Consider the following 72,089-nt stretch of genomic DNA (forward strand, 5'->3'; position numbering starts at 1 on the left):
ATACCCTTTCACCAGCCCTCTTCACAGGTTATGTAAACTACTACTATAAAAATATAACTGTATTCTCAATAGATATGTACAGAATATACAATCACAGCCTCACATTTTCAAAACAAAATCTACACACTCCATCCCTGTACTCCACATGGTGTGTTCCAACACTTTTCCTTCTCTCTCCTTGACATAACTCTGGGCTAACCAGTGTTTTGACACACTTTAGTCACCCTGGGTATGGTGGCCACAACTTAAATTATAAAAACTCACCCCTGGAGCACACATAATGCCCCAAAAGATAGAAGAAGGACCCAGAGATCCTGCCAGGTTGAAGGTCAGCCACAGAGAGAGGGAGTCAGTGAGAGGGAGAGAGAGAGAGAGCCTGGCTAAGCTCCTCCCACCAAAACAAAAGACTGTTGCCAAGCACAATTCTCCAGTTACCACAATTCTACCACCTCTTAATTTTACTTTTACAAAAAGAAATACAACTTTATAAACTACTTATTTAAATTGTGTGTTTGTGTGTCTATAGTATAACCTATTATATTGAGAAAAATAGGTTTGACCCAGCTGCCTCTCAGTCATAAGGTTGATCAGTCCTTCTGACATTTAGAGCAAAGTCCCCATCAATTCAATATAATTAGGTATTCCAGAGTAACTGTTACTTATAAATACATGTTGGGTCCTATAGCCCCATAACATTAACCCTTTGAGGGTCGACAGGCCCTCTCCGAAACTCGTTCTCAGGGTCGGCCAAATTTCAAAAAAAAAAAAATTATTTTTTCTTATGAAAAAATAGTTTTTTTTTCTAAACATTATAGGCTAAACAAAAAATTTTAACGTCAATACTTACCGAGATATGGAGGCGTGAAATTTGCCAAAATTGAACAACATATGGTAACATCGCCGACTGCCGTCACCCGGTATTTTTCTATTTACTTTTTTATGTATTATTTTCAATTATTTTTCAATTTTTCTTTTTCTGAGTAACTTTTATGGCCTCTGAGGCCAACATGATCAGTATTTTGTAAGTTATTTCTTTTTCAATACTACACAATAAGGGCGTAAACACTGTTGTCATTATTTTGTTTACAGAAAATATTTACACAAACAAACGATATGAAATGTTGTTTATTACTATTTTTCTATATTTTATATACACATATACAGTCACAGGGAATGTTTCTAGAAGTTCTGAAGCCTGTGGACCTCTTTGAAACATGGTGTCCTGCACAGTGGAGTTTTACACTCCTCACACATAAAACGAGTGTCTCTGCGTTGTTGTGTGCGTTTTTTTGTATGTGCACAGACGTAACACCTCTTCTGAGCCTTTTTCTTCAAAGCAGTAGCAGGCAGTTTTACCAGGAAGTGATCACCATGCTTCAGACGAGCAGGTAGTTGTTGAAAATTTGGTGGGCGGTCAGTTGCAGGTGCTGTTCCTTGGTACTTGAATACTATTTGTCTGATGACAGACAAACAGAATTCGCCATACTGTGGTTTGTTTCTGGTGCTCATCTTATACATATTATAAGCATTGAGCATGGAAATGTCCAGAAGATGGAAAAGCAGTTTGAGGTACCACTTATAACTCTTGCGAACACAATCAGCAAACCCAATCTGCATGTCACATTTGTCCACTGAACGCATGTTGAAGGTGTAATCAATCACTGCTGCAGGTTTTAGAATGGGTTCATTTCTCTCTCTATGCTGCCTGCCACTGTCTGCCATTTCATTAGGGTGAATTGATGACAACAGTGTGACATCTCGTTTGTCATGCCACCGAAATGCCATGATGTCATTGGCAGCAAACGCCTGCACCTCACCTCTACGAGTGCCAGCGTCAAACCTGGGCATATGTTTCCGATTTGCATGCACTGTGCCACACACATCTGTCATGTTCACTCGCAAAAAATCACTGAGTGAGGGGCTTGTGTACCAGTTATCTGTATATAATATATGCCCCTTACCAAGGTATGGTTCTATCATTGTTCGAACCACATCACTTGAGATGCCCAATAACTTCCTGGTATTTTGCAATGTATAACTTCCAGTGTACACAATAATATCCAATACCAGACCACTGTAACAATCACAAAGCACAAACAACTTTATACCAAAGCATTTCCTCTTGCTTGGTATGTACTGCTTGAAAGAGAGTCTTCCTTTGAGCAGAATCAAAGACTCATCAATTACAAGCTTCCTGAAGGGATAAAAATGCGTACTGAATTTCTGTTTCAGATACACAAACACATTCCTAATCTTATATAACCTGTCAGTTCTGTCAGGCCTGGTTTTATCTGAGAAGTGAAGCATACGTAACATTAGCACAAATCGATTCACTGGCATTATATCACTGAAACCTGGTGTTGCAATCAGGGGGTCTGTTGACCAGTATGATTTCACTTTGTGCTTATACACATGTGGCATAAGCATTATTGTGGCAAAGAAAAGATACATCTCAGCCACAGTTGCCTCCTTCCACTGGTGTAGACGTGATTTTGGTGAAAGTAATGTGTTTGCCATGGTGTACTCGTAGTATGTGTTGCTTTCCATGACAATACTTTTCATCAGTGGTTCGTCAAAGAATAACTCGAAACATTCCAGTTCAGTGGCATTGTTCCCAAGTGCACAAGATGGCCGTATTCCACTTTTGCTGTCATCAAACTGGTGGGGATTTGGAACAAAATTGACAGCTTCCTGCCAATCCCAGGTGCGGTCTGCTGGTGGGTACTGGACAATGACAGGTGGTTGTGGTTGTGGAGGTTGTGGTTGTGGAGGTTGTGGTTGTGGAGGTTGTGGTTGTGGAGGTTGTGGTTGTGGAGGTTGTGGTTGTGGAGGCTGGTGTGGTGGGTGAGTGGGGGATGGTGGCCTTTGTTCTAGATCAGCTGAGGCAGCGGCGTGGGTGGCAGCGTGGGTGGCAGCATGGCCCACTGCTGGTGCCTCACCGCCGGCACCACTACCACCACGCACATTTTCCATCCCAATTGCAACAGTATCTTCGTCATTTTCACTGTCTGTTCCTGTTGTACAGCCACGGGATGTACTCCGAGATACACTCCTTCCCCTTGGTATAACATATGGCACACTACCAGAGTGCATATATCGTCGTATATACTGACGCTTCACTGGGGAATATTGCACTTCACTATCACTACTGGAACTAGTTTGAAGAGCTTGTAGTTCATATTCACTATCACTATCATCACCCATGCTCTCATCTGAGTCTGGGATTTGGGAAAATAGAAGTTTCCTCTTGGGTTCTGGAACAACTGAACGTGAACAAGAGGGCCCAGCACCAGAGGTGGAAGGCTGAGGGTCGTCTGGGTTTTCCTCACTATTACCGATATTATGGTCATTAGTTTCGGTCAAAACCTCACTAAAACCACGAAACTCATCTTCACTGGCACTTCCATCACTATTAGAACTGTCACTGGGGAACAAAAGTGTCCCAATTCGCCGAGGAGTGAGGACCTTCTTACCGTGAGGCATGGTGGACATTGTTTACTAAGAGGGCATTCCCACAATGCACCACTGGGTCCCAGATTTTTTTTCTACCGCGCACACCGACCACGCAGACCCATTCTCTCACACCTAGGCCTACCAGCCTTTTCGCTCGAGATTTGAGGCCGCTAGAATTTATGCGTACTAGTACGTCAAAAACCCCTACGCGTAAGACGTACTAGTTCGACCAAAACCCTCAAAGGGTTAAGGGCCTTGAACAATAATATAATTGAAATATACACTAATTGCACACACAATATAGTCACTAAGATATGAAAACAATCTTAGAATAGGACTTATAATATAAACTTATAATATAAAAATACAAATTGAAATTGTACTTGCAATTGCACTAGGGTCTGGTATAGGTTGTTGACAAGATCAAGAGTATAACTAGATTTAAATTGACAAAATAAAATTCACAAATTAAAGTACCAAAAGAATAATAAGTAAAAAATAACAATGGCAATGTCTTGGTTATAATATGATAGTAAGATGGTAGACAGGTACACAGGTACACAGATATACAGGTACACAGGTACACAGGTACAAAGGATAATATAAAGGTTGGAGTTGAATATACAAACTTGGAAATTTGGCAACAAAATGTTATGGGAAGTATAAAATAATGATTAATGTACAAAAGTAAAATTGACTGGTAGTAAATATGGTGTTTAATAAAATTTTAGTAAGTAATAATGATTACAAAATAAGTGAAAATGTAATGTTTATTTCTTTCAAAATTGCACTGGTAGTTATACTTGAGGTTATTTGGCAGTACAAGGTAATTAAGAGTACTCTAAAATAGTAAATGTGGTATTAAAACTGGTTAAGGTAATTAGACAAGTAATGGTTATTAAATGATGTCAAAAATGTTAAGAGTAAATTGTATTGATAGTAAAAATGGTAATTATTAATTTTAGTAAGTAATATCAATTGATAGTACAGTATTTAAAAAAATAGGTAGTAATATGGACAGAGAAAGTATCGATTCAGCTAATATTTAAGCAAACAAGAGTAAATAAGAAAATTAGATAAGGTGACTTATGCTTACTAGTAAAATCACAAAATGAGGTAGTTGATTATTTAATTACTAAGAGATTGTACTACGAGATTTGAACAATAATGGAGCAAAACATACACTACATTACGTAGGCTTTTAGGTTGGACATTTAGTTATTCTCTGTAAGATCAGTATCCCTGAGAAATCATGATAGGTCATTCTCGTTTGTGATTGTGTACAGTTGACCTACATTTGTTTTCCTAACTAGAATTTTCCCATCCCGTGTGAAGCATTGGTGTATTGTGTCATTATTCTCCCGCTTAAGTTTTCTGACTCTATACAGGAGGTTCTGACGTTTTTTGGTAAGACACTCGTTTATGTATACCTCTTTCTTTACTTTAATAGATGCAATTATTAAGTCTTTTTTCCTGTCATGTGAGTGGAATCTAAGCATAACACTTTTTCTACCATGGGATCCTAGTAACCTGGCTTCTTTTATTTCTGACTCTGGTACAATAACACTTGTTTGGTCCTTTATGATCTGCAGAGTAATTTCTTTACTGTTTGGTTCATATCACTGGGAAAAAGTGGACTGTTAACTATTACTGCGTCCGATAGTTTATCTTGTTCAGTTTTATCTTCTTGGAGAGCAAAGTAGTCACTGAACTGGTTATCTAAGTTGTTCTTCCATTCTTTTACTGCTTCTTCAACCTTTGTATTAAGAGATATTATTTGTTGGGTATGGCTATCTATGACTGTTTGGATGGTCTTGTCACAGTTAGTCATTCCTGGTGTTGATAACTTTTGTTCAAGACTGAGGATTTTGTTTTCGAGTTGTGTCATCCTGGTGTCTTGTTTTGTTAGTGTCTCTCGAAGATTCATATTTTCAATAACTAAGGTGGAGATGCATGTCTTTAGGGTATCTGGATCGTTGGTCATACCTGAGAGACTACTTGGTAGGTTGAATCCGGGGAAGAGAGGGGAGGATGGGCTGGTGGTAGCCATATTTGTTGTTATTGTTGTGGTGTTGCCTTGAGCGGTGGTGAGTGGGGTGGTTGCTGGGCCAGCGTCCTCCTGGCTACACTTGTTGAATAGTTGATTTGTCGGTGTTTTCTTGCTGGCCTTGGTGCTGTTTCCTCTTAGATTGCACCTCATAATACTACAGGAAATGTTGTAGTTAAGAAGAAGTAGTTATACAAAGCTTGGGGTTACGTTGTTCGGCTGGCAGCGGGTGTTGCTTTTGGTTTGTGGGCAGTCTTCCTTTGATCTCTAATATTTTCGATTTGTAGGTTTCACTGTTGGTAATCTTTGGTCATTCTGGGTGCTACGTTGGGTAGTGCAGTTTTGCTTGTAACTAGGTCATCATAGGAGCATTGGTGGCTCAGATAGTTGGAGAAAAGTACGGAGCTTGGAGGTTGCTGCTGCCGCTGCTGCCGGTGTGGGAGGTGTGATGTGTGCTAATGCTAGTGGTGATTGCAAAGTGAAGTCTTTATTGGTGTATCACTCTGATACTCCCAGAGTGTTCAGGAAAAACAATGTCCTCAAGGCTAATTTGTGTGTGCTGTGGAGGGCAAACAGTAAGGCATGGGTCACTTGGGACTTTTTCTATGACTGGTTACACCATGCATTTGCCCCCACTGTGAAAAATTACCTCCTGGAAAATAAATTGGACCTTAAGTGCCTTCTGGTATTAGACAATGCTCCTGGTCATCCTTTAGACTTGGCAGAGCGACTTTCTGGGGACATGAGCTTCATCAAGGTCAAGTTTTTGCCTCCTAATACCACTCCTCTCCTGCAGCCCATGGACCAGCAGGTCATTGCAAACTTCAAAAAAAACTACACAAAAGCTATGCTTGAAAGGTGCTTTGTAGTGACCTCAGAAACTCAATTGACTCTAAGAGAGTTTTGGAGAGATCACTTTAGCATCCTCAACTGTATAAACATTATAGGTAAGGCTTGGGAGGGAGTGACTAAGAGGACCTTGAACTCTTCTTGGAAGAAACTGTGGCCAGAATGTGTAGACAAAAGAGATTTTGAAGGATTTGAGGCTAACCCTGAGAAGCCTATGCCAGTTGTGGAATCAATTGTGGCATTGGGGAAGTCCTTGGGGTTGGAGGTTAGTGGGGAGGATGTGGAGGAGTTGGTGGAGGAGGACAATGAAGAACTAAACACTGATGAGCTGCAAGATCATCTTCAACAGCAGGAGGCCAGACCTGAGGAAACTGCTCCGGAGGAGGGGATAGAGAAATTGAAGAAGTTGTCTACTTCAAAGATTAAGGAAATGTGTGCAATGTGGCTTAAAGTGCAAACCTTTTTTGATGAAAATCACCCTGACACAGCTACTGCAAGCCGTGTTGGCAACCTGTACACTGACTATGTTGTGAAACACTTTAGGAATGTCATAAAGGAACGGGAGGTACAGGCCTCTATGGACAGATATGTTGTGCGACAGAGGTCCAGTGACTCTCAAGCTGGTCCTAGTGGCATTAAAAGAAGAAGGGAAGTAATCCCAGAAAAGGACTTGACACCTCAAGTCCTAATGGAAGGGGATTCCCCTTCTAAACACTAACACCATCCACACTCTCCCCTCCTCCCATCCCATCAATCATCATCAGATCTTCAATAAAGGTAAGTGTTATGTAATTGTACATGTCTTCTTCAGTTTGTGTGTATTAAAATTAATATTTCATGTGGTAAAATTTTTTTTTCAATACATTGGGGTGTCAGGAATGGATTAATTTGATTTCCATTATTTCTTATGGGGAAAATTAACTCGACTAACGATAATTTTGATTAACGATGAGCTCTCAGGAATGGATTAATATCGTTGGTTGATGGTCCACTGTATAGGAACATTATAAAAATTCCATGTCAAAAATTTGATTTTGGGGGGTGAAACTATTCCTGATTTGATTAAAAATTTAATAATTTGATTAATCTCAAAGCACAAGTTTGTTATTTAGCAGTGTTACATTTTTGAAGGTGTGTCTCGCTCTGGTCGTGTGAGAAAGAAATCTTCAATGCTTTGCCAACTTTGAATCACTGGATGAGATTGACACGCGCTTCAAACGCAAGACCGACAAGCCTATAAAATCCCAGAAGAGTATGAAAATTGGATAGGCTATGGTGAGTAGCGATGAATTTTGTATATTTGTGAACTGTCAGTATATACAGCCTCTCCTCACTTAATGACATACTCGCTTACCGATGCCTCGGACTTATAATGGGCACTCTGACCAGTATTTATACCTAAATAATGTATATTAGAGCTGATTTCCTCTATTCTGTTTATTTCAGTACAGTGTTACCTCAGGATACGAACTTATTTCATTCCAGAAGGCTGTTCGAGTGCTGATACTGAATGAATTTGTTCCCATAAGGAATAATGTAAATTAGATTAATCTGTTTCAGACCCCCCAAAAATACACTTACAAAAGCACTTACATATATATATATTTTTTTAACAAGTTGGCCGGCTCCCACCAAGGCAGGGTGACCCAAAAAAGAAAGAAAATCCCCATAAAGAAAATACTTTCATCATCATTCAACACTTTCACCTCACTCACACATAATCACTGTTTTTGCAGAGGTGCTCAGAACACAACAGTTTAGAAGCATATACGTATAAAGATACACAACATATCCCTCCAAACTGCTATTATCCCAAACCCCTCCTTTAGAGTGCGGGCATTGTACTTCCCATTTCCAGGACTCAAGTCCGGCTATATGAAAATGACTGGTTTCCCTGAATCCCTTCACTAAATATTACCCTGCTCACACTCCAACAGATCGTCAGGTTACATATATACACTTATATACATATATACACTTACATAATTGTTCTCATTTTGAGCTGTTCGTATCCCGAGGTACCACTGTATAAACACTTCATACTGTATAAACACTTCATAATATACCAGAAATGTTATAAATGGTGACATTAAAACAATATCAAAGATGGTTGACAAACCCACTACCATTATAGTATGCTCCTCACTTAGCGACGAATTTGTTTAACCCTTTGAGGGTCGACAGGCCCTCTCCGAAACTCGTTCTCAGGGTCGGCCAAATTTAATAAAAAAAAAAATTATTTTCTCTTATGAAAAGATAGAGAATCTTTTCCCGATCATAAAGACACCAAAAGTTTGAAATTTGATAGAAAACTTACGGAATTATGCTCTCGCAAAGTTAGCGGTCTCGGCGATGTTTACGCATCGGCGATTTTGCCCAATTTGAGCCCCATTTTCGGCCAATTTCGCTGTACTAGTCGACAAAAAACATGAATATTTCGCTAGAACTCCATTTTTTCTATCGAATGGGTGCAAGAAACCACCCATTTATGAAATTCAACTATCCAGTACAGTGGTCAGAATTTAGCAATTTTGCCAATTTCACACAAATTTCAAAAGATGCCAATTTCCGAATAGGGTCCAGAATAAACAAGAAAGACATTCCTGGCACTAAAATGACATTTCCTCTAGTCATTAGTCACGTCTCAAGGTCCCTCTTATATTCTTTTGCTTTCCATTTTGAATTTTTATTCTCAAAAAATATAAGATTTACTGTTATGCAGACTACTGCATTAGTGTAAAAAATGGTATAAATATTATTGGTGCACTTGTGAAAGAATATTAGACTCACCAGTTGACGTGTATTGCACGCTTGGCACGATTTGTTTACTTTTGAAGTTTGGTAAAAATCGAACATTTCTGCTACTTTGAGCTCAATTTCAAGGCACCTTTCATTGTAAAACCAGCCAAAATCATCTCAATTTCTGTAATACGTCTTCCATTCTATAAAATGAGACCAAGAAAACTAGAATACAACAATAAATACCATACGAAAATACACTGCAAAGTCGCTGATTTATTCCAAAAAAATGGTCAAAGTTTTTTTTTTCTCATTATGCACTGTGTGCTGCAGGATTTTTTTTAGACTGTGCACACTGACCACATAGACCCATTCTTTCATATGAAGGCCTAACAGCTTTCTCCCACTAGATTTGAGGCCGCTAGAATTTATGCGTACTAGTACGTCAAAAACCCCTACGCGTAAGACGTACTAGTACGACGAAAACCCTCAAAGGGTTAATGACACTGTCTTGGGAAAGGAACTCGATCGTTACGTGAGGAGAGGCTGTATTTATTTATGCTGTGTCAGACCCATAATACCATGGCTGGAACAATTATCACCAACCCCACAATACCATGGTTGGAACAACACTCAACCCACAATACTATAGTTGGAGCAATACACAACCCACAATACCATGGCTGCAACAACACCCAACCCACAGTACCATGGCTAGAGCAAAACAGCCCACAATACCATGGCTGCAACAACACCCAACCCACAGTACCATGGCTAGAGCAAAACACAGCCCACAATACCATGGCTGCAGCAACACCCAACCCACAGTACCATGGCTAGAGCAAAACACAGCCCACAATACCATGGCTGCAACAACACCCAACCCACAGTACCATGGCTAGAGCAAAACACAGCCCACAATACCATGGCTGCAACAACACCCAACCCACAATACCATCAACTCCAGGTTGAGGGACTGATTACCTCAAACTTCTCATCTTCCACCCTTTCTGCATTGGACTGAAGAAGCCACTGGCTTGCAAAATGTTTCCAGAATAAAGATACTCTAATGTTGCACAATTGTCTCATTTATAAGCATTTGGTAAAATTACTGAAAGAATTTTAAAGAATATTCTTTCACTGGATTTAATTTTTTCCTGATATCACACCAAAAGTGTTTGACTCTGAATATTCCCATAATCACCTCTTACAAATATTCGTGGGTCATCAAAAGTGCAGGTTATTTGTGTTCAGGTGCTCCTCGATTACAGTGGTTCGACTTCAAATCAAAATACAGTGGATCCCCGGTTTATGATCAGCTCCCAATGCGACCAATTATGTAAGTGTATTTATGTAAATGCGTTTGTATGTGTATGTTTGGGGGTCTGAAATGGACTAATCTAATTCACAATATTCCTTATGGGAACAAATTCGGTCAGTACTGGCACCTGAACATAAATAACAAAAAGGCACAATACCGTGACTGGAACGATACACAAATAACCCGCACATAAAAGAGAGAAGCTTACAACGACGTTTCGGTCCGACTTGGACCATTGACAAAGTCACACTAACAGCGGTGGAGCAGGACGGCTATATATAGGCTATACAGTGGACCCCCGGTTAACGATATTTTTTCACTCCAGAAGTATGTTCAGGTGCCAGTACTGACCGAATTTGTTCCCATAAGGAATATTGTGAAGTAGATTAGTCCATTTCAGACCCCCAAACATACACGTACAAATGCACTTACATAAATACACTTACATAATTGGTCGCATTCGGAGGTGATCGTTATGCGGGGGTCCACTGTATATATACTACTACTACCTCCACCTCTTCCTGCCTATATATAGCCGTCCTGCTCCACCGCTGTTAGTGTGACTTTGTCAATGGTCCAAGTCGGACCGAAACGTCGTCGTAAGCTTCTCTCTTTTATGTGCGGGTTATTTGTGTACCTGAACATACTTCTGGAATGAAATAATATCGTAAACCGGGGGTCCACTGTATATCAAAATTATATTTCTTTGTGTAGTATACAAACTGTGTTTTGACTTTATGATGGTGTGGCAGCAATTACTTCGGAGATAAAATTTGAGATAATTACTCAGCATGAAGGCAGCAAGTCCCTAACTTGTTTTTATTTACTTTTCAGTAATGGTAGTATTTAGTTACAATAATTGTTTATTTACTTATTCAGTGAGAGTAGTTAGTTATTTACTTATTTATCATATCATATTCAACTTAGGATACAGTGGATCTCTGGTTATCGTAATTAATCCGTTCCAGAGAGAGTGACTAAATCAGAATCTGATGATATCCGAATTCATTTTCCCCGTAAGAAATAATGTAAATCCAATTAATCCATTCCAGACACCCAAAAGTATTAAAAAAAATATTTTTTTTTATATTTACCTACATAAAAAACAATGAGACATAAAAAATAAAACAGTAATAAAATGGCACTTACCTTTATTAAAGACTTGCTGATGTATGGAGCACAGGAGGATGGAGGAGTTACTATTATTTGGAAGGGGAATCCCCTTCCATAAAGACTTCAGGTACCAAGTCTTTTTCCGGGGTTACTTCCCTTCTTTGTTTTTTAATGTCACTAGGACCAGCTTGAGAATCACTGGGCCTGTGTTGCTCAAAAAATTGTTCCAGAGACATCTGTATCTGGCATTTCTTTAAAATTTCCCTAAAATGGGACACAATATTGTCATTGTACATGTTGCCAACACAGCCTGTAACAGCTTTGTCAGGGTGATGTTCATCCATAAATGTTTGGAGCTCACTCCACTTTGCATAATGACTAACACTGTACACTAGGTTCTTTATAATGTTTAACAATATGTACACTAGGTTTTATGATACTAGAGGCTTTTCAGTACTTAGAGTGTAGGAATATGGTTAATTGTGGATCATATAAGTTAAGAAAGCCTAGAGAACAAATGGATTTGTCAGTTAAAAATAGGAGAGGAGAGTTATTAAATGGAGAGTTAGAGGTATTGGGAAGATGGAGGGAATATTTTGAGGAATTGTTAAATGTTGATGAAGATAGGGAAGCTGTGATTTCGTGTATAGGGCAAGGAGGAATAACATCTTGTAGGAGTGAGGAAGAGTTATGAGTGTGGGGGAAGTTCGTGAGGCAGTAGGTAAAATGAAAGGGGGTAAGGCAGCCGGGATTGATGGGATAAAGATAGAAATGTTAAACGCAGGTGGGGATATAGTTTTGGAGTGGTTGGTGCAATTATTTAATAAATGTATGGAAGAGGGTAAGGTACCTAGGGATTGGCAGAGAGCATGCATAGTTCCTTTGTATAAAGGCAAAGGGGATAAAAGAGAGTGCAAAAATTATAGGGGGATAAGTCTGTTGAGTATACCTGGTAAAGTGTATGGTAGAGTTATAATTGAAAGAATTAAGAGTAAGACGGAGAATAGGATAGCAGATGAACAAGGAGGCTTTAGGAAAGGTAGGGGGTGTGTGGACCAGGTGTTTACAGTGAAACATATAAGTGAACAGTATTTAGATAAGGCTAAAGAGGTCTTTGTGGCATTTATGGATTTGGAAAAGGCGTATGACAGGGTGGATAGGGGGGCAATGTGGCAGATGTTGCAAGTGTATGGTGTAGGAGGTAGGTTACTGAAAGCAGTGAAGAGTTTTTATGAGGATAGTGAGGCTCAAGTTAGAGTATGTAGGAAAGAGGGAAATTTTTTCCCAGTAAAAGTAGCCCTTAGACAAAGATGTGTGATGTCACCATGGTTGTTTAATATATTTATAGATGGGGTTGTAAGAGAAGTAAATGCGAGGGTCTTGGCAAGAGGCGTGGAGTTAAAAGATAAAGAATCACATACAAAGTGGGAGTTGTCACAGCTGCTCTTTGCTGATGACACTGTGCTCTTGGGAGATTCTGAAGAGAAGTTGCAGAGATTGGTGGATGAATTTGGTAGGGTGCGCAAAAGAAGAAAATTAAAGGTGAATACAGGAAAGAGTAAGGTTATGAGGATAACAAAAAGATTAGGTGATGAAAGATTGGATATCAGATTGGAGGGAGAGAGTATGGAGGAGGTGAACGTATTCAGATATTTGGGAGTGGACGTGTCAGCGGATGGGTCTATGAAAGATGAGGTGAATCATAGAATTGATGAGGGAAAAAGAGTGAGTGGTGCACTTAGGAGTCTGTGGAGACAAAGAACTTTGTCCTTGGAGGCAAAGAGGGGAATGTATGAGAGTATAGTTTTACCAATGCTCTTATATGGGTGTGAAGCGTGGGTGATGAATGTTGCAGCGAGGAGAAGGCTGGAGGCAGAGGAGATGTCATGTCTGAGGGCAATGTGTGGTGTGAATATAATGCAGAGAATTCGTAGTTTGGAAGTTAGGAGGAGGTGCGGGATTACCAAAACAGTTGTCCAGAGGGCTGAGGAAGGGTTGTTGAGGTGGTTTGGATATGTAGAGAGAATGGAGTGAAACAGAATGACTTCAAGAGTGTATCAGTCTGTAGTGGAAGGAAGGCGGGGTAGGGGTCGGCCTAGGAAAGGTTGGAGGGAGGGGGTAAAGGAGGTTTTGTGTGCGAGGGGCTTGGACTTCCAGCAGGCATGCGTGAGCATGTTTGATAGGAGTGAATGGAGACAAATGGTTTTTAATACTTGACGTGCTGTTGGAGTGTGAGCAAAGTAACATTTATGAAGGGATTCAGGGAAACCGGCAGGCCGGACTTGAGTCCTGGAGATGGGAAGTACAGTGCCTGCACTCTGAAGGAGGGGTGTTAATGTTGCAGTTTAAAAACTGTAGTGTAAAGCACCCTTCTGGCAAGACAGTGATGGAGTGAATGATGGTGAAAGTTTTTCTTTTTCGGGCCACCCTGCCTTGGTGGGAATCGGCCAGTGTGATAATAATAATAAATAATAATATACAGTAGAACCCCCCAATATCCCCAGTGTCAGTTATCCGTCGTTTACCGTATCCTGGAAATAACCCTTAATTTTACTTAATGATAACATCAGAGTGGAAAAGTAGTGATGGTTCAGTTCTTCAAAGCCTAAGAGAATCTATGAAGAGCTTACCATTAGTGAAAAACTGCTAATTTTTGACTCGTGTGTACTTTATCAATTAAACTTTACTGTAGGTATGTACATATGCAAACAAAAAGTGACTTGTATATAGGGTTCACTACTATCTATGGTTTTGGGTTCACTACTATCCATGGTTTCAGGCATCCACAGTAATAATAACCATATTATTTTATATGCAGAGCATTTTGGACAAACTTAATTTAAAATTAACTTATGATTAATAAGGCAGTAACAGTACATATGGTCATTAGATGAGTTACAACGAATACTAGAGAATTGAGTATTCTTTTAGGTCATGCTATATGGCTTTAATAAGTCTTGTAGAGAAGATGTACAATTTTGATTATTAACCTTAGGCAACCACGCAAACACAATGGAGTGTTTAACATTTGAGATGAATACAGATATTGAGAGTAAGCATATATATTGATTATTTTGATGAGAAAGTTTTTCCTGTGTTTGTGATATTGAGCAAATGCATATACAGTGGTCCCTCGATAATCGTAAGGCTCGATAGTTGTAATTTTCGAAAATTGTAACGTTATTTTCATCAAAACATTGGCTCGTGAATCGTCATTTGACTCACAAATAGTCATTTGTCTGGGACGTGTACACACAGCCCTGAGCCGCCTTACACTCCATTCCCAGCCAGTGTGCCATTGTTTATCAGCGAGTGAGGATGATCCCACGAGTTCATATGATACATTTCATAATCCATTTATTTTAGTGCTTGCACCTGCTAAATAGGTCACCATGGCTCCGAAGAAACCTTCTAGTGCCAGCCCTTTGGTAAAGAATGTGAGAAACACACAATTTAAGAAAAAGTTTGTAGAAAAAAACGAAGGTGGTGGTGGTAGAGTGGAAGCAGTTGTGGTAGTGGTTGATGGGGGTGGGGGGTGGTAGTGATGGTGGTAGAAGGTGGTAGTGATGGTGGTAGCAGTTGTAACAGTGGTAGAAGGTGGTAGTGATGGTGGTAGCAGTTGTAATAGTAGTAGAAGGTGGTAGTGATGGTGGTAGCAGTTGCAATAGTGGTAGAAAGTGGTAGTGATGGTGGTAGACGGTGGTAGTGGTTGTGATGGTGGTAGAGGGTGCCTTCTTCAGTGATACAGCGATACTACTAACTCTTCCAATGTTGGAGTTATATAGGGCTACAGAAAACACTGCCGCCTCAGCTGCTGCTTCACCACCATTATGCACGGCTTACTCTCAGTGGCCCTTATAAACCCAACAATAACACAACACAACACCTTGTGACATACATAATGACTTATTTTATTCATTCTAGAGTATATTCCATGTTTCTATGTTATTAGTATTGTTTATTATGTCATATTAGTTGAATTGTGATAGATAAATAAGCCGCAGAGTTGATATTAGTGCCATATTCTCAAACAATAAACTCGCCATCCCTCCCTCACACAACCAAGTCTTCAATAACGGTAAGTGTGATGTTAAATTAGAACATAAGAACTTAAGAAAGGAGGAACACTGCAACAGGCCTGGTGGCCCATACTAGGCAGGTCCTTCACAAATCCAACCCACTAACAGGACAAATGCTACCCAAGTAAAAAGCTCAGGTGCAAGTCTGACTCAAATCCAACTCCTCTCACTCATGTATTTATCTAACCTAAATTTGAAACTACCCAAGCCATAGCTTTTTGAACATAAGAACATAAGAAAGGAGGAACACTGCAATAGGCCTGTTGGCCCATACTAGGCAAGTCCTTCACAAATCCAACCGACTAACAGAACAAATGCTACCCAAACAATAAGCTCAGGTGCAGGTCCGACTCAGATCCAACCCCTCTCACTCATGTATTTATCCAACCCAAATTTGAAACTACCCAATGTTTTAGCTTCGATCACCCTACTAGGCAGACCTTTCCACTCATGAACTACCTCTATTACCAATGTTCATTTACATTTTATTAGTGTTTTACATTTATTTGGTATTCTTTTCTGCATGTAAATCTATATTTAAGCTAGGGAAGTGACACCTGAAGTGACCTAGAGTCCTTATGGAGGGGGATTTCCCTTCCAAACAATAATCTCTCTTCCCACTCTCCTCCTCCCTGTCTTCCATTCGTCAACAACAGCCTTCAATAAAGGTAACTGTCATGTTGAATGTTCATTCTTTTGTGCATGTAAATCTATCTTTAAGGTAAGAAAAAAATTGTTGTTGATACTTCTGGGTGTCTGGAACGAATTAATTGGATTTACATTATTTCTTATGGGGAAAATTGATTCGAAAATCGTCAATTTCGATTAGTCACACAGGAACGGATTACTTATGAAAAATGAGGGACCACTGTATAGTTATTACATATGTATTTATGATGGGCTGGAATAGGTTAAGGAGATAATTTTTTTTTAACTGTAGTTTTAACCCTTTCAGGGTCGGCAGGCCCTCTCAGAGACTTGTTCTCATGGTCGCCCAAATTTAAAAAAAAAAAAAAATATTTTTTCTTATGAAAAGAGAGTTTTTTTTTTCTAAACATTATAGGATAAAAAATTTTTTACCATCAATACTTACCGAGATATGGAGGCATGAAGTTTACACAAAATGCTCGATATATGGTATCATCGCCGACTGCCGTCACCCAGTATTGTTTTATTTAGTTTTTTATGTACTATTTTCTATTATTTTTTAATTTTTTTTCCAAGTAACTTTTATGGCCTGTGAGACCAATATGAGCACTATTTTGTAAGTTATTTCTTTTTCTATACTACAAAATGGATTCGAAAATCGTCAATTTTGATAATGGTCACACTTACAGGAACTAATTAATTACGAAAAACGAGGGACCACTGTATAGTTATTACATATGTATTTATGATGGGCTGGAATAGGTTAAGGAGATAATGTTTTTTTTAACTGTAGTTTTAACCCTTTCAGGGTCGGCAGGCCCTCTCAGAGTGAGCTACTCAAGTCCCAATATGACTCGGTTTTTAGCAAGCCGCTAACGACAGAGTCGAAGATCAAAATGAATTTTTTATGAGAGAGCCACAGAATTTGGTTAACACAAGCCTATCTGATGTTATCCTGATGCCAAATGAATTCGAACAGGTGATAAATAACATGCCCATGCACTCTGCCCCAGGGCCAGACTCATGGAACTCCGTGTTCATTAAGAACTGCAAGAAGCCCCTATCATGAGCTTTTACCATCCTATGGAGAGGGAGCATGGACATGGGGGTCGTCCCACAGCTACTAAAAACAACAGACTTAGCCCCACTCCACAAAGGGGGCAGTAAAGCAATAGCAAAGAACTACAAACCGATATCACTAACATCCCATATCATAAAAATCTTTGAAAGGGTCCTAAGAAGCAAGATCGCCACCCATCTAGAAACCCATCAATTACACAACCCAGGGCAACATGGGTTTAGAGCAGGTTGCTCCTGTCTGTCTCAACTATTGGATCACTACAACAAGGTCCTAGATGCACTAGAAGACAAAGAGAATGCAGATATAATATATACAGACTTTGCAAAAGCCTTCGACAAGTGTGACCATGGCGTAATAGCGCACAAAATGCGTGCTAAAGGAATAACAGGAAAAGTTGGTAGATGGATCTATAATTTCCTCACAAACAGAACACAAAGAGTAGTAGTCAACAGAGTAAAGTCCGAGGCGGCTATGGTGAAAAGCTCTGTTCCACAAGGCACAGTACTCGCTCTCATCTTGTTTCTCATCCTCATATCTGACATAGACAAGAATGTCAGCCATGTCTTCCTTTGCAGATGACACCCGAATCTGCATGACAGTGACTTCCATTACAGACACTGCAAGGCTCCAGGTGGACATCAACCAAATCTTTCGATGGGCTGCGGGAAACAATATGAAGTTCAATGATGAGAAATTTCAATTACTCCGATGTGGTAAACACAAGGAAATTAAAACTTCATCAGAGTACAAAACAAATTCCGGCCACAAAATAAAGCGAAAAACCAACATCAAAGACCTGGGTGTGATCATGTCAGAGGATCTCACCTTCAAAGACCATAACATTATATCAATCGCAGCTGCTAGAAAAATGACAGGATGGATAATGAGAATCTTCAAAACTAGGGATGCCAAGCCCATAATGACACTCTTCAGGTCGCTTGTTCTATCTAGGCTGGAATATTGCTGCACACTAACAGCACCTTTCAAGGCAGGTGAAATTGCTGACCTAGAAAATGTACAGAGAACCTTCACGGCACACATAACGGAGATAAAACACCTCAATTTCTGGGAGTGCTTGAAGTTCCTGAACCTGTATTCCCTGGAACGCAGGCGGGAAAGATACATGATTATATACACCTGGAAAATCCTAGAGGGACTAGTACCGAACTTGCACATGAAAATCACTCGCAACGAAAGCAAAAGACTTGGCAGACGATGCAACATCCCCCCAATGAAAAGCAGGGGTGTCACTAGCACATTAAGAGACAATACAATAAGTGTCAGGGGCCCAAGACTGTTCAACTGCCTCCTAGCATACACAAGGGGGATCACCAATAGACCCCTGGCAGTCTTCAAGCTGGCACTGGACAAGCACCTAAAGCCGGTACCTGACCAGCCGGGCTGTGGCTTGTACGTTGGATTGCGTGCAGCCAGCAGTAACAGCCTGGTTGATCAGGCTCTGATCCACCAGGAGGCCTGGTCACAGACCGGGCTGTGGGGGCGTTGACCCCCGGAACTCTCTCCAGGTAAACTCCAGGTAAACACAATAACTGCATGAACACTATTGTCACTGTTTTGTTTACAGAAAATATTTACACAAACAAACGATATGAAATGTTATTTACAGTGGACCCTCACCTTACGATATTAATCCATTCCTGAGAGCTCATCGTATGCTAAAATTATCGAAAGGTGAATTAATTTTCCCCATAAAAATTAATGGAAATCAAATTAATTCGTGCAAGACACCACAAAGTATGAAAATTTTTTTTTTTACCATATGAAATATTAATTTTAATACACACAAACTGACACTTACCTTTATTGAAGATCTGGTGATTATTGATGGGATGGGAGGAGGGGAGAGTGTGGAAGTTGTTAATGTTTAGCAGGGGAATCCCCTTCCATTAGGACTTCAGGTAGCACGTCCTTTTCTGGGGTTACTTCCCTTCTTCTTCTAATGCCACTAGGACCAGCTGACCATGGTACAGCAACAGCTGACTGTGGTGCAGCACCAGCTGACTTTGGTGCAGCAGCAGCTGACCGTGGTGCAGCAGCAGCTGACCGTGGTGCAGCAACAGATGACGGTGGTGTAGCAGCAGCTGACTGTGGTGCAGTAGCAGCTCACTGTGGTGCAGCAACAGCTGACCGTGGTGCAACAGCAGCTCACCGTGGTTCAGCAACAGCTGACTGGTGCAACAGCAGCTGACTGTGGTGCAGCAACAGCTGACGATAGTGCAGCAACAGCTGACTGTGGTGTAGCAACAGCTGACTGTGGTGCAACAACAGCTGACTGTGGTGCAGCAACAGCTGACTGGTGCAGCAACAGCTGACTGTAGTGTAGCAACAGCCGACTGTGGTGCAACAACAGCTAATGGTGGTGCAGCAGCAGCTGACCGTGGTACGATAGTACATATTTCTCACCCTTTTTACCACAGGGTTGGCACTAGAAGCTTTCTTTGGGCCCATGGTGGCTTATTTAGCAGTTGCAAGCACTATAAACAATGGAATAATACAAAATGTATCGAATGTATGCATGCAAACGGCCACCCTGGCTTGTAAGCAATGATGGCAGGGCTTTATGGACAGGTTTGGGACGAGTCATGTTGGTCAGAAACAGCTGATGGTGGTGCAGCAGCAGCTGACTGTGGTGCAGCAGCAGCTGACTGTGGTGCAGCAGCAGCTGACCATGGTTCAGCAACAGCTGACTGGTGCAGCAGCAGCTCACTGTGGTGCAGCAACAGCTGACTGTGGTGCAGCAACAGTTGACTGTGGTGCAGCAACAGTTGACTGTGGTGCAGCAACAGCTGACTGATGCAGCAACAGCTGACCATGGTGCATCAACAGCTGACCGTAGTGCAGCAACAGCCAACTGTGGTGCAGCAACAGCTAACGGTGGTGCAGCAGTAGCTGACCGTGGTACGCTAGTACATATTTCTCACCTTTTTTACCACAGGGTTGGCACTAGAAGCTTTCTTTGGGCCCATGGTGGCTTATTTAGCAGTTACAAGCACTACAAACAATGGAATAATACAAAATGTATCGAATGTATGCATGCAAACGGCCACCCTGGCTTGTAAACAATGATGGCAGGGCTGGATGGACAGGTTCGGGACGAGTCATGTTGGTCAGAAACAGCTGATGGTGGTGCAGCAGTAGCTGACCGTGGTGCAGCAGCAGCTCACCGTGGTTCAGCAACAGATGACTGGTGCAGCAACAGCTGACTGTGGTGCAGCAACAGCTGACTTTGGTGCAGCAGCAGCTCACCGTGGTGCAACAGCAGCTGACCATGGTTCAGCAACAGCTGACTGGTGCAGCAACAGCTGACTCTGGTGTAAGTTTATTCAGGTATACACAAATACAGCTACATAGAATTATCATACATAGCAGCATATGTGTAAAGAACCTAGGATAACCCAAAAAAGTCAGACAGAGTGACTTACTTCCATTGGGTGCAGCAACAGCTGACAGTGGTGCAGCAGCAACTGACTGTGGTGCAGCAGCAGCTGGCCGTGGTGCAGCAGCAGCTGACCGTGGTTCAACAACAGCTGACTGTGGTGCAGTAGCAGTTGGCCATGGTGCAGCAGCAGCTAACTGTGGTGCAGCAACAGCTGATGGTGGTGCAGCAACAACTGACCGTGGTGCAGCAGCAGCTGACCGTGGTACGATAGTACGTATTTCCCACCCTTTTTACATATGATCGCTTGAGAGATGGTATCTCCTGCTCTCTGTTTTTCATTTATCCACACCAATAACAGTCTCTCAACATCTTCGAGTACTTGCGATCTCTCTTTCGAAAACAAACTTGCACCTTTTGCAAGAACAGCTTCCTTGATTGCCGTTTTGTTGGCCACAATAGTAGCGATGGTTGATTGGGGGTTTGGTATACAACCTGGCCAGCTCCGAGACACTCACTCCACTTTCGTACTTAGCAATTATCTCTTTCTTCATTTCCATAGTAATTTTCACCTTTTTTACCGCACGGTTGGCGCTAGAAGCTTTCTTGGGGCCCATGGTGACTTATTATGCAGGTACAATCACTAAAAACGCTGTGATAATATGAAATGTTCCGATTGTATGCATTGATGCAACCACACTGGTTGGCTTGTAAACACTGACACCCACAGGGCAGCTGAGACACGCTCAGACAAATCGCGTGAGGTGACTTTTTTAGCATGAGGTGAGGCAAAATTTTTTCGTTAAAATGGTGGATTTAACATAAGGTGTTGCCATCGTATAGTGGGGGTCAACTGTATTTCTACTTTTCTATATTTTATATACACATATACAGTCACAGGACATGTTTCTAGAAGTTCTGCAGCCTGTGGAAGTCTTTGAAACATGGTGTCATGCACAATGGTGTTTTACATTCCTCACACATAAAACAAGTGTCTCTGTGTTGTTGTGGGTGTTTTTTTGTATGTGCACAGACGTAACACCTCTTCTGAGCCTTTTTCTTGAAAGCAGTAGCAGGCAGTTTTACTAGGAAGTGATCACCATGCTTCAGACGAGAAGGTAGTTGTTGATAATTTAGTGGGCGGTCTATTGCAGGTGTTCCTTGGTACTTGAATACTATTTGTCTGATGACAGACAGAATTCGCCATATGTTGGTTTGTTTCTGGTCCTCATCTTATATATATTATAAGCATTGAGCATGGAAATGTCCAGAAGACGGCTGAAGAGTTTTATGTACCACTTATAACTCTTGCGAACACAATCAGCAAACCCAATCTGCATGTCTCATTTGTCCACTGAGCGCATATTGAGGGTGTAATCAATCACAGCTGCAGGTTTTAGAATGGGTTCATTGCTTTCTCTATGCTGCCTGCCAGTGTCTGCCATTTCATTAGGGTGAACTGATGACAGAGTGTGACATCTCGTTTGTCATTCCACTGAAATGCCATGATGTCATTGGCAGCAAACGCCTGCACCTCACCTCTACGAGTGCCAGCGTCAAACCTGGGCATATGCTTACGATTTGCATGCACTGTGCCACACACATCTGTCATGTTCACTCGCAAAAAATCACTGAGTGAGGGGCTTGTGTACCAGTTATCAGTACAGTGGAACCTCTACTTGCGAGCGTGTCCACGTGCGAGTTTTTCCAAATACGAGCAGTCGATGGGTTGATTTTTTGCTTCCATATGCGAGCAAAATTTCCACAAGCGAGCAGACCTCAAGGCAGGTTCCTTGACACTGGTGAGGGGCTCTTGCTCTTGATCTCAGGAATTGTACCTCATTTGTTTGTTGGACTATCTTATTGAAACTTGGGCAATGTATGATGGAAAGATGCTTATTAATGTACACCAAAAATGAAAGAAATCTAAGCATAAATAATGGAGTTCACTTCTCAGCAATTAGCCACCCCTTAGTGGTAATTTCGAATGTTTTTTATGGTTGTATTCTCGTTTTTTTGGTCTCATTTGATAGAATGGAAGATAAATTACAGAAATAGATATGATTTTTATTGCTTTCACGATGAAAAGTGCCTTGAAATAGAGCTCAACCTAGGAGAAATGGTCCATTGCTTGGCTGTTTCAGTGTAAGCAAGTAAATCTTATATTTTTTTGTGAATAAAAATTACAAATTATTTATATAATAATAATAATAATAATAATAATAATAATAATAATAATGAAAGAAATAACATAAATAATGGAGCTCACTTCTCAGCAATTAGCCACCCCTTAGTGGTATTTTCGTATGGTTTTTATGGTTGTATTCTCATTTTTTTGGTCTCATTTGATAGAATGGAAGATATATTACAGAAATGGATATGATTTTGATTGGTTTCCTGAAGAAAAGTGCCTTGAAATTGTGCTCAACCTAGGAGAAATGGTCCATTGTTTGGCTGTTTCAGTGTAAACAAATGACGTGTCACTGTCCATTCCATTATGCAGTCGTGAATGGGTTGACATATAATATGTACAATAATAATACATATATAATAATAATGTACTACATATAAAAATTATAATAGTAGACAGCTTCAAAAGGCTGTCACTAGATGGCAGTGTTTAGCACAACAAAGAGGGAGCGGTTGTGGCCGCTTCCACCTGTTACATAATGACGTATTTTATTCATTCTAGAGTATATATCGTGTTTCTATGTTATTTATATTGTCTGTTATGTCATATTAGATGAACTGTGATATATAAATAAGCCGTATAGATGATATTAGTGAAATTATTCGTGAAGAATTTTGCCCCGTGTCCAGACAAACTCTCGTCCACCGCCGCCACTGCCCATACCACTACATGAATGACATATTTTATTCATTCTAGAGTATATATCATGTTTCTATGTTATTCATATTGTTTGTTATGCCATACTAGATGAACTGTGATAGATAAATAAGCCATATAGACGATATTAGCGAAATTATTCATGAAGTATTTTGCCCTGTGTCCAGACAAACTCTCGTCCATCACTGACACCGCCCATACCACTACATGAATGACATATTTTATTCATTTTAGAGTATATATCAGGTTTCTATGTTATTTATATTGCTTATTATGTCATATTAGATGAAGTGAGATACATAAATAAGCCGTAGAGTTGAAATTATTGAAGTACAGAATTCCACTGGAACGGATTAATTGCATTTCAATTAATTTAAATGAGGAAAATTGACTCTGCAAATGAGCAAATCCAGTTGCAAGCAAGGTCATGGAATGGATTAAACTCGCAAGTAGAGGTTCCACTATATATAATATATGCCCCTTACCAAGGTATGGTTCTATCATTGTTCTAACCACATCACCAGAGGTACCCATTAACTTCCTGGTATTTTGCAATGTATAACTTCCAGTGTACACAATAATATCCAATACCAGACCACTGTAACAATCACAAAGCACAAACAACTTTATACCAAAGCATTTCCTCTTGCTTGGTGTGTACTGCTTGAAAGAGAGTCTTCCTTTGAACAGAATCAAAGACTCATCAATTACAAGCTTCCTGAAAGGATAAAAATACATAGTGAATTTCTCTTTCAGATACACAAACACATTCATAATCTTATATAACCTGTTGTTTCTGTCAGGCCTGGTTTTGTCTGAGAAGTGAAACATACGTAACAGCACAAAGCGATTCACAGGCATTATATCACTGAAACCTGGGGTTGCAATCAGGCGGTCTGTTGACCAGTATGATTTCACACTGTGCTTATACACATGTGGCATAAGCATTATTGTGGCAAAGAAAAGATACATTTCAGCCACAGTTGTCTCCTTCCACTGGTGTAGACATGATTTTGGTGAAAGTAATGTGTTTGCCATGGTGTACTCGTAGTATCTGTTGCTTTCCCTGACAATAATTTCCATCAGGGGTTCGTCAAAGAATAACTCAAAACATTCCAGTTCAGTGGCATTGTTCCCCAGTGTACAACATGGCCATATTCCATTTTGGCTTTCATCAAACTGGTGGGGATTTGGAACAAAATTGACAGCTTCCTGCCAATCCCAGGTGCGGTCTGCTGGTGGGTACTGGACATTGACAGGTGGTTGTGGTTGTGGACGTTGTGGTTGTAGAGGTTGTGGTTATGGAGGCTGATGTGGTGGGTGGGTGGGAGATGGTGGCCTTTGTTGTAGACCAGCTGAGGCAGCGGCGTGGGTGGCAGCTTGGGTGGCAGCATGGCCCACTGCTGGTGCCTCACGGCTGGCACCACCACTACCGCCACCATGCACTTTTTCCATCCCAATTGCAACACTATCTTCGTCATTTTCACTGTCTGTTCCTGTTGTACAGCCACGGGATGTACTCCGAGATGTACTCCTTCCATTTGGAATAGCGTATGGTACACTACCAGAGCGCATATATCGTCGTATATACTGACGCTTCACTGGAGAATATTCCACTTCACTATCACTATTGGAACTGGTTTCAAGAGCTTGTAGTTCATATTCACTATCAATATCATCTCCAATGCTCACATCTGAGTTCGGGATTTGGGAAAATAGGAGTTTCCTCTTTGATTCTAGTACAACTGAATGTGAACATGACGGCCCAGCAGCAGAGGTGGAAGGCTGAGGGTCGTCTGGGTTTTCCTCACTATTACCGATATTCTGGTCATTAGTTTCGGTCACAACCTCACCTAAACCTTGAAACTCATCTTCACTGGCACTTCGATCTGTATTAGAACTGTCACTGGGGAACAAAAGTGTCCCAATTCACCGAGGAGTGAGGAACGGAACTTCTTACCGCGAGGTATGGTGAACAAAGTCTACTAAAATGGCATTCCCACAATGTGCCACTGGGTCCCAGATTTTTTCTACTGCACACACTGACCACACACCCAATCTCTCACATCTAGGCCTACCAGCCTTTTCCCGCGAGATTTGAAGGTGCTAGAATTTATGCGTACTAGTACGTCAAAAACCCTAGTGTGTAAGCCGTACTAGTATGGCCGAAACCCTGAAAGGGTTAAATCTCTGCTCCAAATTCACCTTAAACCAACAAATAATAGAACCTACAAGATTAGACAATACACTGGACCTCATCTTCACTAACAGTGATGACCTGATACAAAATATCACCATATAAAAAACAATATACTCAGATCACAACACAGTAGAGGTTCAGACATGTATGCGCAGAGCCCCAGACTGACAAAATATGATCAGTCACAAGGGAGCCTTCACCAAATTCTACTTCAGTAACAGAAACATAAAGTGGGACCAAGTAAACCAAGTTCTAAATTATATAAACTGGGAAGATAGCCTAAGCACCATGTCTTCTTATGCAGATGATACCTGAATTTGCATGACGGTGTCCTCCATTGAAGACAGTGCAAGACTCCAGATGCACATCAACCAAATCTTTAAATTAGCTGTAGAAAATAATATGAAATTCAATGATGAGAAATTTCAATTACTCCGATATGGAAAACATGAGGAAATTAAAACTACATCGGAGTACAAAACAAATTCCAACCACACAATAGAGCGGAAAACTAATGTAAAAGACCTAGGAGTGATCATGTCGGAAGATCTCACCTTCAAAGACCATATCACTCACATCTGCTAGAAAAATGACGGGATGGATAATGAGAACTGTCAAAACTAGGGATGCCAAGCCCATGATGACACCCTTTACATTGCTTGTTCTCTCTAGGTTGGAATATTGCTGCACACTAATGGCACCTTTCAAGGCAGGTGAAATTGCTGACTTAGAAAATGTACAGAGAACCTTCACGGCACACATAACTGCGATAAAACACCTCAAATACTGGGAATGCTTGAAGTTCCTAAACCTGTACTCCCTAGAACATAGGCAGGAGAGATACATGATCATATTCACTTGGAAAATTATAGAGAGATTAGTACTAAACTTTTTTTTATTATCACACTGGCCTATTCCCACCAAGGCAGGGTGGCCCGAAAAAGAAAAACTTTCACCATCATTCACTCCATCACTGTCTTGCCAGAAGGGTGCTTTACACTACAGTTTTTAAACTGCAACATTAACACCCCTCCTTCAGAGTGCAGGCACTGTACTTCCCATCTCCAGGACTCAAGTCCGGCCTGCCGGTTTCCCTGAATCCCTTCATAAATGTTACTTTGCTCACACTCCAACAGCACATCAAGTATTAAAAACCATTTGTCTCCATTCACTCCTATCAAACACGCTCACGCATGCCTGCTGGAAGTCCAAGCCCCTCGCACACAAAACCTCCTTTTCTCCCTCTCTCCAACCTTTCCTAGGCCGACCCCTACCCCGCCTTCCTTCCACTACAGACTGATACACTCTTGAAGTCACTCTGTTTCGCTCCATTCTCTCTACATGTCCGAACCACCTCAACAACCCTTCTTCAGCCCTCTGGACAACAGTTTTGGTAATCCCGCACCTCCTCCTAACTTCCAAACTACGAATTCTCTGCATTATATTCACACCACACATTGCCCTCAGACATGACATCTCCACTGCCTCCAGCCTTCTCCTCGCTGCAACATTCATCACCCATGCTTCACACCCATATAAGAGCGTTGGTAAAACTATACTCTCATACATTCCCCTCTTTGCCTCCAAGGACAAAGTTCTTTGTCTCCACAGACTCCTAAGTGCACCACTCACCCTTTTCCCCTCATCAATTCTATGATTCACCTCATCTTTCATAGACCCATCCGCTGACACGTCCACTCCCAAATATCTGAATACATTCACCTCCTCCATACTCTCTCCCTCCAATCTGATGTCCAATCTTTCATCACCTAATCTTTTTGTTATCCTCATAACCTTACTCTTTCCTGTATTCACTTTTAATTTTCTTCTTTTGCACACCCTTCCAAATTCATCCACCAATCTCTGCAATTTCTCTTCAGAATCTCCCAAGAGCACAGTGTCATCAGCAAAGAGCAACTGTGACAACTCCCATGAAAATTTCTCCCTATGAAAGCAATAGACTCGGCAGACGATGCAACATCCCCCAATGAAAAGAATGAATGAATGAATGAGGACTCACAGGTAAGGACCCACTAGGGGTGAGGGGTAAGTGGGGACAGGGTGAAGAATAGTCGGTGAGAGGAATGTCTTGAGTTGAAGATAAAGATTTGGGACTAGACCCAACAGCTAAGCCTTGGAAGCAGACGGGAACAGCAACACAAAAGCAGGAGAACACTTAGTTGTCTGGCTGGCAAGCTATCTGCATCTTGCATTCTTGATGTTGATTGGTGGCTGGCAGAGGCTAGAGGCTTGGTCAAGGGAGGCTATCTTCTTGATTGGTCAAGTGTCGTTGAAGTGCGAGTCAGGAGTTACTTCATTTCTTCAGTGGTGGAGGCATTCTTTATGTTCAGTTGTTGGGAGGAAATGATGAGTAGTCTTGTAATCTTGGGTAGAAAGGCTGGGTCAGCTTGTAACTGGTCAAAGGTCAGCCTGAGTGCTGTGAGGGAGCAATGGGTTCCTTTACGATTTGTAAACTTGAGTGTTCTGTCGACTAAATTCTCGTACAAAGTGTCGACATTCATGGTGGGTTCTTGGTCGGGAGTCGTATAAAAAGTTATATCTTTCCAGTGCAGGTATTGATCTCGATGTTGATCTTCTGTATCAATATATTGAGTGATGACTGGTGAGGTTGTTGTTAACTTTGTTGGTGGTTGCAGCATGGAAGGTTCATTCAGTGTTAGTGTCTCTGCTACAGAGTGTATAGAAGACTGTGGTGGAATTGTGGCTTCTGATTGGTCCATTTGTGTAGTGGCGAGTGGAGGCGAAGAAATGCTATTGACGCCACCACGACGAGCCAATCGACGTATAGGAGGTGTGGTGCTGTCTTGGATGTTGTCAGGTGAATGTTGATTGGAGGATTCATAAGAGGAGGCATCGTTGTTATCAATTATTAATTCCTTCAAGTCATGTGGCGCTTCAAAACTGACGATCTTCGGGATTATTTTCAAAATCTCAGCTGATGGTGGACTTGCAGGGAAATTAAATGATGGCATGTTGTTAAGTGCAAGAAGTTCATTAATAGTCGTGTTGAAAGAGCCAGGTTTCGCAGCATTTTGCATGTAAGCAAACATCATGCAGTAATAGAATTTGGTAGAGATATCGTCTGGTGGTGATGGTGCCGTGAGAGGTGGTGGAGATGACTGTTCATTGGCTTGTAGAGTAGAGACTTGAAGTAATTTTGTAGTGTCTGCTTGCAACTTTGCAATTGCGGCATACGTTGGTGTGTTGTTAGTGGATTTTTTCTTTGCTGCATCTTGTGTTTTTTTCATAATATCCTTTCTTGTAGGACATTTTGCTGCCAGTGTATGGTGATCATTACTTTTGCAGCTTAAACATGCAGGTTGTGTTGGAGCAGCAGCGGTGCAGGAACTGAAGGTGTGTCCCTCACTACCACATGTAGTGCAGAACTTCTTGTCTTTTACTGGACATGCCTTGGTGGTGTGAAGATAAGAATAGCAGTTCCAGCAATGTTGGATGTAGTGGTATATCTCTGCCTCTGTGTAGGTGGGACTGATGTAGTAGTAGTAAACAGCAAGACCTTCGTTCATAGCAGTGGCAGCCATGTTCACATTGATGAAGGTGACCTTGAGCATAGACGATGCATTCGGGATTTTGGTAATGCTGTCAAAAGTAGCCCAAGTATTTTGAGTTTCAATAGATGACCTGAGTTCAGCAATTGGTTGAGAAGTCAGAATCTTATCCAGTTTTTTCAGGAATACTGATTTCCTTGCCCTGAGGGCAGGAGAAGAAGTAACAGTAAACCCATGAGCAGTAAGAGCAGTGGTGGCTTCTGTAGTGAGTATCTTCTCTGCTTCAGCATCATCGTGACACACAACAATGAATGCTTCTTTGAGTGTCAGAATAGTGTTGAATTTCACATGCAATGCTCCCTGCACAACAGTTGCAATCATCAATGGTACCACTTTTTGGCTTGATCTTTACAAGATTTGCGTAGTTCATTGTGCAAGTCAAGGCGAAGACGATGCTGGTAAAGGTTCCCCTCCCCAACGGGGATCGTAGGGAGACAGAGTAAGTAAGGATAGCTGCTATGACCTGCCGAGGCGAGAGTCAAAAGCGAGGACCGTTCCTCTTCCAATGAAAAGCAGGGGTGCCACTAGGATGATAAGAGACATCACAATTAGTGTCAGGGTTCCAAGATTGTTCAACTGCCTTCGAGCATACATAAGGGGGATTACCATCAGACCCCTGGCTGTGTTCAAGCAGGCACTGGATAAGCACCTAAAGTCAATACCTGACTATCTGGGCTGTGGTTTGTATGTCGGTTTGTATGCAGCCAAAAGTAACAGCCTGGCTGATCAGGCCCTGATCCACCATAAGGCCTGGTCACAGACTGGGCCATGGGGGCATTGACCCCTGGAAGCCTTTCCAAGTGTACTCCAAGATATCTAAAACATTGTTGGGATTTATAAATACAGTGGACCCCCGCTTAACGATCACCTCCAAATGCGACCAATTATGTAAGTGTATTTATGTAAGTGCGTTTGTACGTGTATGTTTGGGGGTCTGAAATGTACTAATCTACTTCACAATATTCCTTATGGGAAAAAATTCGGTCAGTACTGGCACCTGAACATACTACTGGAATGAAAAAAGTTCGTTAACCGGGGGTCCACTGTACTTTTTATATACAGTAGGGCCCCAAAGGGGAATACGGCCATCTTGTGCACTTGGGAACAATGCCACTTAACTGGAATGTTTCGAGTTATTCTTGATGAACCCCTGATCGAAAGTATTGTCATGGAAAGCAACACATACTACGAGTACACCATGGCAAACACAATACTTTCACCAAAATCACGTCTACACCAGTGGAAGGAGGCAACTGTGGCTGAGATGTATCTTTTCTTTGCCACAATAATGCTTATGCCACATGTGTATAAGCACAAAGTGAAATCATACTGGTCAACAGACCGCCTGATTGCAACCCCAGGTTTCAGTGATATAATCCCAGTGAATCGATTTGTGCTAATGTTATGTATGCTTTACTTCTCAGACAAAACCAGGCCTGACAGAAACGACAGGTTGTATAAGATTAGGCATGTGTTTGTGTATCTGAAAGAGAAATTCAGTATGTATTTTTATCCCTTCAGGAAGCTTGTAATTGACGAGTCTTTGATTCTGTTCAAAGGAAGACTCTCTTTCAAGCAGTACATACCAAGCAAGAGGAAATGCTTTGGTATAAAGTTGTTTGTGCTTTGTGATTGTTACAGTGGTCTGGTATTGGATATTATTGTGTACACTGGAAGTTATACATTGCAAAATACCAGGAAGTTATTGGGCATCTCTGGTGATGTGGTTAGAACAATGATAGAACCATACCTTGGTAAGGGGCATATATTATATACTGATGACTGGTACACAAGCTCCTCACTCAGTGATTTTTTGTGAGTGAACATGACAGATGTGTGTGACACATTGCGTGCAAATCGGAAACATATGCCCAGGTTTGACGCTGGCACTTGTAGAGGTGAGGTGCAGGCGCTTGCTGCCAATGACATCATGGCATTTTGGTGGCATGACAAACGAGATGTCACACTGTTGTCATCAGTTCACACTAATGAAATGGCAGACACTGGCAGGCAGCATAGAGAGAGCAATGAACCCATTCTAAAACCTGCAGCTGTGATTGATTACACCTTCAATATGCATTCAGTGGACAAATGTGACATGCAGATTGGGTTTGCTGATTGCGTTCGCAAGAGTTATAAGTGGTACATAAAACTCTTTTTCCATCTTCTGGACAATTCCATGCTCAATGCTTATAATATGTATAAGATGAGGACCAGAAACAAACCACAATACGGCGAATTCTGTTTGTCTGTCATCAGACAAATAGTATTCAAGTACCAAGGAAGAACACCTGCAATAGACCGCTCACCAAATTATCAACAACTGCCTTCTCGTCTAAAGCATGGTGATCACTTCCTGGTAAAACTGCCTGCTACTGCTTTCAAGAAAAAGGCTCAGAAGAGGTGTTACGTATGTGCGCATGCAAAAAAACGCCCACAACAATGCAGAGACACTTGTTTTATGTGTGAGGAGTGTAAAACACCACTGTGCATGACACCATGTTTCAAAGACTTCCACAGGCTGCAGAACTTCTAGAAACATTCCCTGTGACTGTATATGTGTATATAAAATATAGAAAAATAGTAATAAACAACATTTCATATTGTTTGTGTAAATATTTTTTATAAACAAAACAAAGATAACAGTGTTTACGCCCTTATTGTGTAGTACAGTGGACCCTCGACCAGCAATGGCATCGATTAACGATAAATCTGACTAGCGATACATTTTATCGCAAAAAATTTGCCTCGTTTAGCGCTAAAAAACTCGACCAACACTATTCCTTCCGTCTGAGACGCGTCCACTTCTGGCCAGTGTTTACAAGCCAGCCAGCCACCGCGGTCACTTCCAAGCATACAGTCGGAACATTTCATATTATCACAGCCTTTTTAGTGATTGCACCTGCAAAATAAGTCACCATGGGCCCCAAGAAAGCTTCTAGTGCCAACCCTACAGCAAAAAGGGTGAGAATTACTATGGATATGAAGAAATAGATCATTGCTAAGTATGAAAGTGGAGTGCATGTCTCCGAGCTGGCCAGGCTGTACACAAAACCCCAATCAACCATCGCTACTATTGTGGCCAAGAAAACGGCAATCAAGGAAGCTGTTCTTGCCAAAGGTGCAACTATGTTTTCGAAACTGAGATCGCAAGTGATAGAAGATGTTGAGAGACTGTTATTGGTATGGATAAACGAAAAACAGATAGCAGGAGATAGCATCTCTCAAGCGATCATATGTGAAAAGGCTAGGAAGTTGCATGACAATTTAATTAGAAAAATACCAGCAACTAGTGGTGATGTGAGTGAATTTAAGGCCAGCAAAGGTTGGTTTGAGAGATTTAAGAATCGTAGTGGCATACATAGTGTGATAAGGCATGGTGAAGCTGCCAGTTTGGACCAAAAAGCAGCTGAAAAATATGTGCAGGAATTCAAGGAGTACATAGACAGTGAAGGACTGAAACCTGAACAAGTGTTTAATGGTGACACTGACAATGTTGTGAAACACTTTAGGAATGTCATAAAAGAACGGGAGGTACAGGCTTCTATGGGCAGATATGTTGTGCGACAGAGGTCCATTGACTCTCAAGCTGGTCCTAGTTACATTAAAAGAAGAAGGGAAGTAACCCCGAAAAAGGACTTGCCACCTCAAGTCCTAATGGAAGGGGATTCCCCTTCTAAACATTAAGACCATCAACACACTCCCCTCTTCCCATCCCATCAATCATCACCAGATCTTCAATAAAGGTAAGTGTCATGTAACTTTGCATGTCTTCTTCAGTTTGTGTGTATTAAAATTAATATTTCATGTGTTAAAATTTTTTTTTTTCAATACTTTTGGGTGTCTTGCACGGATTAATTTGATTTCCATTATTTCTTATGGGGAAAATTAACTTGACTAACGATTATTTTGACTAACGATGAGCTCTCAGGAACGGATTAATAGCGTTAGTCGAGGGTCCACTGTATTGAAAAAGAAAAAACTTACAAAATACTGATCATATTGGTCTCACAGGCCATAAAAGTTACTTGGAAAAAGAAAAATTAAAAAATAATAGAAATTAGTACATAACGTAAATAGAAGAATACCGGGAGACGGCAGTCGGCGATGTTGCCACATTGTCCCCCTTTTTCATCAACTTCACGCCTCCATATCTCCATAAGTATTGATGGTAAAAATATTTTGTTTAGCCTATAATATTTAGAAAAAAAAAACTATTTTTTCATAAGAAAAAATAATTTTTTTTTTTTTGAAATTTGGCCAACCCTGAGAACGAGTCTCTGAGAGGACCTGTCGACCCTCAAAGGGTTAATATTAATATTTAAGGTTTGATTAGTTTTAAGTGAAAATGTTCTTTTTACATTTACAAGAGAAGGGTTAAACCTGTAAAGGTTATCCAGTGTGTGTTGGAAGGAAAGCAGTCAGGGTTAACTTAAGGAACAGAAGATCAGGTTGAATTCCTTGGATCAAGAGTGTGTAAATGATGATGATGTAATTGTGTCATTGATTCTTGTATATCTAGTTACTGATAAACAGTTATACACATTATTTATGAAACTAACTGTTTTGTGCCAGTGGCTGATGTTTTGGTATCCCTGAAAGTGCCAGTGGCTGATGTGTTATCCCTCAAAGTGCCAGTGGCTGATGTTTTGGTATCCCTGAAAGTGCCAGAGACTGATGTTTTGGTATCCCTGAAAGTGCCAGTGACTGAAGTTTTGGCATCCCTGAAAGTGCCAGTGGCTGATGTTTTGGTATCCCTGAAAGTGCCAGTGGCTGATGTTTTGGTATCCCTGAAAGTGCCAGTGGCTGATGTTGTGGTATCCCTCAAAGTGCCAATGGCTGATGTTGTGGTATCCCTGAAAGTGCCAGTGGTTGATATTTTGGTATCCCTGAAAGTGCCAGTGACTGATGTTTTGGTATCCCTGAAAGTGCCAGTGACTGAAGTTTTGGCATCCCTGAAAGTGCCAGTGGCTGATGTTTTGGTATCCCTGAAAGTGCTAGTGGCTGATGTTTTGCTATCCCTGAAAGTGCCAGTGGCTGATGTTTTGGTATCCCTGAAAGTGCTAGTGGCTGATGTTTTGCTATCCCTGAAAGGAAACCTTAAGTAGCTGCCTGGCTTTTGTCTGTTTTTTTTTCTCTCTCAACTTTTCTATTTTATTTTGGTCATAACTGGAGAACCCCTCATCTAACCAGCTTCAGATTTTAAACCCTGGTCAATTATTATTAGATAAAGGTTCATGGAGCAATTTAAAAGTGCAGATACTCTGCACAACTCATTCTAAACAATTCCTGAAGTTGGTTTACCTGAGATATCTTTAAAGAACTCTGCTGATCATCAGGCTTTACAGGTTCCTCTAGTGTATCCTATTTAGAAGAAGTTTGCTATTATTAAGAGAGTGTGTGGGAGACATTATTTAAAATTTGAAAATGGTATAGAAATATCTTGCATTATGAAAGTGGATTATACTTCCTGAAATGAAGGGGAAAGAAAGGGCCTTGAACTGAACTTACACTCTCCCTCTTTGCATAGAACGGTGGTCAGTGAACATTTTTGGTTATTACCCTAAAACAAATTTGTGTACAGTGAAATTACAATTTAGACTTGGAAGTCCCCAGAATCTGGAAAATAGAAACAGTATGTTTATTGCTTCTTCAAGTGCAATTTTGAAAGCCTTTGCAGCTTTTGACATCCAATGAAAGAACAGATCTGCATTGATATGAAACTCAGTGTGTGCTACATTATTGGAGTGGAGTCCAAAGAGGACCTCTGCCAATCCTTCAGTCTTCTCTGGCACATCAGCACTTTCACAGTTGAAGGGGTTTACAACCCAACTCTCAGTATGTGAATCAAGATCTGGAGACCTGGTTTCTGAGTTTGGTAAGATGCCCTTTAACTGGATCCTTGATGTCATCAAAAAAAAAAAAATACTTCACAATCTTCCAAGACACAGCTATGGAAAGGCAGCTACAGTGGACCATTATTTAATATGAGTTCATTTACCATCTTTTCTTAATTACACTATTGCAAAATTGCAGCATAATTTTATGTAACACTTCATAATTTAACTAACATGGTTACACTTCTGGGTGGAAAAAAAACTGGAGCCCCACCAGCAGGACCACAGGATTTTCCCCTCTGTTTGATGGGCTCTTGGACACACTGCCTGTCTGTTGGTCAGGCCATTGTCTTTGCAGTGGAGGCCTAGCTTTCTCTTGTGCCAGCCCCCATCTTATTGCTCTGTACATACATGCTCGGTATGATTCCCAAATCTGTGTTTGTGAATTGGGTTTTGATCTTTTCATTACCATATCTTTTATCTGTGAATCAACCATGGCACCCAAAATGCTTGCGAGTAATGCAGGAAGTGGCAAGAAAAAGAACGACAATTGTCGTTCTTGAAAGCATTGATATTCAGCACATTCCTCCTACACCCACTGAGCATCTGGGTTCCCATTCTCTATTTCTGACCAATCACAAGCCTTCCCTGAGTCGCTCCAAGTAAGTGGTGATGGCTTCTGCTCGCTTCCCATTGGTTGAGAGACCAAAATGTAAACACTTCTAGCTTGGCATCGCCGAGAGACGTTTTTTTCATCGAGTGGCACTCATATACCCTTGGATTTTACCCTCTACAATGTTGGTAAGTACAGGAGGGCCCCGCTTATACGGCAGGTTAGGTTCCAGGCTACCGCCGTAAAGCGGAAATCGCCGTAAAGTGGAACACCCTTTTTTTCCACTTATAAATGCATACAAACACTAGATAACAAGTTTACACTAACATATATTAAGTTAGCAATAGAACCAGGCATCAAAAAACAATAAAAAGGTACAATACACACATAGTGCACTCATTACTTACCTTAAAATATTTATAGTCTTAATCTAGGGTGAGACAAGTAGTATTGTAAGAAATCAAGTGTGGTATGTATTGTAATAGCCAGGCTACCTTACAGGCCACCCCACCCACACATACTATTCTATGATATTTAAGCATCCCAGAGCGATAAAATGTATATACAGTTCACTCATTACTTACCTTAAAATATTTGTAGTCTTAATGTAGGGTCAGGAGTAAGTAAATGAGATAAAACGAATAAATGAGAGAGAGAAAGAATGAGTACATGAGAGGTGACAGGCCAGGCACAGAGTAAACAAACCAGGATCCCACATCTTATATTTATGTTTATTTATTCTATTGTGGGGTGTATTTATCATCTTTTTATGTTATGTATCGTGTTTATTATATAATTTTGAAAAAAATATCATGGCTGGATTAATGAAAATGTGTATATTACCGTAATATACGACATTTAATGAGACTCCGTGACTATTGTTATTATCACCACTTGTGGAAGTCGTCTGCTACCACAGCTCACATTTATGTTTATTTATTCTACTGTGGGGTGTATTTATCTTATTTATATGTTATGCATCGTGTTTATTATATAATTTTGAAAAAAATATCATGGATGGATTAATGAAAATGTGTATATTACCGTAATATACGACATTTAATGAGACTCAGTATTGTTATTATCACCACTTGTGCAAGTCGTCTGCTCACATCTCACATTTATGTTTATTTATTCTACTGTGGGGTGTATTTATCTTATTTATGTGTTATGCATCGTGTTTATTATATAATTTTGAAAAAAATATCATGGATGGATTAATGAAAATGTGTATATTAACGTAATATACGACATTTAAATGACTCGATGTATGTAAGTTTATTTAGGTACAGGTATACATAAGTATAATTATCAGAGTATATATAAAATATGAAATAACTTTTAAAAACATTTGAAATTTTGGAGTTTCCAGACAAAATGGAGAGACTTAGTGCTTACTGAGCTCATGGAGAATGTAAACAAACAGGGTGGGGCACGGTGACCGTATTAGAAAGTCAGGTGGGGGGAGCCGTATAGTGAGTTTTGGTCATAATTTGAAATGTCCGTATTAGCGGAACGCCGTAAAGCGGAACGCCGTAAAGCGGGGCCCTCCTGTACTCATTTGTGTTTCTAGTGTGTAAATGAATAGTTTAGGCATTTTTTTTTTTTTTCCAACAAGTCGGCCGTCTCCCACCGAGGCAGGGTGACCCAAAAAAGAAAGAAAATCCCCAAAAAGAAAATACTTTCATCATCATTCAACACTTTCACCACACTCACACATTATCACTGCTTTTGCAGAGGTGCTCAGAATACAACAGTTCAGAAGCATATACGTATAAAGATACACAACATATCCCTCCAAACTGCCAGTATCCCAAACCCCTCCTTTAAAGTGCAGGCATTGTACTTCCCATTTCCAGGACTCAAGTCCGACTATATGAAAATAACCGGTTTCCCTGAATCCCTTCACTAAATATTACCCTGCTCACACTCCAACAGATCGTCAGGTCTCAAGTATCATTCGCCTCCATTCACTCCTATCTAATACGCTCATGCACGCTTGCTGAAAGTCCAAGCCCCTAGCCCACAAAACCTCCTTTACCCCCTCTTTCCAACCCTTTCGAGGATGACCCCTACCCCTCCTTCCTTCCCCTATAGATTTATATGCTTTCCATGTCATTCTACTTTGATCCATTCTCTCTAAATGACCATACCACCTCAACAACCCCTCTTCTGCCCTCTGACTAATGCTTTTATTAACTCCACACCTTCTCCTAATTTCCACACTCCGAATTTTCTGCATAATATTTACACCACACATTGCCCTTAGACAGGACATCTCCACTGCCTCCAACCGTCTCCTTGCTGCTGCATTTACCACCCAAGCTTCACATCCATATAAGAGTGTTGGTACTACTATACTTTCATACATTCCCTTCTTTGCCTCCATAGATAACGTTTTTTGACTCCACATATACCTCAACGCACCACTCACCTTTTTTCCCTCATCAATTCTATGATTAACCTCATCCTTCATAAATCCATCCGCCGACACGTCAACTCCCAAGTATCTGAAAACATTCACTTCTTCCATACTCCTCCTCCCCAATTTGATATCCAATTTTTCTTTATCTAAATCATTTGATACCCTCATCACCTTACTCTTTTCTATGTTCACTTTCAACTTTCTACCTTTACACACATTCTCAAACTCATCCACTAACCTTTGCAATTTTTCTTTAGAATCTCCCATAAGCACAGTATCATCAGCAAAAAGTAACTGTGTCAATTCCCATTTTGAATTTGATTCCCCATAATTTAATCCCACCCCTCTCCTGAACACCCTAGCATTTACTTCTTTTACAACCCCATCTATAAATATATTAAACAACCATGGTGACATTACACATCCCTGTCTATAACCTACTTTTACCGGGAAGTATTCTCCCTCTCTTCTACACACCCTAACCTGAGCCTCACTATCCTCTTAAAAACTCTTTACAGCATTTAGTAACTTACCACCTATTCCATATACTTGCAACATCTGCCACATTGCTCCTCTATCCACTCTATCATATGCCTTTTCTAAATCCATAAATGCAATAAAAACTTCCCTACCTTTATCTAAATACTGTTCACATATATGCTTCAATGTAAACACTTGATCTACACATCCCCTACCCACTCTGAAGCCTCCCTGCTCATCCGCAATCCTACATTCTGTCTTACCTCTAAATCTTTCAATTATAACCCTACTGTATACTTTTCCTGGTGTACTCAGTAAACTTATTCCTCTATAATTTTTACAATCTCTTTTGTCCCCTTTCCCTTTATATAAAGGGACTATACATGCTCTCTGCCAATCCCTAGGTACCTTCCCCTCTTTCATACATTTATTAAACAAAAGTACCAACCACTCCAACACTATATCCCCCCCTGCTTTTAACATTTCTGTCATGATCCCATCAGTTCCAGCTGCTTTACCCCCTTTCATTCTACGTAATGCCTCACATACCTCCACCACACTTACATTCTGCTCTTCTTCACTCCTAAAAGATGGTATACCTCCCTGGCCAGTGCATGAAATTACCGCCTCCCTTTCTTCCTTAACATTTAAAAGTTCCTCAAAATATTCTCGCCATCTACCTAATACCTCCCTTTCCCCATCATCTAACTCCCCTACTCTGTTTTTAACTGACAAATCCATACTTTCCCTAGGCTTTCCTAACTTGTTTAACTCACTCCAAAATTTTTTCTTATTTTCATTAAAATTTCTTGACAGTGCCTCTCCCACTCTTTCATCTGCTCTCCTTTTGCACTCTCACCACTCTCTTCACCTTTCTTTTACTCTCCATATACTCTGCTCTTCTTATAACACCTCTGCTTAGTAAAAACCTCTCGTAAGCTACCTTTTTCTCTTTTATCACACCCTTTACTTCATCATTCCACCAATCACTCCTCTTTCCTCCTGCCCCCCACCCTCCTATAACCACAAACTTCTGCCCCACATTCTAATACTGCATTTTTAAAACTATTCCAATCCTCTTCAACCCCCCCACTACTCATCTTTGCACTAGCCAACCTTTCTGCCAATAGTCACTTATATCTCGCCCGAACTTCCTCCTCCCTTAGTTTATACACTTTCACCTCCCTCTTACTTGTTGTTGCCACCTTCCTCTTTTCCCATCTACCTCTTACTCTAACTGTAGCTACAACTAAATAATGATCCGATATATCAGTTGCCCCTCTATAAACATGTACATCCTGGAGCCTACCCATCAACCTTTTATCCACCAATACATAATCTAACAAACTACTTTCATTACGTGCTACATCATACCTTGTATATTTATTTATCCTCTTTTTCATAAAATATGTATTACTTATTACCAAATTTCTTTCTACACATAGCTCAATTAAAGGCTCCCCATTTACATTTACCCCTGGCACCCCAAAGTTACCTACTACTCCCTCTATAACATTTTTACCCACTTTAGCATTGAAATCCCCAACCACCATTACTCTCACACTTGATTCAAAACTCCCCACGCATTCACTCAACATTTCCCAGAATCTCTCTCTCTCCTCTACACTTCTCTCTTCTCCAGGTGCATACACGCTTACTATAACCCACTTTTCACATCCAATCTTTATTTTACTCCACATAATCCTTGAATTTATACATTTTTGGTCCCTCTTTTCCTGCCATAGCTTATCCTTCAACATTATTGCTACTCCTTCTTTAGCTCTAACTCTATTTGAAACCCCTGACCTAATCCCATTTATTCCTCTCCATTGAAACTCTCCCACCCCCTTCAGCTTTGTTTCACTTAAAGCCAGGACATCCAGTTTCTTCTCATTCATAACATCCACAATCATCTCTTTCTTATCATTTGCACAACATCCATGCACATTCAGACTTCCCACTTTGACAATTTTCTTCTTCTTATTCTTTTTAGTAATCTTTACAGGAAAAGGGGTTACTAGCCCATTGTTCCCGGCATTTTAGTTGACTTTTACAACACGCATGGCTTACGGAGGAAAGATTCTTATTCCACTTCCCCATGGATATAAAAGGAAAAGTAATAAGACCAAGAACTATTAAGATAAAATCAAAGAAAACTCAGATGAGTGTGTATAAATAAACGTGTACATGTATGTGTAGTGTGACCTAAGTGTAAGTAGAAGTAGCAAGACGCATATTTATGAGACAGACAAAAGACACCAGCAATCCTACCATCATGTAAAACAATTACAGGCTTTCATTTTACACTCACTTGGCAGGACGGTAGTACCTCCCTGGGTGGTTGCATATTTTGATATATATATGAAGTCTGTGTGAAGCATAATGTGAGTGCACCATGCAAAGGAAAAAAGTGCAACAAAAAAAGACTGAAAAATATCGTTCTTGCCTATTTTGGCCCAATTTTAATTTTCAGTAAATGAATATTTATAAAAAAATTTTTAATGCATATATCAATTCTGTAGTGGTCTGGGTGTGTACAGAACGTTTTTATTGTCCTTCCAGATCAATCAGAAATTGTTTTATGGTGAGTCCTCCAAAGACAAGTCCAAATATATCTGCATTTTGGAGGAAGGTGACTCTGATGCAGAGGCAGATGATCTGGAATTGCTTGACAGTGATGATGAGTACTTGCCACAGGATGCAGAGGTGTCAACTGATGGGTAGGAGGAAGCTAGACCATCCAAAAAGCCAAAATTAGACAAGAAAAAGAAAGGTATTGTGATCGAGGAGTACCCTGACGAAGAAGATCGTCATGATGAGCTTTCCTCTCAAACTCAGACCAGCTGGAATAGGGTTGACATCCACAATGACCGTTTACCTGTATATGAACATGAAAAACCTCTTGCAATTAGGTGTGCATATGACTATTTTAGCGATTTTTTTACTCAAGACATGATAGACCATATCACATTCAAAACTAATTTGTGTGCCAGGCAAAAAAACATACACAGCACTTTTCAAACCAATTCTGAAGAAATCACGAGGCTCATAGGTATTCTTTTGTATATGGGTATGATTTCACACCCATGCATTCAGGACTATTGGGCAGCTGCAACTAAGGCAATCCAGGTTTCAGAAGTCATGGGATCTAAGAGGCTTTTGTTACTTAGGCATACCATTCATTTCAATGATAACACACAACAGAAGAATAATGGGAGATTCCACAAAATAAGGCCTCTTTACATTGCACTAACTAATGCTTACTTGAGAGTTCCAGCTACACCCAAGCAATCTATTGATGAAGTTATGGTTGGCTTCAAGGGTAAAACTGCTGGAAACCTAAGGCAGTACATCAAAACCAAACCAGACATGTGGGGTTTCAAACTATTTTGTCGTGCAAGTGAAGATGGAATCATACACGATATACTTATGTATGAAGGCAAAACAACTTTTGACAACCATCCCATAAAACTGTCACATGAAGAAAGTAAACTACCAATAAGTTCGAAGATTGTTCTGGTGCTTGCAACAACTCTCAACCAAAGAAATACATCAGCAGTCTATGCTGACAATTTATTTTCAAGTCTTCCTTTGCTCAAGTTGCTAAGAGAAAAATATAACTGCAGATACACTGGAACAGTACGTGAAAATAGATGTGGTAAGCCAGAACTGATGCCTGTCAAACAAATGGAGAAGAAAATAGTGCCCAGGGGCACTTTTGATTACAAAACCAATGATGGTATCCTTGTTGTAAGATGAAAGGACAACAAAGTTGTGACTTTAGTGACAAATGATGTGAGGGTTAATCCTGTGACTCCTATTGAAAGATATAACAAGGAAACAAAGATGAAAAATGAGTTCCAGTGCCCTGCAGTCATCAAGAACTATAATGCACACATGGGAGGTATTGACAAAAGTAACATGTTGGTGCATCTGTACAAAACACCTATGAAATTTAAACGTTGGTACATGCGGCTGTTTGCCTATGTTCTGGATCTTGCTGTTGTGAATGCATGGCTTCTTTACTGTCGTGATTGTCGGTCACTAAATACCAAATGCATGCCACTGAGGCTATTCAGGCTTGACATCTCTATCACTGCAAGATCCAAAGGACAAATGTTGAGATGCAGCATCATAAGAACAAGTTCAAGAAGTTCAACAGCTTCATCAAGTACTTCCAATGGTGACAGTAATGATGATTTGCCATCCTTGCAATTGCCATCTGCAATGCAGTACCAACGTGCAGAAAGGCCAGATGACAGTGTGAGGTTTGACACAACCCTGTGTCACTGGCCAGTGTCAGGCAAGCTACTTACATGCAAGTTTTGCAGCACACACAAACAGCATGTCACATCCTCATTTTCCTGTGCCATATGCAAAGTAAATCTATGCATCAAGAAGGATAGAAATTGCTTCATAAAGTTTCATTGTAAAAAATAGTGATCTAGAACAACTGTTCTTTCTCAGGAAACTCAGGAATGTGGGTATTGAAAGTTATATCCCTTTGCAATGTGTCCATGTTTCTATTTGGTTCATTTTTGTATTATTTTAATACTTACAAAATGTTTGAAAACAAGTTCAATTTATGTTTTTGATATTGTCTTTTTGTCTAATAAAATTAAAAAATAGTTATTTGGTGTTTTTATTAACAATTGCAACTCTGCAACATTAAAAAAATGTTCACCCTTAGGTAGGCAAGACCTACTTTTACCGGTCTTCGCATATTGGCAATTGATCAAAAACAACCTTTCACATCTTCATTTCTATGGGCTCATTTACCTTACATTGAGACACTCTATCGACTCATAGGAAATGCATTTCAGAATTCACAATTTTTTTAGGCTTGCCTATCAAAGGGTTAAAAGTGGTGCATGTATTGGGGGCATGGCAAGATCTTATGGCCTTAATGAAGCATCGGTTCATACAATTAAAGAGAAGCAAATATGCAGGCTTGTACACTGATTAACCTAGGTTGTCATCTGAAAAGAACGACACATCATTCACAACTACCTGAATAAACTGAATGACTTGACCAACTGACTTCACTTACTGATTTAACTTACTTGACTTACTCTTAACCTCTTGAGAGTCCGTGTCGTAGTTCTATGGCTTTGAAGCCAGGATCAGTACCGTGGTACTACATCATTAGTGGTAAATTTGGGCCTAGATGAGAGAATGAGTGTATGTGGTAAGTGTGCACCATATAAAAAAAAATCTGCAGCACACTGATGAAGATAAAAGATAAAGATTTTATTTCTTTGGAAGGTTACAAAGTGTATTTACAATTTTGATTTGTTAAGTACAAAGAAAGTCACTATCATGCTGGGGCATTTGTTAAGTACAAAGAAAGTCACTATCATGCTGGGGCATTTGTTAAGTACAAAGAAAGTCACTATCATGCTGGGGCATTTGTTAAGTACAAAGAAAGCCACTATCATGCTGGGGCATTTGTTAAGTACAAAGAAAGCCACTATCATGCTGGGGCATTTGTTACCTGGAGTTTACCTGGAGAGAGTTCCGGGGGTCAACGCCCCCGCGGCCCGGTCTGTGACCAGGCCTCCTGGTGGATGAGTCTGATCAACCAGGCTGTTACTGCTGGCTGCACGCAAACCAACGTACAAGCCACAGCTCGGCTGGTCAGGAACCGACTTTAGATGCTTGTCCAGTGCCAGCTTGAAGACTGCCAGGGGTCTGTTGGTAATCCCCCTTATGTATGCTGGGAGGCAGTTGAACAGTCTCGGGCCCCTGACACTTATTGTGTGGTCTCTTAACGTGCTAGTGACACCCCTGCTTTTCATTGGGGGGATGTTGCATCGTCTGCCAAGTCTTTTGCTTTTGTAGTGAGTGATTTTCGTGTGCAAGTTCGGTACTAGTCCCTCTAGGATTTTCCAGGTGTATATAATCGTGTATCTCTCCCGCCTGCGTTCCAGGGAATACAGGTTTAGGAACCACAAGCACTCCCAGTAATTGAGGTGTTTTATCTCCGTTATGCGCGCCGTGAAGGTTCTCTGTACATTTTCTAGGTCAGCAATTTCACCTGCCTTGAAAGGTGCTGTTAGTGTGCAATAATATTCCAGCCTAGATAGAACAAGTGACATGAAGAGTGTCATCATGGGCTTGGCCTCCCTAGTTTTAAGTACAAAGAAAGCCACTATCATGCTGGGGCATTTGTTAAGTTCAAATAAAGTCACTCAAGCTGGGATGTTTGTTAAGTACAAAGAAAGCCACTATCATGATGGAGCATTTGTTAAGTACAAAGAAAGTCACTATCATGCTGGGACATTTGTTAAGTACAAAGAAAGTCACTATCATGCTGGGACATTTGTTAAGTACAAAGAAAGTCACTATCATGCTGGGACATTTGTTAAGTACAAAGAAAGTCACTATCATGCTGGGGCATTTGTTAAGTACAAAGAAAGTCACTATCATGCTGGGGCATTTGTTAAGTACAAAGAAAGTCACTATCATGCTGGGGCATTTAGGGCAGACTTATCCTAGTACAATGAGAAAGAAAAAACTTTTTTTGGATTAAAACAGGGACTCAGCAGTGTATTTTCATATTGTTTTTATGGTTGTATTCACAATTTTTTTACTCTCATTTGATAGAATGGAAGACATGTTACAGAAAGAGAGTTGATATTGATAGGTTTTAGGAATTGAAATTGAGCTCAAATAGCAGAAATGTTCAGTTTTTGCCAATGTTGAAAAATAAACAAATCATGTCATGCATCTAATACACATTAACTAGTGGGTCTAAAGTGCATTCATGAATGCACAGATATTATTTATACAGTTATTGCAGTATTGCATTAGAGTAAATCCTCAATTTTTTGGTTTGACTAAAAATTCTTTGTGTGAAAAAAATCAAAATGGAAATTATTTGTAAAACCTGGAAACATAACTAATGAACAGAGGAAATGTTATTTTAGTGCCAGGAATGCCTGCATTGTTTATTCTGGACCCTGTTTTCAAAATGGAGTATTTTGAAATTTGTGAAATTAGCCAAACTACCAAATTCTGATGACTTTATTGGCTAGTAGTAATTGATTGGGCAGTTTCTTGTGTTCAGTCAATAAAATGAAAGGCATACTAGCAAAATAGCTAAGAATTTGGTCATCTGAAACAATGTACAGGTCTCCCTCAACATTCGCGTTTTCAACTTTCGCGGGCTTCACACATTCGCGAATTCCCAACCGCCAAATTCCCAGCCGCCAAATCATATTTAAGTTTACCGCCACGAGTCCTTACTACCCTCCCTCCGACCCCTGCAACTGGCAGCCAGCCCTCCCACCACTGTGTGGTGAGTGTTTTGTTTGTTTATTATTTGCTATTAAACTACAGTATAAATAATGTAAACCCATCCATGACTGCATATTAGACTGGCTATTCAGACAGGTATTGGAAGGTGACATCATGTGTTTACTCTTGAACACAGCAAAGAATCAAACATTTCTGCTACTGCTAATAATAATAATAATAATAATATTAATATAATAATAATAATAATAATAATAATAAATACGATAGAATTGAAGAAGGAAATTGTACAAAAATACGAGGGTTGAAGCAGTGGTGGAGGAAGTGGTTGACGCATCGTCAGTGTGGCTTTGTTTATGCTGGAGTGAGTATTAGTCTCCGTGCTCTTCCAAACATTTCACAATAATTCATTGTATTTGGTGCTTGTAGATTGAGTGTGACTGGAGTGGTTGAGGCAGTGGTAGAGGCAGTGATTGAGGCAGTGGTAGAGGCAGTTATAGAGGCAGAGGTAGAGGCAGTTATAGAGACAGTGGGTGAGGCAGTGGGTGGGGCAGTGGTAGAGGCAGTGATAGAGGCAGTGGGTGAGGCAGCAGTTGAGGCAGTGGTAGAGGCAGTGGGTGAGACAGTGATAGAGGCAGTGATATTTACTAACATATATGTTATAAATAATAATAGTACATTATGAATAACATTTATTATTATTATTATTATTATTATTATTATAAATGTTATTAATATTAACATGTACTATTATTATTTATAACACATATGTTAGTAAATACCACTGCCTCACCCACTGCCTCACCCACTGCCTCTATCACTGCCTCTATCACTGCCTCACCCACTGCCTCACCCACTGCCTCACCCACTGCCTCACCCACTGCCTCTATCACTGCCTCTATCACTGCCTCACTCACTGCCTCACTCACTGCCTCTATCACTGCCTCACTCACTGCCTCACCCACTGCCTCACCCACTGCCTCTATCACTGCCTCTATCACTGCCGCCTCTATCACTGCCTCTATCACTGCCTCTACCACTGCCTCAAACACTGCCTCAACCACTCCAGTCACACTCAATCTACAAGCACCAAATACAATGAATTATTGTGAAATGTTTGGAAGAGCACGAAGACTAATACTCACTCCAGCATAAACAAAGCCACACTGACGATGCGTCAACCACTTCGTCCACCACTGCTTCAACCCTCGTATTTTTGTACAATTTCCTTCTTCAGTTCCATCGTATTTATTATTATTATTATTATTATTATTATTATTATTATTATTATTATTATTATTATTATTATTAGCAGTAGCAATAGCAGTAGCAGAAATGTTTGATTCTTTGCTGTGCTCAAGAGTAAACACATGATGTCACCTTCCAATACCTGTCCGAACAGCCATTCCAATATGCAGTCATAAATGGGTTTACATTATTTATACTGTAGTTTAATAGCAAATAATGAACAAACAAAACACTCACCACACAGTGGTGGGAGGACTGGCTGCCAGTTGTGGGGGGTCAGAGGGAGGGTAGTAGGGACTTGCAGTGGTGGAGGCAGTGGTATTTAATAACATACATGTTATTAAGGCATAACATATGTATTTAGTGCAATTTACGACGTTTTCATGTATTTTATGATTGTTCATGGTTCGACAAGTTAAGGAAGCAGTATTGTATTATATTTCCCTACAATATATTGTGGCACCAAACATTCGCGATTTTTCAACATTCGCGAGGCTCTTGATCCCCTAACCCTCGTGAATGTTGAGGGAGACCTGCAATTTGCCTAAAAAAGGAGTCAAATTGGGCAAAATGGCCAATGCATAAATATCGCTGACTCAGTGATAGCATAATTTTGTCAATTGTCTTTATAAAAGTTCATACATTTTGTTCATACATTTTGGAGATGTCATGTCTGTGAGCAATGTGTGGTGTGAATATAATGCAGAGAATTCGTAGTTTGGAAGTTAGGAGGAGGTGCGGGATTACCAAAACTGTTGTCCAGAGGGCTGAGGAAGGGTTGTTGAGGTGGTTCGGACATGTGGAGAGAATGGAGCGAAACAGAATAACTTCAAGAGTGTATCAGTCTGCAGTGGAAGGAAGGCGGGGTAGGGGTCGGCCTAGGAAAGGTTGGAGGGAGGGGGTAAAGGAGGTTTTGTGTGCGAGGGGCTTGGACTTCCAGCAGGCATGCGTGAGCGTGTTTGATAGGAGTGAATGGAGACAAATGGTTTTTAATACTTGACGTGCTGTTGGAGTGTGAGCAAAGTAACATTTATGAAGGGGTTCAGGGAAACCGGCAGGCCAGACTTGAGTCCTGGAGATGGGAAGTACAGTGCCTGCATTCTGAAGGAGGGGTGTTTATGTTGCAGTTTAAAAACTGTAGTGTAAAGCACCCTTCTGGCAAGACAGTGATGGAGTGAATGATGGTGAAAGTTTTTCTTTTTCGGGCCACCCTGCCTTGGTGGGAATCGGCCAGTGTGATAATAAAAATAATAAAAATAACATTTTGTTTTATTACCTTCAGGAAAGATTCTCTACCTTTTCAAAAAAAAAAAAAAAAAATTTCAAGTTCTTGGACCCTGTGGACACTTTTCAGATTGGGGATCTGGACGCTCAACAGGTTAATGACTGGACTGACTTACTGATTGACTGATTTACTTATTGACATGACTGACCAACTTGACTGACAGACTGACCAGCACCCTCTCCACTCTGTTCAGAATTGTTGACATATACCGGCAACCACAGTACAGTGGAACTCTGAGTTTCATATGCCGAGTATCGTACACTTTAAGTTTATTAGTTTACTATGTTTATTATGCACCCCATACCCATCCTGTGGGCAGTGGTCAAAAGAGTATAGAGGTACATAATGGGTCCGGGGACTGGGCTCCAAAGTTTGATAGCTGAGCAAGTTACAAAGATATTGAACTCCAGGTACATATGGTCAATTTAGAACATTTTTTTTCGGCTCAGTTTTGTACCGAGTTTTGTACTGTGCCCCGTGTTTAGTACCGCATACCAGACCTGTCCGCCTGCCCGCATCCCCTGCGCATACGTCGTGAGCCAGTTTGGCTTTGTGCTTGTGTGAACACTAACCTGCATGCTCATCCAAACATTTCTCAATTAATTCATTGTGTTTGGTGCCTGTTTATTAAGTGTGACTATGAAATAAATAACCATGGGCCCAAAGAAACTTCTTAGTGGCACCCTTTTGGTAAAAGAAAGTGAGAAACACCATAGAAGTGAAGGAGATAGTACAAAAATACCAGAGAGGTGTGCAACTTGTGGAGCTTGCCAGGATATATGGCAAAACCAAGTTGACAATCGCTTCTATCCTGAGGAAGAGAAAAGAAATCAAGGAAGCTGATGTTGTGAAAGGTGTTGACATGTTAACCAAAACTAGATCACAAATAGTCAAAGAGGTTGAGAAGTTGTTGATGGTGTGGATCAATGATAAACAGTTAGCGGGTGATAGTGTTTTAGAGTCGATCATTTGTGAAAAGGCAAGGCAGTTGCATGACGATCTCATAAAGAAACTGCCTGGAACGAGTGCTGCTGTTAAGTTACTTTAAATCCAGCAGAGGCTGGTTTGATAAATTTAAGAAGTATAGTGGCATACACAGTGTTGTAAGACATGGTTAGGCTGCAAGTTCTAACAAATTGGTGGATTAAAAATATGTGCGTGAATTCAAGAGGTACATAGAGACTGAAAATTTCAAACCCCAACAAGTGTTCAATTGTAATGAAACAGGCCTGTTGTGGAAGAAAATGCCAAAGAGGACCTACATAATGCAGGAAGGATACGCTATGAAGGATAGGCTAACTCTCTTGTTCTGTGCTAATCCTAGTGGGGATTTTAAAGTGAAGCCTTTACAGGTGTATCACTCAGAAAATCCAAGAGTGTTCAAGAAAAACAATGTAATCAAGAATAGATTGTGTGTGTTGTGGAAAGCTAATAATAAGCATGGGTCATGAGGCAAATATTCGAAGAGTGGGTCCATAAAGAGTTTGGCCCAAGTGTGAAAAAATACCTCCTGGAATATAATTTGCCACTCAAGTGCCTCCTGTTACTGGACAATGCTCCTGCACATCCTCCAAACTTGGTAGACCTATTGTGTAGGGAATTCAGTTTCATCACAGTGAAGTTCTTGCCTCCTAACACCACTCTTCTCCTCCTGCCCTTAGACCAGCAGGTCATTTCTAACTTAAAAAAACTCTACCCCAAAGCAATGTTTCAAAAGTGTGTTGAAGTGACCTCAGACACTCAGTTGACCCTAAGAGAGTTCTGGAGGAATCACTTCATTATCTACAACTGCATATGCAGTTGGGAGGGAGTAACTTTCAGGACTTTGAACTCTGCTTGGAGACAGTTGTGGCCAGATTGTGTCCTCCAGAGGGATTTTGAAGGGTTTGAGGCTAACCCTGATCCTGCCAACCCTCTGCCTGTTGTGAAAGGTATTGTGGCATTGGCAAAGTCCATGGGGTTGGAGGTGAGTGGTGGTTGGATGTGGAAGAGTTGGTGGACATCCGCAAGGAAGAGCTGACCACTGAAGAGCTGCAAGAGCTTCATCTGGAACAGCATCAGACCACTGCTGAGGAACTTGCTTCAGAGAAGGAGGAAGAGGGAGTGGATGAGGTACCTTCTTCAGAAATTAAGGAGATTTGTGCAGCATGGAATAGGATGCAGGCATTTTCAGAAAAATATCACCCTGACCATGCTGAAACAAGCCATCTTTGCAACAAGTTCAGAGATAGAACCATGTCCCATTTTAGGGAAATCTTAAAGAGGTGCCAGAGACAGCGGACTGTGGACAGTAATTTTGTGAGACGGGTCCAGTGACTCTCAAGCTGGTCCTAGTGTCATTAAAAGACAAAGAAGGGAAGTAACCCCAGAGAGGGCTTTGATACCTGAAGTGCTTATGGAGGGGAATTCCCCTTCAAAACACTAAGCCCTCCCATACTCCTCCTCCCTATTTTCCAGATGCCATCAACAGTCATTAATAAAGGTAAGTAAAAATGTTATTTTTAAATGTTTATTTAAATGTTTATTTTTCCATTACTAATTTAAGTACTCTTTATGTTTATTTTGTGTATGTAAAGCTATAATTAAACTATAAAATTATTTTTTTTTTGTAATATTTTTGGGTGTCTAGAATGGATTAATTTGATTTACATTATTTCTTATGGGAAATATTGCTTCGACTTTAATACAGGTCCGCCATCACAAATCCGGCAATCAGTTATTCGGTTCCTTCAGTTATTTGGCACTAATTTTGGCTAGCATAATTTCAAATTTCCATCGTCGCCACACCAACCTGCTGGTACTGTTTGGTGGCGCTACTTGCTGCATAAGTCATTCCAATTTCTTTTTCTCCATTTATTGTTTTAACCTGCTTACTTTTAGCCCTAGCCATGGTTCCAATGAATAAAGAAATGCTTCTCATTATGTAAAGCACCTACACAGTACATTATCCATTAAAGATAAGGTGGCTTTGAAGCCACTGTTGGTTGTCATGAACTCAGTCTCGTGAAGCAGGAGAATATGCTTTATTATTACGTTAATATCAAAACTACAGCTTATTTGCCTATCACAATTGATCTAATATGACATAATAAACAATATAAATAACATGAAACATGTTAAATAGTCCAGAATGAATAATATTTGGCATAACATCGAGCAGTTCGACAGAGTTACGAAGAGGATATGGTAAACAAATAACATTCTCCTATCCTTGTCTTGGGGGCTTATATTAGAGAAAATGGAGTATAGCACAGGGCTAACTATGATATACACTCGTACTCCACCATAAACATGAAACAAAAGTGTTATTTTCTCTCTATAGATTATCACACATAGCAGCATATGTGTAGAGAACCTAGGATAACCCCAAAAAAGTCAACGTGGCTTATTTTTAATACCTGGCTTGGGTTAGCCTTATATGATTTTTGGTAAATATTCGATTCCCAGCCAGGGTAGAAACAGGCATGTTTCTTTACACCTGTTGTCTATGTTTACCCATCAGTAAATGGGTACCTGGGTGTTAGTCGACTAGTGTGGGTGTTATCCTGGGACACTGACCTAATTTTCTTGAAATTCTCAGCATAACAAGTGCCTTTTTATACCATAGTATGTCACTGATGTCAGCTAGGCCTGTATACCTTGTACATGTATGTGTAGTAAATAAAGATATTATTATTATTATTATTATATTATTATTATTTTTATTTTCTCAGTTGTTTGTTGGGTTATCTTATTCAAACTTGGGCAATGTATGATGGAAAGATACTTCTTCACGTACACCAAAAATGAAAGAAATCAGACCATAAATAGCAGAGTTCACTTCTCAGCCATTAGCGGCCGCTTAGCGGTATATTTTTGTATGGTTGTTATGGTTATATTCTCATTTTTTCGGTCTCATTTGATAGAATGAAAGATATTACAGAAATAGATATGATTTTGATTGCTTTCATGACGAAAAGTACCTTGAAATTGCGCTCACAGTAGCGAAAATGTTCTATTCTTTAGCGAAGCTCAAGAGTAAACAAATGACATCACCGTCCAATACCTCTCCACCTGCCAGTCTAAATTCCAGTACGGAGTCAAGAATGGATTGACATTATTTATGTAATTATTACAATAATGCAGTAGTCTGCATAACAGTAAATCATCTATTTTTTTTTTTTGTGAATAAAAATTCCAAATGGTAAGCAAGAGTAATGTAAGAGGGGCATGTAGCTGTGACTAATGAACAGAGAAAATGTTATTTTAGTGCCAGGAATGTCTGCATTGTTTATTCTGGACCCTATTTTGAAATTGGTATCTGTTGAAATTTGTGTGAAATTGGCCAAATTGCCAATTTCTGACCACTTTATTGGGTAGTTGAAATAAGTGAATGGGCAGTTTCTTATACTCAGTTGACAGACTAGAAGTAAATAAGTTTATTCAGGTATACACAAATACAGTTACATAGATTATCATACATAGCAGTGTATGTATAGAGAACCTAGGATAACCCAGAAAAGTCAGACAGTGACTTATTTCCAGTACCTGGCTTGGGCTTGCCATATATGATTTTTGGTAAATATTTTTTTTCTCGGTTGTTTGTTGGGCTATCTCATTGAAACTTGGGGAATGTATCATGGAAAGATGCTTCTTAACAAAAAACAAAAATAAAAAAGACAGACGATAAATAAGGGAGTTCACTTCTCAGCCATTAGCCGCCTCTTTGCAGTATGTTTTCGTATGGTTTTTATGGTTGTATTCTCATTTTTTGGACTCATTTGATAGAATGGAAGATATATTACAGAAATAGACATGATTTTGATTGCTTTCATGACGAAAAGTACCTTGAAATTGAGCTCAAAGTAGTGGAAATGTTCGATTTTTGCCGATGTTCAATGAACTGTGTAAGTCGAGTTGGTTAATTTTATTAAGTGTATTCTAACCTAACCACTCTGTAATTCAGCAAACTCAGTAATCCGGCACACTACAGGTCCCAATGATGCCGGATTTGTGATGGAGGACCTGTACTAGCTCCTGGAATGGATTATGTATGAAACTCAAGGTACCACTGTATACAGTAAGAAATATTATTTCTGTAACATTTGTAACCTTAAGCAGTTCATTAACCCCTTGAGGGTCTGTGCCATAGTTATACAGCTTTCAGACCAGTGTCCGTATTGTGGTTGTATCTGATTACCTCAGCTCAATCAGAGAAACTGTGAGTGGTAAGTGTGCACCATATAAAAAAATCCTGCAGTATACAGTGCATGAGGGAAAAAAAAACTATGACCATGTTTTTGGCATAAAACAGCAACTTTGCAGTGCATTTTCATATCGTTTTCTTGGTTATATTCTTGTTTTCTTGGTTTCATTTGATAGCATGGAAGATGTTGAGATAGAAATCATTTTGATTGGTTTTAAGATAGAAAATATGGTGAACTAGTTGCACATTCAGTTTTTTGTATTCACTGTAACTTACCTAATGACCATATGTAAAATTACAACACTGTTATTGCCTTATTAACCCTTTGACTGTCGCGGCCGTATATATACGTCTTACGAGGTACTGTGTTTGACGTATATGTACTCATAAATTCTAGTGGCTTCAAATCAAGCAGGAGAAAGCTGGTAGGCCCACATGTGAGAGAATGGGTCTGTGTGGTCAGTGTGCACCATATAAAAAAAATCCTGGAGCATGCAGTGCATAATGAGAAAAATAAACTCCGACCATTTTTTTTAATTAAAATGCCGACTTTGTGGTCAATTTTCGTATAGTATTTATGGTTGTATTCTCTTTTTCTTGGACTCATTTGATAGAATGGAAAATATATTATAGAAATAGAGGTGATTTTGATTGATTTTGCTATAAAAAGAACCTGGAAATGGAGCACAAAGTACGGGAAATGTTTGATTTTTGCCGATGTTCAATAGTAAACAGATGATGTCATTGACCAATAAATGTCCAAATAGCCATTCTGATATGCAGTCATGAATGGGTTGATGTTATTTATACAATTATTACAGTATTGCAGTAGCCTGCATAACAGTAAATCTTCTATTTTTTGTTTGAATAAAATTTCAAAATAAAAAGCAAGAGTAATATCACAGGGGCCTGGAGACATGACTGATGAACAAAGAAAATGTTATTTTAGAGCCAGGAATGTCTGCATTGTTCATTCTGGTCCTTATTTTGAAATTGTCATATTTTTTAAATTTTTGTGAAATTGGCCAAATTGCAAATTTCTGACCACGTTATTGGGTAGTTGAAATCGGTAAGTGGGCAGTTTCTTGTGCTCAATAGATAGAAAAAATGGAGTTCTGAAGAAATAGCTGTGAGTTTGGTTGACTGGAATAATGGAATTAGCCGAAAATAGGGCTCAAAGTGGGCGAAATCGCCGATTTGTAAATATCGCAGAGGTCGCTAACTTCGCGAGAGCGTAATTCCGTCAGTTTTCCACCAAATTTTGTTTTTTTTGGTGTCTTTACAATCAGGAAAAGATTCTCTATCATTTCATAAGAAAAAATTTTTTTTTTTTTTTTTTTAAATTTTGCGACACCAGGAGACACCTCAGGATTGGGGGTTGCAACAGTCAAAGGGTTAAACCTTTCAGGGTTAAGAGGCTCTCTCCTGGAGAGAGCCTCTTAACCCTGAAAGGTTCTCAGGGTCGAAAATTTTTTGAAAAAAATAAAAATTATTTTTTCTTGTGAAATAATCTTTTCCTGATCATAATGACACCAAAAGCATGAAATTTGATGGAAAACTTATGGAATTGTGCTCTGGCAAAGTTAGCTGTCTTGGCAATGTTTATGCATCGGCGATTTCACCCACTTTGAGCCCTGTTCTTGGCCAATTCCAACGTACCAGTTGACAAAAATCTTAACTATTTTGCTCGAACTCCATTTGTTCTGTCAAATGAGTACAAGAAACTATCCATTTACCAATTTCAACTATCCAATAAAGTGGTCAGAAATTGGCAGTATCGCCAGTTTCACACAAATTTCAAAAGATGCCAATTTCAAAATAGGGTCGAGAATAAACAAGACAGACATTCCTGGCGCTAAAATAACATTTTTCTCTGTTCATTAGTCACATCCCCAGGCCCCTCTTACATTTCTTTTGCTTTCCACTTTGAATTTTTATTCTCACAAAAAATAGAAGATTTACTGTTATGCAGACTGCTGCATTAGTGTAAAAAAGGTATAAATAATATCAATGCACTTGTGAAAGAATATGAGACTCATCAGTAAACATGTATTGGGTGCATGACATGATTTGTTTACTCTTGAACATTGGCAAAAATCGAACATTTCTGCTACTTTGAGCTCAATTTCAAGCTACTTTTCATTGTGAAATCAATTAAAATCATCTCCATTTCTGTAACATATCATCCATTCTATAAAATGAGACCAAGAAAACGGTAATACAGCCATAAATACCATACGAACATACACTGCAAAGTCGTTGTTTTAAACCAAAAACAAGGAGTTTTTTTTTTTCATTGTGCACTGTGCTGCAGGATTTTTTTTATACTGTGCACACTGACTACATAGACCCTTTCTTTCATATGTAGGCATACGAGCTTTCTCTCGCTAGATTTGAAGGTGCTAGAATTTATGTGTACTAGTATGGCACCAGCCCTGGCATGCAAGCCTTACTAGTATGACACCGACCCTGAAATGGTCAAGTCCTATCTTAGCAATAGGAAACAAATGGCCAGTATCAACAAAACAGAATCAGAGTTCCTATTATTATTTCTATGTTATGTAAATGACATGCCCATCACTGTCAAGTGCAAACTCCTACTCTGTGTGGATGACAGTGCTCTGTTAGTGTCAGGTAAAGACCCACAAGATATAGTTAATGTAATAACACTAAAACTGGAGTCATGCAACATATGGTTAGTGGACAACAAACTATCGTTACATCTCGGGAAAACGGAAGCCATACTCTTTGGCATGAAACATAAACTGAGAAGGGTAAATAATTTTAATGCCCAGTGTAATGGGGAACCTATCACTTCAGTCTCCTCAGTACAATATCTGGGAATCCCCTTTGACCCATGCATGTCAGGAGAACTGATAGGGAACAGTGTAGTAAAGACAGTAAATGCTAGACTGAAGTTCCTCTACAGACAAGCACAATATCTACTTACTGAGGCTCGCAGGACCCTATGTCTAGCCCTTATACAATGTCATATAGACAATGCTTGCTCTTCATGGTACTCTGTCTTGACAAAAAAAAAAAAACTAAAAACTAAAAGATAAACTGCAAATCACTCAGAATAAAATAGTAATATTCATCCTAGATCTGCATCCAAGAGAACATGTAGGCCAGGATGAATTACAACAATTGGATATGCTGAATGTCGAAGACAGAGTAGAACAACTTTATTTAAATCAAGTTTATAAAATTGCTCACAAATGGTATGCAGAATATCTTACTGCTGATTTTGTCAAGGCTGGGAACCAAAGCAATCACAGTATGACTCAAGAAATCGTAATGACACGATTTCTTGAGTCATGTTGACGGCAGTGAAGGGACTTGAGCTAGAGTTCGTCACGGCCACGCTAGCTGGAGATTCGTCTGTAAAAACTTGCATTTGTGGTCACAGAGGTGCCTGTGCTAACTTTCCTATGGTGTAGAAATATACCTAGTTGGATGAATCTTATTGTGGCTAGCTGGTCTAGTGGCTAACGCGACGGGCTGGAGTTTTGAGACTCTATGACCGCGGGTTCAATCCCGGCCGGGGGTATGGTTCAATCACAGTACTAGGGGAAGAGAGCACAACTTTGTAGTACCCACAATCAGCGGCCAGGCTTCAAACACCTTTTATTGTACAGCAATAAAGGAATGGAACAGACTGCCTGCACATGTCAAAGCCAGTCATAGCATGAACCAGTTCAAGAAGAGAGGCGAAAGGTACATAATGAATGTAGCAACAGAAAGGAATGAGAATGATTTTTTATTTTTTTAGCTAACACACATGTAAATGTAAATAACTCTTTTTACCTCATTTCTAGTATATATCCTTTCTTCTTTTAATGTACCAGCCTTATCCCACCGAGGTGGGGTGGCCCAAAAGGAAAAACGAAAGTTTCTCCTTTTAAATTTAGTAATATATACAGGAGAAGGGGTTACTAGCCCCTTGCTCCCGGCATTTTAGTCGCCTCTTATGACATGCATGGCTTACGGAGGAAGAATTCTGTTCCACTTCCCCATAGTGTAATAATAAGATATCTTCTACATTGTATAATAATGAGGTATTAAAAGGACCCAATGGAAATAAGTCACTGACTTTTTTTGGGTTATCCTAGGTTCTCTACACATATGCTGCTATGTAAGATAATCTATGTAACTGTATCTGTGTATACCTGAAAAAACTTAATCACTAGAAGTCTAGATAGTGAGGCAGGCTGGGTCAAAAGCAAAGTGTTATGTTAAGATTCAATTCCATTGGTATAAAAAAAAAGGTCTAATAAGTTCCTCCATCAAGAAAAAGAGTAATGTATATATTAATGAGTGCCTAACTAAAAACCGACAGAACCTACTATACAGACTTTGAAAACTTAAACGTGATAACATTGTAACAATCAAACAGTGTTTTACTTGTGATGGCATTAGCATGGTAAAATTATCAGACTTGGGTCATAGGTTTGAAATAACAGATGAACAAGAGCTAGTATATTTCCTCACAATCACTGGTCAGACCGAATCCTGTTAAATTGCATCACAACATAATATCAACCATGTACAGTGCTGTGGTATAGTACAATACACCCGATCCTTTTATTTGTCTGACTATTTGTCATAAGTGGTTATTTACCATATTGTTATAAGTGTATATTTTACTATACAGTGGTCCCTCAATAATCGTCGGGCTTGATAGCCATCCTTTTCGGAAATCGTTGCATTATTTTCGTCCAAACATTGGCTCGCAAATGGTCTGTTGACTCGCTAATCATTGTTTGTCCTGGATGCGTACTCACGGCTCTGAGCGGCCTCAGCTTCCCTTCCCAGCCAGTGTGCTATTGTTTACTAGTGAGCGACGGTCCCCTCACTTGTTCATACAAAATATTTCATAATATTCCATTCATTTTAGTGCTTGCAAGTGCTAAATAAGCTACTATGGCTCCTAAGAAAGCTCCTAGTGCCAAGCCTTTGGTAAAGAAGGTGAGAAATACGATTGAATTTAAGAAAAACGTCATTGAGCAATATGAAAGTGGCATACGTGTGGCCGAACTGGCCAGGATGTATAACAAACCCTATATAACCATATCTTCCATTGTGGCAAAGAAAAAGGAAATCAAGGAAGCTGTTGTTGCTTGTAGAAAATTGTGGCCAGATTGTGCCCACAAAAGGGATTTTGAAGGGTTTTGGCTGACCCTGATGAGCCTATGTCAGTTGTGAAATCTATTGTGGCATTGGGGAGTTCCATGGGATTGGATGTGAGTTTGGAGTATGTGGAAGAGTTGGTGGAGGAGCACAATGAAGAGCTAACCACTGAGGAGCTGCAAGAGCTTCAGCAGGAACAGCAACAGATTGCAGCTCATAATCTTGCTGCAGAGGAGGAGGAAGAGAGATGGAAGAGGGTGCCTTCTTCAGAAATTAAGGAGATTTTTGAAATGTGGGGTAGGATGGAAAGATTTATGGAGAAACATCGGCAACTTGTACAGTGACAGAGATTTGGCCCATTTTCGGGAAGTTTTAAAGAGACGCCAGTGTTATGGGGCTATAGGACCCAACATGTATTTATAAGTAACAGTTACTCTGGAATACCTAATTATATTGAATTGATGGGGACTTTGCTCTAAATGTCAGAAGGACTGATCAACCTTATGACTGAGAGGCAGCTGGGTCAAGCCTATTTTTCTCAATATAATAGGTTATACTATAGACACATAAACACACAATTTAAATAAGTAGTTTATAAAGTTGTATTTCATTTTGTAAAAGTAAAATTAAGGTTATGAGGATAAAAAGATTAGGTGATGAAAGATTGGATATCAGATTGGAGGGAGAGAGTATGGCGGAGGTGAATGTATTCAGATATTTGGGAGTGGACGTGTCAGCGGATGGGTCTATGAAAGATGAGGTGAATCATAGAATTGATGAGGGGAAAAGGGTGAGTGGTGCACTTAGGAGTCTGTGGAGACAAAGAACTTTGTCCATGGAGGCAAAGAGGGGAATGTATGAGAGTATAGTTTTACCAACGCTCTTATATGGGTGTGAAGCATGGGTGATGAATGTGGCAGCGAGGAGAAGGCTGGAGGCAGTGGAGATGTCATGTCTGAGAGCAATGTGTGGTGTGAATATAATGCAGAGAATTCGTAGTTTGGAAGTTAGGAGGAGGTGCGGGATTACCAAAACTGTTGTCCAGAGGGCTGAGGAAGGGTTGTTGAGGTGGTTCGGACATGTGGAGAGAATGGAGCGAAACAGAATAACTTCAAGAGTGTATCAGTCTGTAGTGGAAGGAAGGCGGGGTAGGGGTCGGCCTAGGAAAGGTTGGAGGGAGGGGGTAAAGGAGGTTTTGTGTGCGAGGGGCTTGGACTTCCAGCAGGCATGCGTGAGCGTGTCTGATAGGAGTGAATGGAGACAAATGGTTTTTAATACTTGACGTGCTGTTGGAGTGTGAGCAAAGTAACATTTATGAAGGGGTTCAGGGAAACCGGCAGGCCGGACTTGAGTCCTGGAGATGGGAAGTACAGTGCCTGCACTCTGAAGGAGGGGTGTTAATGTTGCAGTTTAAAAACTGTAGTGTAAAGCACCCTTCTGGCAAGACAGTGATGGAGTGAATGATGGTGAAAGTTTTTCTTTTTTGGGCCACCCTGCCTTGGTGGGAATCGGCCAGTGTGATAATAAAATAATAAAAAAAATTAAGGTGTGGTAGAATTGTGGTAACTGGAGAATTGTGCTTGGCAACAGTCTTTTGTTTTGGTGGGTGGAGCTTAGCCAGTCTCTCTCTCTCTCTCTCTCTCTCTCTCTCTCTCTCTCTCTCTCTCTCTCTCTCTCTCTCTCTCTCTCTCTCTCTCTCTCTCTCTCTCTCTCTCTGACTCTCTCTCTCTGACTCTCTCTCTCTGACTCTCTCTCTCTGTGGCTGACCTTCAACCTGGCAGGATCTCTGGGTCCTTCTCCTATCTTTTGGGGCATCATGTGTGCTCCAGGGGTGAGTTTTTATAATTTAAGTTGTGGCCACCATACCCAGGGTGACTAAAGTGTGTCAAAACACTGGTTAGCCCAGAGTTATGTCAAGAGAGAAGGACAAAAGTTAATAAGGTACACCATGTGGGAGAACAGCTATGGAGTGTGTAGATCTTTGTTTTTAAAGTGTGAGGCTGTAATTGTATATTCTGTACATATCTATTGAGAATACAGTTATATTTTTATAGTAGTAGTTTACATAACCTGTGAGGAGGGCTGGTGAAAGGGTATCAGAGACACTCAAGATGATCAGCCATGATGTAAGTATTACCCCTAGACAAATGAGGCCATTAAGTAAAAGCTACCCCACACTAGAACATGTAGTGAGAACCTTACTATCAAAGTAGTAAGGGACAACCAACGTAACATGGGGGCCTGTCCGGGATAGTTATTTGACTGCTAAAATAACTCAAAACATTCTTTGAACTATATGTGCTGGTATGGGGTAATAACAGTTGCATGTTTCTGGTAGAAGATTTACCAAGGTGGTGTCAGTGGAAGTGTTGTTTTCATATATTAGTTTACAGGTTGTTTTTCTCCTAAGGTGGGGGAAAGGTTGAGTAACACATTTTTGTTGTGGTTATGGTAAGTGCTGTGTGCATAGTTTACATTCAATTTGTGTTATTTTATGTGCCTGTGGGAACTTTGTCCACTGATACTGTAAGAGGGAAGCATGTGTTTAAAGATAAAACTATGTCAGAAGATGAGTCTTCAGATTTTTTAGGCTTCAGGGAAGAAGGTAATAATTCATCAGTAAACATGCCTGTTAACAGTGAACATGAGGGATCACCTACTCCAGGTGATATGGAAATGGAGAGAATGAGACTGAAATTAGCTGTACTAGAGGCTGAAATGAAATTAATGAAAGCTAAGGAGGAAGAACGTCAAAGATTAGGAGGTTCTGAACAAGAGCCTGAGCAGTACTTTAACATAACTAAAGCTGCAAATTTTGTCCCTAAGTTTACAGAGAGTGACCCAGATAGATATTTTTCTTTTTTTGAGAAGACTGCTTTGGAGCAAGGATGGCCCAAACAGAAGTGGGCTACCCTAGTTCGCACACAACTTGTGGGTAAAGGATTCCAGAGAGTAGAGACTCTGGAGGGGCAAGATTTTTCTGATTATGATAAGATTAAAGAGGAAGTATTGCTTGCATACCAAATGATACCTGAGAAATATAGACAAAAGTTCAGAAATAAAAAATTTCGGGATGGGCAGACCTTAACTGAGTTTGGGAATGAGAAACTGTTCCTTTTTAAGAAATGGGTTTGTTCTAAAGGAGTTAATAAAGACTATAACAAATTAGTAGATCTGATGGTTCATGAGGAATTGTACAATACAATCCCTGTTGACCTCAGAGAATATTTGGAGGACAAAAACCCAGATAATCTTTCAGAAGCACTGGATCTAGGTGACCGATTTTTGGCTCGCAGGGAATTGGTAAGTAAAAACAGTCATGCTGCTTCTGAAAATTTCCCCACTCATTCTAAACCTTATTCCAAGTCTTATGGTCATAAAGGTAAGTGGGACAAGAATTTTCAGGAACAAATGAAGGCTGAGGTGCCCTATAAAATAGAAGGAAAAGGTAAGTCAGCTGGAGTTCAAAGTTTACCTAGACAATCAGATAATGTTTCAGGTCCTCGAGTAAACAGTACCAGTCCTACACCAAATGGTAAAAATACCTTTAAGAGTTATGCCTGTTACTACTGTAACAAAACTGGACACACTCTAAAGTTTTGCTGGTCAAGGCAGCGAGATCAGGAAAGGGAGGAACCACCCCAGAGGACTCTAACTGCAGAGATACATCCAGTTGCCTGCATTAGGTCTTCAAGGCAAGGTGAGGAGGAACCTTTGGATCTAGACCACAGGATGTGTATATTTTCTAGTAGGTCCGCAGTTGGTTTGCAAAAGGATGTAGGCAGAGTTGAGAACATACTGTCCTTGAGAGATGGATGTAGCACCTACTTTTTGCTACGTGCTGGAGTGCTGCCAGTGTCTAAGGATACCTATACTGGGGTAGATATATTGTTGAAGGGTATTACGGGTTCAACCATAAGGACACCTGTACACAAATTATGGGTAGAATCTGCATACCAAGTTGGCTATCTCCCTGTAGGCGTCTCAGATGAAATTCCCTTCGAAGGGGTCGACCTCTTATTAGGGAATAATGTTATGGGCCTGTTAGACAGTGAGGAACAACTAGTTTGGGGGAAACCAAGTCCCAAATGTTGGGAGGAAATGGCTAGGAAAACCCTGCCAGACCTTCTCCCTGATGGTTCCACCATGAGAAGTATGGCTCATGAGGATGGTGAGGGCTTAAGTTTGGTAACTCTGCTTTCTGATGTTGAACTGCAGTCAACTGAAGAAAAGGATGATCCAGCCAGAGCTGAGCATGATTGGAGAATGGATCAGTTAAATAGCGTGAGAGAGGCTGCATCTACTAGGGTGCAATTAATTTCTGTGCAGGAAAATGTCGCTGTTGCTGAGGAAAAGATGTTACAGTTAAATAAGTGTTTTCATTTCAGGGAGGAAACTCTTACAAAGAACTCACCTCTGTTTGCAGTATCGATGGAAGGAGAACAAGGGTTTTGTCCCCAGATGGTGATGTCCAAGGTTTCCAGGCATTTCTTCTGGTCTCAGCTGTGGGAGACTGTCAGAGAGTATATTGAGACCTATCATGTCTCTCAGTTTATAGGGAAACCTAGTCGAAGTATTAAACCTGTTCCCCTTCATTCTATTTCAGCACCAGGTGAACCCTTCAGCAAGCTGGTAGTAGATGTACTTGGTCCATTCCCAAGGACCAAACTGGGAAATGATTATTTACTCACAAATATTTGCTCCACTACCAGGTACCTGGAAGCAGTCCCTCTGCATAAGATAACAGCTCATGTAGTCTTAAGGGTTTTGATGAAGTTCTTTTTTCATGTTTGGTTTCCTCAAGCAGTGCAAAAAGACCAAGGGCCTAACTTTACCCCAAAGTCTTTTAGAAATGTTTTGAAGGGACTAAAAGTAGAGCCTCAGTGTTTGACTGTGTATCACTCTCCATCTCAAGGGGAAATAGAGAAATTATATCAAACCCTCAAGACAATGATGCAAGCCTATGGTATAGACAATACTGACAACTGGGATGAGAGGATCTCTTTCTTTGTATTTGCTGAGTGGGGAAGCACTCTGGAATCTCTGAGCTATTGGCTTGGGGAGGATGGTGATGCTCCCCCCTCGGAGCTTTTCTCAGTTTCAGACACTGTTTGGCTCGTATGAGGTGGATGGTACCAGTGAACGTGCCCATCAACCAGACCAGGATGATGATGTGGGACCATAATGTGGACCATGATACTCTGGAGGCTGGAGAGGAAGTGCTGATACTGGAGCCAATTCATGTAAAAATCTGTATGGCAAGTTGCTGTGAGCTGAACATGTTGTGGGGGAAGTTCCCAAGGGTTAGATATAAAACCCACACCCCCAAGCAAGAAAAGAATGAGTATAGTGTACACAGTAACCGGTTAAAGGGTTTGAAGTTATGTCAAAAATTCAGAGAGACCAATGTTTTAATGGAATGTAAAGGGCTGCAAAACAATAATCTGTATGAAATACCAAAAGTGTATTTAAGAAATAACATGTATGTAAAAGATTTTGGGAAATGCATGCTTGGTTTTAATGAGAAAAATGTTGGAGAGTTGGCTCAGCCACCTTGGAACTTTATAAAAGTTTGGGATGTCAGTAATGGGGAAAAGTTGAAACTCCATGAAGAAATTGTTAAGGAAGCTGAGCCAATTCAACAATTTTTGTGTGGGAAAAATCTGTATGAAAAATTGGAGATGGAGGAAGAAGTGAAATTCTTCCAACACCAGTTTGTAGTGCTTAGTGAGAGTCAGTGGGCATTCCCATGCTTCATGGTTCCCAAATTAGATGGCACCCTGGGCATAAACACTGACTACCACAAAGTACATTTAACAACTAAGGTTTACAGGATTAGAAAGATTGATACTTATGCACTAAGAGATGCAAACATTTTAAATAAACTAAAACATGGGGCAGGAAGACGTGATTTCCATGGCCTGTGTTCCAGTACCATTTTAATGTGTGTAGTGCAAATTGTGTTCATTGTGTGCTTAAAATTTGTGTGTGAGATGGAACGTGATGGTATTTGTGTAAACTTGATGTATCCAACCAGGGTGCAAAGAGATGTCTTTGGTGTTTGTTGTTGCACTGCGAGAGGTTGCAGAACTGTTACTATCAATGAGCAACCTTCTAAATTTAAATGTCAACATTTTACCACAGGAAAAAAAATTTTCATTTTTGGGGCTGGCTATTCAGCATTTGTACATGTCTCAGGATCTCTTCATCCTGTTCCTGTGTATAGTGACTAAAATCAGACTCTTAAAATGGGCTTTGTTCCTACAGCCTTTTAATTTGGAAGTCAAATATATAAAAGGCTCAGAGAATGTGGTTGCTGATGCTCTCTCTAGATGTTTCATGTAGATGCATGGTGCGTACTTTGTACATAGTGTTTGTCATGTGCTGACCTTGTTGTTTTTGCAGTGGTGAACTCTCGGCGAGCCTGAGTACTCTCTACCAGCCATCTGACTGTGAAGGAGTCGAGTCAGAGCCAAAAGTGTGACGAGGGTCAGGGTGTACGTAAATGTGAGTTGAGGCAGTAGTTGACAACCTTCGGCAACATGAGACGTTCAGGAAGGTATGTGATGTTGTGTCTTGGTGTGCTCTATATACAAAACGGCCCGACGATTTGCCTTTGTGGTCCCTTGGACCCCTCCATGTTCTATGTCAGCCTCCTCTTCGTAAGTTTGGAGGATCTGTGTGGAGTGGGACCTCGGAAGATGGGCTTGAGTGCCTGACCATGTTAAGGATCGTGAGTGTTGACTGGAAGTCTCACTGTTTGGTTCGTCCACCAAGTGAGAGACACCTTGACATGTTTTGTGAAGTTTCCTGCCTGGTGTACACCTGACTGCTCTGGGTTTGGCTCTACTCTCGTCTCCTGATCAGGAAGATGCCACCCTGGAGTACCAGTTGCTTGCTGGATTACCGTAGCAGAGGCACAGGCCTGTTGGTGCGGGCTTTCACAGTGGGCATTGTGTGCAATTTTTGCATTGTAATGTGTATTGTTTAAAAGTCACTAAAATTGTAAATAGTTACACCCTTGAGTATATGGGTATGGTTAAAATGCTTTTCTAAAAAATTCTGCAATCTGTTGTAAATAACAGTAAAGTGAAGAGTAGTTATGGTGCTGGGAAATATGTAGCATTTCTAGTAGTCTTGTTTACCGCCTTCAGACTTAAGCAATATACTTTTTACTAGCCGTATCCTGAGGGACACGGCTAGCTTTTGTGAGACTTCGTCTGGAGGTGGGGGTGTTATGGGGCTATAGGACCCAACATGTATTTATAAGTAACAGTTACTCTGGAATACCTAATTATATTGAATTGATGGGGACTTTGCTCTAAATGTCAGAAGGACTGATCAACCTTATGACTGAGAGGCAGCTGGGTCAAGCCTATTTTTCTCAATATAATAGGTTATACTATAGACACATAAACACACAATTTAAATAAGTAGTTTATAAAGTTGTATTTCTTTTTGTAAAAGTAAAATTAAGGTGTGGTAGAATTATGGTAACTGGAGAATTGTGCTTGGCAACAGTCTTTTGTTTTGGTGGGAGGAGCTTAGCCAGGCGCTCTCTCTCTCTCTCTCTCTCTCTCTCTCTCTCTCTCTCTCTCTCTCTCTCTCTCTCTCTCTCTCTCTCTCTCTCTCTCTCTCTCTCTCTCTCTCTCACTGACTCTCTCTGTGGCTGACCTTCAACCTGGCAGGATCTCTGGGTCCTTCTCCTATCTTTTGGGGCATCATGTGTGCTCCAGGGGTGAGTTTTTATAATTTAAGTTGTGGCCACCATACCCAGGGTGACTAAAGTGTGTCAAAACACTGGTTAGCCCAGAGTTATGTCAAGAGAGAAGGACAAAAGTTAATAAGGTACACCATGTGGGAGAACAGCTATGGAGTGTGTAGATCTTTGTTTTTAAAGTGTGAGGCTGTAATTGTATATTCTGTACATATCTATTGAGAATACAGTTATATTTTTATAGTAGTAGTTTACATAACCTGTGAGGAGGGCTGGTGAAAGGGTATCAGAGACACTCAAGATGATCAGCCATGATGTAAGTATTACCCCTAGACAAATAAGGCCATTAAGTAAAAGCTACCCCACACTAGAACATGTAGTGAGAACCTTACTATCAAAGTAATAAGGGACAACCAACGTAACAGCCAGAAACAGAGCTCTCTGGACACTTTTTTTGGGAGACAGGACTCCAGTGACTCTCAAGCTGGTCCTAGTGGCATTAAGAAACAGAGAAGAGAAGTATGTAACCCCAGAAAAGGACCTGGTACCTGAGGTGTTGATGGAAGGGGATTCCCCTTCCAAACAGTAACTAATGTAATCTCTCTCCTCCTCCAGACTTCCATACACTAAGAAGAAGCGCCATAAAGGTAAGTGTTATGCTGTTCATATTTCATTCATCATGTCCCATTGTATTGTTTATGTACTACATCTATATTTTATGTAAAAAAAAATTTTGTTTTAATACTTCTGGGTGTAAGGAACGGATTAATTGTATTTACATTATTTCTTGTGGGGAAAATTGATTTGAAAATCATCTACAGTATTTTGATAATCGTCGCACTTTCAGGAACAGATTAACGATGATAAATGAGGGACCACTGTATTCTTAAAAGTGTATGTTACTTAAAATCACTAGTTGCTAAAACAAGGTACTAAACCAAGTGCTTAAGAGTTTACTTCTCATTGACTCTTTTTCCCAGCACTTTATACATTTTTTAGCTTTAATATTAATCTTAACACTTTCAGGGTCCGTCCTATAGTTCCAGGGCTTTGAAGCTAGGGTCCAAACTGTAGAACTATGCCAAAATTCAAGCAGCCTCAAATTTAGAGCTAGAAGGATGGTGTGGTCAGTGTACATAGAAAACAAAAAATCTGGGCACCGGCATGGCATTGTGGGAATGCCATCTCAGTATGCTTTGTTCACCATGCCTCATGGCAAGGAAACTCTCACTCCAAGGCAAATTGGGACTCTCTTCTTCCTAACTGATAGCTTTGACACTGATGGAAGTGGATCTGAAGAGGAATTCTATGGTTCTGATCAATTTGTGACCGAAAGTAATGATCAGCATATTGAAAATACGTAGTGCCGAAAATCGTGAGACCCCCAACCTTCCACCTCGGGTGCTGGTGTGTCTCAGTCACATTCAGTTGTACCTTGTCGCAAGAGAAAAGTAATATTTTCACCTGGCCAGGCCTCGGACTTGAGTAATGGTGATGATAGTGAAGTGGACTTTGATTTTATTGCTTTTGATAACCATTTGAGTTGTGATAGTGAGGAATCATATTCATCAGTGAAGCGTCAGTATATATACCACTGCATGCACTCAGGTAGTGTACTATATGCAATTCCAAGGGGACGGAGTACATCCCAGAGCATATCCCATGGCCCTATACCTGGAACAGACAGTGAAAGTGAGGATGATGTGGCTATAATCTGTATGTTTAAACCACACGCATCAGAAGGTGGTGGTGACAGTGCTGAATGCCCGTGGCACCACGGGCACACAGCATGACGCACCAGCCCAGGCTGGGACCCATGCCGCTGACTTATCAAATCCAGGATAAAGTGGAGCATCATCCACTCCCACATCACAAGCTGCACAACCACAACCAGCTTATGATGTCCAGTATCCACCAGGAAACTGCATCTGGGATTGGCAGGAAAATCCCAATTTTGTTCCCAATCCCCATCAGTTTGATGACACTCAAATGTGGAATCCTGCCATCTTGTTCCCTTGGAAACACTGCAAATGAACTGAAATTCTTTGAACTATTCTTTGACCAGCCCTTGATGGAAAATATTGTCAGGGTAAGTAACAAGTATTTTGAGTACACCATTTCAAATACAGTGGAGCCTCAAATTTCGAACGTATCGCTTATCAAACTCTTCAAAAATCGACTGCTTTTTTCGAACCAACTTTGTCCCTAATATTGAACTCGCCCCTATTTTCGAATCGCTGGGTACTGGACATGTCCGGCAGCCCGCTCTGTCTGCATCCCCGTGGAGGCTCCGTGAGCCAGTCTGGTTTTGTTGATACTTGAGTGAACACTAACCTGCGCTCTCATTCAAACATTTTATGATTATTTCATTGTGTTTAGTGCTTGTGGGACTGTGAAATAAGCTACCATGGGCCAAAAGAAGCTTGCTAGTGGCACCCCTGTGGTAAAGAAAGTGAGAAACACCATAGATGTGAAGAAGAAAATAATACAGAAGTATGAGAGTAGTGTAAAACTTGATTGTTGTGATGGATGGTTTGAAAAACCGACAAGTTGAAGATTGAGACACTTATGCAACATATGGGAATCTTTATTCAGGAAACGTTTCGCCACACAGTGGCTTCATCAGTCCGATACAAAGTAGAAAGGCGTAAGAAGAGGAGTAGTTTGAGGTAATCAGTCCCTCAGCCTGGAGTCGATGTGTTCAGTCCATCAATCTTGTAGAATGTACTGCATAGGGCCGTAGACGTGGCTTATGTACTGTAGTGAGGTGAGGCAAAGCAGGAGGTGAGGTCATAGTGGTACCATGCACTAGTCGAAGTAGGTCTTCGTCCAAAGGTTGGACAAGTGTTGAAGAATACTTTGTAACAAGATCCCATGATGCTGCAGTGTCAGACAGGTGTGATGAATGGTTTGAAAAACCGACAAGTTGAAGATTGAGACACTTATGCAACATATGGGAATCTTTATTCAGGAAACGTTTCGCCACACAGTGGCTTCATCAGTCCGATACAAAGTAGAAAGGCGTAAGGAGAGGAGGAGTTTGAGGTAATCAGTCCCTCAGCCTGGAGTCGATGTGTTCAGTCCATCAATCTTGTAGAATGTACAGCATAGGGCTGTAGACGTGGCTTATATACTGTAGTGAGGTGAGGCGAAGCAGGAGGAGGTGAGGTCATAGTGGTACCATCCACTAGTCGAAGTAGGTCTTCGTCCAAAGGTTGGCCCTTCATCCAAAGGTTGGACTCTTCGTCCAAAGGTTGGACCTTTGGACGAAGACCTACTTCTACTAGTGGATGGTACCACTATGACCTCACCTCCTCCTGCTTCGCCTCACCTCACTACAGTATATAAGCCACGTCTACAGCCCTATGCTGTACATTCTACAAGATTGATGGACTGAACACATCGACTCCAGGCTGAGGGACTGATTACCTCAAACTCCTCCTCTCCTTACGCCTTTTTACTTTGTATCAGACTGATGAAGCCACTGTGTGGCGAAACGTTTCCTGAATAAAGATTCCCATATGTTGCATAAGTGTCTCAATCTTCAAAACTTGATAAATTAGACACATGTGCAACTCTTGGGTATCTTTATTGAGGAAACGTTTTGCCACACAGTGGCTTCATCAGTCCATACAAAGGAGAATCTTGAAGAACAGGAGGAGAATGAGGTAATCAGTCCCTCAACCTTGAGTCGATGTGGTCAGTCCATCAATCTTGAATAGAATATGGCATACGTGCGGAGAAGGAGCTTATAAACTGTAGGCAGGAGAGGTGCAGCAGTCATAGGTGGTGTAAAACTTGATAAATTAGACACATGTGCAACTCTTGGGTATCTTTATTGAGGAAACGTTTTGCCACACAGTGGCTTCATCAGTCCAAACAAAGGAGAATCTTGAAGAACAGGAGGAGAATGAGGTAATCAGTCCCTCAACCTTGAGTCGGTGCGGTCAGTCCATCAATCTTGAATAGAATATGGCATACATGCGGAGAAGGAGCTTATAAACCATAGGCAGGAGAGGTGCAGCAGTCATAGGTGGTGTCACATTTGTTCATTGTGGAAGTAGGTCATGCCCAAGAATTAGGCAAGTGAAGAATACCCAAGAAGTTGCAGTGTCTGACAGGTTTGTAGATGAATGGTTCAGAGAACCGACATGTTGATAAATTAGACACATGTGCAACTCTTGGGTATCTTTATTGAGGAAACGTTTCGCCACACAGTGGCTTCATCAGTCCATACAAAGGAGAATCTTGAAGAACAGGAGGAGAATGAGGTAATAAGGCACTGGGTAAAAGAGTCAATGAGAAGTAAACTCTTAAGCACTTGGTTTAGTGCCTTGTTTTAGCAACTAATGATTTTAAGTAACATACACTTTTAAGAATACAGTGGTCCCTCATTTATCATCGTTAATCCGTTCCTGGAGGTGCGACGATTATCAAAATAGACGATTTTTGAATAAATTTTCCCCACAAGAAATAACGTAAATACAATTAATCCGTTCCTTACACCCAGAAGTATTAAAACAAAAAATTTTTTTTACATGAAATATAGATGTAGTACATAAACAATACAATGGGACATGATGAATGAAATATGAACAGCATAACACACCTTTATTGGCGATTCTTCTTAGTGTATGGAAGTCTGGAGGAGGAGAGAGATTAGATTAGGTACTGTTTGGAAGGGGAATCCCCTTCCATCAACACCTCAGGTACCAAGTCCTTTACTGGGGTTACATACTTCTCTGTTGAGCTTGCCAGGATGTATAGGAAAAGTCGACCATCGGTTCTGTCCTGGCAAAGAAAGAACAAATCAAGGAAGCTGATGTTGCGAAAGGTGTTAACATGCTAACCAAAAAAAGACCACAAACAATCAGGTTATGAAGTTGTTGCTGGTGTGGATCAAGAATAAAGAGATGGCAGGTGATAGTGTTTCAGATATGATTATTTGTGAAAAGGCAAGGAAGTTGCATGCCAGTTCAAAGATTAAGGAGATTTGTGCCAAGTGGAATGATGTCCAAATGTTTGTGGAGAAGTACCACCCTGAGCAAGCTGAGACAAGCCATCTTTTCAACAAGTTCAGTGACAGAACCATTTCCGATTTTAGGGAAATCTTAAAGACGCACCAGAAACAGACAACTGTGGACAGTTATTTTGTGAGACAAGGGCCCAGTGACTCTCAAGCTGGTCCTAGTGGCATTAACCCTTTCAGGGTTTCGGCCGCACTAGTACGGCTTACGCACTAGGGTTTTTGATGTACTAGTACGCCTAAATTCTAGCGCCCTCAAATCTAGTGAGAGAAAGCTGGTAGGCCTACATATGAAAGAATGGGTCTATGTGGTCAGTGTGCGCAGTATAAAAAATCCTGCAGCACACAGTGCGTAATGAGAAAAAAAAAAACTTATACCGTGTTTTTGGATTAAAACAGCGAATTTGCACTGTATTTTTGTATGGTATTTATTGTTGTATTCTAGTTTTCCTGGTCTCATTCTATAGAAGGGAAGACATATTACAAAAATTGAGGTAATTTTGACTGATTTTACAATGAAA

At 40.4% G+C, this 72,089-nt stretch overlaps 1 long non-coding RNA gene across 1 annotated transcript; it reads left to right on the forward strand.

The window, feature by feature from the left end:
* Nucleotides 1–27,104: 27,104 nt before the first annotated feature.
* LOC138852775 (uncharacterized) lies at nt 27,105–43,352 on the forward strand. The gene is made up of 2 exons (XR_011392080.1): nt 27,105–27,797; nt 41,283–43,352. It is a non-coding gene; the product is annotated as an uncharacterized lncRNA (long non-coding RNA).
* Nucleotides 43,353–72,089: the final 28,737 nt, after the last annotated feature.

The sequence above is a fragment of the Cherax quadricarinatus genome, chromosome 16 (genome assembly GCF_038502225.1).
Source record: "Cherax quadricarinatus isolate ZL_2023a chromosome 16, ASM3850222v1, whole genome shotgun sequence".
Lineage (NCBI taxonomy): Eukaryota > Metazoa > Arthropoda > Malacostraca > Decapoda > Parastacidae > Cherax > Cherax quadricarinatus.